This window comes from Phyllobates terribilis, unplaced genomic scaffold (assembly GCF_046119375.1).
Source record: "Phyllobates terribilis strain yellow unplaced genomic scaffold, ASM4611937v1 Scaffold_1__5_contigs__length_1240528914, whole genome shotgun sequence".
NCBI lineage: Eukaryota > Metazoa > Chordata > Amphibia > Anura > Dendrobatidae > Phyllobates > Phyllobates terribilis.
The window spans coordinates 786,075,538-786,147,626 of record NW_027362761.1 but is presented as its reverse complement, the minus strand read 5'-3'; positions in this window follow the sequence as shown (position 1 = coordinate 786,147,626).

Here is a 72,089-nt window from a genome sequence, read left to right as displayed (position 1 = left end):
CATTTTTATATCTCTAAGGATATAGTAATGCCATTTAAAATTGTGCATGATGTCCAGGTTCCTTGTCATTTTCTCTTTACACAAGTTATTTCTTTTACATTATAAGCATTTTACATTAATGTTCAATAGTTTCAATATAATTTGTCCTCACTACCCAAGGGAACTTAAAAGCCTTCTTTCTAGCTACAAGGCATTTACAAGCCGTCATAAAGCCAACTTCCAATTTGCCTTTTTTAAAGAAGGCTTTTTTTTAAGCAAAATGCAAGACTGAGGCCAAAATAGAGGAGAAATATTTATTAAACTTCTCTATTCCTCCCCTCTTCTAAATCCATTCCTAGTTCTGGCTTCATAGAAGCAAAACACAAGAACTGTTTCTATTGGCGATGCTAATCTGCCCAATTTAAAAAAAATGGAAATTTGATTTTTTGAAAGTCTTTAACCCCTTCACGACTGTGTAGCGCCGCCGTCTCTCTACGGTTGGCGGTCTTGCAGCACTCGGAACCAAGAAAGTCCTGCAAGAGCTGGGATTCCGGTGCAAAGCAATAGTTCTGAGCTGCGACATCATTGGGACCTCATTGGATCAGGCCCCAATAATGTTAACCCTGATCACTAGAGATCACGGCATTTGGAAGTTTGTCAGAAGGAGTGGGCCCCTTCTCTCACCCCTCTGGCAACCCAACGATATGATCACAGGGGAACCGAGGGTTGTCATGGGAGCCGGAGGTCAAAAGATGACCTCTGTATCTGCCAGCTATGGTGGCCTGTTATACTCAGCCAGCAGCAGGGTCTAACAGGCATTCAGTGCAAAACTGACAGTTCTCATACATTGCAATACCTATGTATTGCAATGCATGAGAACAGTGATCAGAGTAATAAAAGTTGATGTCCCATACAGGGACTAGGTAAAAAAGCAAAAAAAAAAGTTGATTTTTTTAAACTATTAAAAAAAACTCACAAAATAAATAAAATAAATGAAAAAATATTAAACCAATAAATGCATATAATTATGTAAAACCAAAAATAAACAAAAAAAGTACACATACAGTGAAGGAAATAAGTATTTGATCCCTTGCTGTTTTTGTAAGTTTGCCCACTGACAAAGACATGAACAGTCTATAATTTTCAGGGTAGGTTAATTTTAACATTGAGAGATAGAATATCCCCCCAAAAAATAAAGAAAATCACATTGTATAAATTAGATACATTTATTTGCATTTTGCAGTGAGAAATAAGTATTTGATTCCTCTGGCAAACAACACTTAATACTTGGTGGCAAAACCCTTGTTGGTAAGCACATCAGTCAGACGTTTTTTGTAGTTGATTATGAGGGTTGCGCACATGTCAGGAGAAATTTTGGTCCACTCCTCTTTGCAGATCATCTCTAAATCATTCAGATTTTAAAGCTGTCGCTTTACAACTCGGAGCTTCAACTCCCTCCATATTTTTCTATGGGATTAAGGTCTGGATACTGGCTAGGCCACTCCATGACCTTAATGAGCTTCTTTTTAAGCCACTCCTTTGTTGTCTTGGCTGTATGTTTTGAGTCATTGTCTTGCTGGAAGACCCAGCCATGACCCATTTTTAATGTCCTGGCGGAGGGAAGGAGGTTGTCACTCAGGATTTTATGGTACATGGCTCCATCCATTCTCCCATTCATGCGGTGAAGTAGTCCTGTGCCCTTAGCAGAGAAACACCCCCAAAACATAATGTTTCCACTTCCATGCTTGACAGTGGGGACGGTGTTCTTTGGGTCATAGGCAGCATTTCTCTTCCTCCAAACAAAGCAAGTTGAGTTAATGCCAAAGAGCTCAATTTTTGTCTCGTCTGACCACAGCACCTTCTCCCAATAACTCACAGAATCATCCAAGTGTTCATTGGCAAACTTCAGACGGGCCTGCACATGTGCCTTCTTCAGCAGGGGGACCTTGCGGGCACTGCAGGATTTTAAACCTTTAAGGCGTAATGTGTTACCAATGGTTTTCTTGGTGACTATGGTCCCAGCTGCCTTGAGATCATTAACAAGTTCCCCCTTGTAGTTTTAGGCTGATCTCTCACCTTCTTCATGATCAAGGATACCTCACGAGGTGAGATTTTGCATGGTGCCGCAGATCTATGTCGATTGACAGTCATTTTGTATTTATTCCATTTACTTACTATTGCATCAACAGTTGTCTCTTTCTCACCCAGCGTCTTACTTATGGTTTTGTAGCCCATTCTAGCTTTGTGCAGGTCTATGATCTTGTCCCTGACATCCTTAGAAAGGTCTTTGGTCTTGCCCATGTTTTAGAGGTTAGAGTCTGACTGATTAATTAAGTCTGTGGACAGGAGTCTTTTATACAGTTCACTATGTAAGACAGCTGTCTTTAATGCAGGTAACGATTTGATTAGGAGCGTCTAACTGGTCTGTAGGACCCAGAACTCATAATGTTTTTTTTTTGGGATATTCTATCTCTCAATGTTAAAATTAACCTACCCTTAAAATTATAGACTGTTCATTTCTTTGTTAGTGGGCAAACTTACAAAAACAGTAAGGGATCAAATACTTATTTCCTTCACTGTATATGATATCGCCGCATCTGGAATGAACTGATCCATAAAACTGTTACACTAGTTGATTCCATCGTAAAATAAAATAAATACAAAACGTAGAAAAAAACGATTCTTTTTCATCATAAAGTCGAACAAAATGTTGAATAAAACGCAGTCAAAAAGACAAATCTAAATAAAAATGCTATAGCTGAAAAAGTCATCTTGTCCCACAAAAAAGAAGCCACCATACAGCTTCATCAACAGTGAAATAAAAGTTATACAGTACATCTCAGAATATAGAGTTGCAAAAACAATTCTATTTTCTATAAAATAGTTTTATTTTGTAAAAGCAACAAAACAAAAAAATGACATAAATGTGGTATCACTATAATTGTACTGACCCGAAGAATAAAGTCGTCTAATCACTTATACCGCACAGTGAAGGGCGTCAAAAAGAAATAAAAATAGTTCTTGACCTGCTGTTGATTTCTTCATTCAGCCTCCCAAAAATCGCATTAAGTCTCGGCTCACATTTATCCTGCGGTTTACGCTGTGCGCTTACACCGAGGTTTCCATGTAAATCTCTGAAATATGTGATTCAGATGGAAACATCAATGGAAGATTCCCTATAATGAGGCAGATGGAGACACTTTGGACTCTATCAGAATAGTGCTACTACCTCATTATAGTGAATGGATCCCTCGAGGATTTCTTCTGAATCATGACACTCAGAGATTTAGATGGAAACCCCGATGTGAGTGCTCAGCGTAGAGCGCCGGATAAATGTGATCCCAAATGTTATGTAAAATGTTCCCAACAAAAGCTTCAACTATCACAAAAAAAACAAGTCCCCACTTAGGTCCAGCATCTGTTAATGGAAATATAGGGGACTTTTAACCTCCACATTTTTGGCATTTCTGTAGCAATGAGAGCCCGCTTAATTTACGTAGTGTGTGTTTCCACAAGCAAAAGCTGGCCAAAATGTATTGGCACTGCAATGAACTGGGCACTAACTTGGCAGAATGGCAATTTTCACTAAGCAACATCCACTGCTGCTTGTTTCTGGAAAACACCAATGCAGTCAAAATCGTCACTAGACCTGTAGATAAATTCCCAGAGGGGTGAAATTTCCAAAATGGGGTTACTTGAGGGGGGATTCTGCTCTTCTGGCACTTAGGGGCTATGTATAAGGAGTCCGTAAACTATTCTATGAAAATTTGTTCTCCAAGAGTCAAATAGCGCTCCGTCCCTCCAGAGTCTCGTTCTGTGGCTAAGCAGTACTGTACATGTTACACGGAGTCTAAGTTCAGATAGGGGCGAGACCGGTTACATGAATTTGCTGGAATCCTGGGGGAACCGTTACTCTAAGCGACCATAGGCTGCAGCTTCTCTCAGGCACACGATAGATTCAGTTGCTGACCAGACACATCTGACAAGAGTCTTCATAAACGGTAGAACAATAACATTTAATGAGGCACGGCCAGTGCAATGCAAATGTCTCTTTGAGCAACAGGCTCCAGTAATAACAGTACAGTCTCCTTTGCAGCACAGCAGTACACAGTCTATTATCCGGCAGAACAGTACAGCACAGTTTTAATGCATACACCACCACAGGTTTTTCCTTCACGAGGACTCAATAGTACACAGCATTCTTTATCCTGCATGAAGATGGAGGGGGGGAGGGTGTGATGAGGGAGATGATCTCTATCACAGGCTTCCTTCCAGTCCTTATCTTCCTGGCCAATAATACTCCACACTGTTAGCTCAGGGAGTCTAACTGGCCTTTGTTTAGCTTCCCTCCTGACCTGAATTCTGTTCCCTTGCCTTCTGTGAGATACAGATCATAAGCCACCTTTCTCTTCGGCTCCAGCCAGACAGTACTCAACTTACCCACAATCCCCCTGAGGCTCTGCTAAAACACTCCCCTTCTCCTGTGACTGTGTTAACCCCTCTAGTTGCTGGATGCTTCTGTAGCAAAACACTTCCTGTCTCTTGTGCTTGTGTTACTTCTAATAGTAGCTGAATGCTTTTAATGCAACAGCACTACTTCTGCATGTCACACTCTTCCCTCCTTTTTGAAAGTTGTCCTCGACATTCGTCTTAATTGGTCAATCTGACCAATTCTAAGACAGTGGTGAAAGTTGGATAACTTTATATACAAATTGGCATTGTGAAATTGGTTTAACGTTCATAAACATTGACAACAACCTAATCTTACGACCTTTTTCTTGTAGGATACCTGAAAGAAATAAACAATTAACACAATTAAAACAATCAGCATCTCTTCAGCTGGAGATTTTCGTACGTCTTCAACCAGCTTTCTCTCTCTATGCTTTAACAGTTCTTTGTTTCTACAAAATCTTTTAAGGAAAATCAAAGCATGAAAACAAGTCTTTCCACCAGGCAACATCTTCCATACTGCCTCTGAATGGTGAATACCACTCAAGTGGGCTTACCTCATCCGCATGCAGAGATACCTGTTTCCAGTCCAAAGGCCTTGGCACTTGACTCGGTTCACCAAGTGTCTCATACGTCAACATCACGGGCCTCCTCACTTCTCGAGTCGACATCCTCCTGGTGGGTTGTTCCACAGAGACCACAGGTTCTTCGGTCACAGAAGTTTCTTCCGCCGCACTCATTTCCCATGCTTCCTCAGAGCTGCCTCTGTAAGTTCCTGTACTTCTCCTGAGTCGCTTGTTTCCGCACGGTCTGGTAATACCGGTCCTCCTGAGTGTCGATCGATCTCTTCAGGGGCCGGTGTTCGATCAGCAGAACTGAATTGGACTCCTTGGTATGAACTCTGGAGCCTCAGGACTTAGTTCACTCTCCTGAGGATGGTACATCCCTCTCCTTGCCAGTCCGAGAAATACAACGGTGTGTTCTCCTCCATCGGAACTTTCAAGGTCACTATCCACCTCCGGAGCTTCAGTCTGTGGTGGTCCCTTAGTCGATCTCGGACGATGTCAGTCTACTTCTGGGTAGTCTTTTTGTGGTGGGAGATAATCACAGGGTAGTAGTAAATTCCGATGTACTATTCTGGATTTCTTGTCTCCCGTTTCCAATATGATTTCATACACTGGGCTGTCATCAGCTTTCCTTCTTACGACCACATACACCTTGTCTTCCCAGTACGAACGAAGTTTTCCTGGACCGCCTTTCTCACGTACGTTCTTTACTAGCACCCGGCTTCCCGGTGCCAATTCTATTCCATAACATTTTTGATCATAGTACTCCTTACTCTTGCTCTGCCATTGCTTAACTACTTCGGACGCTATGTTGTATGTCACTGCCAGCCGTTCCTTTCATTTCCGAACGTACTCTGGATACGTTCTGTAAGTCTCTGACACCGGAGTATCAAACATGATGTCGATTCGCAGTCTTGGCGATCATCCATACAATAGGAAAAAGGGTGAGTAACCCGTTGCATCAGTCTTTGTACAGTTATAGGCATGTACCACTTTTAACAGAGAACTGTTCCAATCTTTCTTCTCATCAGCTGTTAAAGTGAGCAATATCGACAATAATGTCCGGTTAAAACGTTCCACTTGTTCATTACCCTCTGGGTGATAGGGCGTTGTGTGGGATCTCTGAATTCTACAGTACTTTCCTAGCTTGGCAAGAGCTGGTTCTCAAATTCTCTTCCTTGGTCGTGGTGTTACCTCGTAGGGAACCCAAACCTCAAAGCAAAATCATTGAAGATCTTCTCTGCCGCTGTTCGTCCCGATTTATTGGTGGTGGCATATGCTTGAGCAAAAAGAGTGAAATAGTCCATCACCACCAAGATGTATTCGTAACCACCCTTGCACATCTCGAAATGTAGAAAGTCTATTGAGACCATCTCAAACGGATATGTAGTTTGGATGTCGCCCATAGGTGCCCGGGTTGATGTGTTGGGACGTTTATCTTTCAGACACCCACACTCTCTGGTCACATACCTCTCATTATCTCTCTGCATGTGCAACCAGAATAAATGGGTTATGATCTGCAACATGAACTAAGGAAAGATAGGGGAAAGCTGTCCCTACAGTAAGACTAAGCTGAATCCCTACGATATAGCGGGCTGCCTGTTCCTAGCGAACAGACCCGCCTTAGTCCTCGGCTAGTCTGAACGGAGACCTATAGCATAAAGGGAGGGGTCCCTAAAAGAACTAAGGACTGGGACAAAAATGGGACACCTCCTAAACAGAAAAGTTGTTGCAGAACACAAAAAGACAAACTGACAAAAAGGTACTAGAGGTCCCAGAAGGACCAAGCGAACTGACAGAGGAAGGCACAGAAGCACCTGGCTAGAGAAACAGTCAAACACTGAAGTCCAGCACAGCCAAAAGGGCGGAGCTGGAATATAAAGGCAGAGGTCACGTGACCGCAAAACAAAAGATGGAAAAAACAAACAGGAGGGTTCTAACAAAACGTTCACGGATCAAATTTGTTGTTGTTTCCACTCCCAGGTGTCCCATGTTTTCATGGAGTTCTTTGAAGACCAACCTACGGAATACTCTGGGTACTACTGGGTACTGGGTACTCCTTTACGATACAGGATACCGTCTTCACTGAGGCAGAGCTTCGTCCATTCTTTAATTAAAACAGATACTGCTGGTGACTCATTGTCTCTCTCCCACTTATTTGGAAACCGATTTTGGTCCACATAAAGTAGTATTCTATCAATTATCTAATCTTCCCGTTGTGCTCTATGGATTTTCCATTTTGGCAGTTGTTGAATAAACTGGAGGTGATCTTGTTCTCTCGCTTTTATGGTGGTTTCCACCGTCGACGGACACCACAATTGTGTGTCTTCCTCTTGATAGGCTGGTACTGCTTCGGTAGTGCTCTCAATTGCTTCCAGCCTGACTTCCTCCCAGCATTCTTACATGAACTCCTCAGGCTCTAGTGGCATTCTCGACAATCCATCAGCATCCGCATTACATTTTCCTGCCCTCTACTTGATGCTGAAATTGAAGTCAGCTAGTTCAGCGACCCATCTCTGACCCGTTGCATTCAGTTTGGCTGTAGTGGGGACATAGGTCAAAGGGTTGTTGTCAGTGTATACCTCAAACTCTTTACTGTAGTAGAGATCATCTCTAAATCGTTCACAGATAGCCCATTTCAATGCCAAGAACTCCAATTTTCCGGAATGTAGATGGTAATTCTTCTTGGCGTCTGTCAACGTTCTAGAACCGTAACTGATGACTCTCATTTTTCCATCTTGATGCTGATACAAGGCAGCTCCCAGTCCAACTTGAGAAGCGTCACAATGAAGAACAAATGGTAAATTGAAATCAGGATATCCCAAGATGGGTGGTTTTACCAGGTAGTCTACTAGTTCTTCCAATACCTCCTGGTGGTCTGCTGTCCAGAGAATGGGCTGTTGGGACAAAACTATGCTGTTTCTTTTAAGCCTGGTACTACCCGCGTTCTTCTTTTTCTCCGTGGGTGTTGTTGTCTCTGTCGTCCCCTCCAAGAGGAGGTGTAGTGGAGCAGCAATCCTGGAAAAGTTCCGAACGTAAGTACGACAGTAGGAGAGGAATCCTAAGATCTGCCTCAACTCCCTGTCAGTAGAGGGCCTCTTGTCTTTAAAGGCCTGTACCGGAGCGATTTCTGCTAGGTCCATGGTATATCCTTTTCCGGACACAATTTTCCCTAGAAATCAAACTTGTCTTTTGAACAGTTCACATTTCTTTGGGGTCAACTTAACTCTGTGTTGTTGATACCTTTGTAATTCAGTTCTCACGTGTTCAAGATGCTCCCGGAAGGTTTCGCTGTGTATCATATTGTCATCCAAGTACGGCTGGCAGATATAGTCCCTCAATCCTTCTAAACATGTCTCCATGCTCCTCTGGAATTCTGCTGGAGCTGAACTGAGCCCAAACGGTATGCGGATCCACTCATATAATCCCCACGGTGTGATGAATGCTGTCAAGGGTCTACTGGACTCTTCAAAAAACCCTTGGTGGTATGCCTTACCCTGATCAAGGACAAAGAACCAGGTGCTTCCTGATAGGCTATCCAGCATATCTTAGATCTTCGGTATTGGGTGTCGATCAGGTACTGACTTTCAGTTTAGTTCTAGTTTAGTTCTCGGTAATCACAACGGAGTCTCAATGTACCGTCCTTCTTCCTAACACAGACAATAGGAGAGGAATAAGACGACTTTGACTCTGTTGATGAGATCTTGTAAATATTCTTTCACTTCACGATGTAATGGTTTTGGCACAGACATGTAACTTCTGGTTACTGGCGTCGTGTATTTCAAATTGATTTTCAAATGCAGCGACAGGATACAGCCTATATCAGAGTCATCTTTGGAGAACGCACTCTTCTCTCAGCATCTGTTTTGCTACCACTAGATCTTCAGCACACAAGTGTTCCAGGGGTACTGGGGGATCCCAGGACCCCGAGGTGGGTTGCGCAATTTCCTCTCCTGGGCAACTCCTGTTCCTTGGTGGGTAGACTGAATTCACTGTAGACACCTGGGCTGGTCTTACACTGGCTGGATATACCGTTTTAATGGTTTCGATGTGACCTAACACAGTTTTTGGATCCAGTCTAATTTCGTGTTTTGTAGTATTCATCACCGGTACTGTCACACGAGCAAACCCACCAGTAGGAATTGTAAGCACAGTCTCACCTTGAACTTGGCCTTTCGGAAGTTCTGAGGAGTCTTTTGGCATGAACAGTTTTTTCTGGACTTTTCTTCTCGGTTCTACCCGGACTCCACACCTCACCCCAACCATTTGGTTTGCAGGGATGATGGTTGGGCGCCAGCCTACCTTGACTTCTTTTAGGTCCATTGTATTCTGTGCTTTCTTTACTGTATGAATCACATTTTTCGCCATGGCATTGGGTATGGTGAGCGATGTGGCGATTGCATCCACCACCAGCGCCCCTGCCTTGTGTTTCGTGATGACCTCACTGATTACATTATAACCCAGGATAGGATCCTCTGCCACATTCTGATCACTGGTCATGAGAAAAGGTACCAAAAGCTCGAAGGTGTTGCTGATCTTTGTGGCCCTGAGTTAGAAAGTCACTTCCACCCAGGCTATGAAAGGGATTTAGGTTTGGTTGACGGCTTTGCCGTGGAGTTCCACCGGTCCCAAGAGTTCTTTTAGTGACCGAAGGCAAGTGTGTGGCAGGTAACGTCTTCTCCATTCTTCATTTAAAAGGCTTGCTTGGGCTCCTGTGTCCCACAGTGCTTTTACTAGGAGTCCATCTAGCTGGCACTGTATAAAGCACCTTTCACCTATTAGGCTGATGAGGCTATCTTTACTGACCAACGAATCCTCCTCCCAGGAGTACATCGTTTGACCTCCACACTGGGCATTAAGTAACTGATGCCCCTGTCTCCCTTGCAGCTGTTGTAGATGGGAACACACTTGGGGATAGTACTGACGCAGCCGTTTTACCTCATGCGCCATTCTGGGGTTTGGTGAGACTTGGATTTGCTTCTGGGGCCTCCTCCGTGTCACGGTTACCAGTCGCCCCACACTGGTAACCTCCTGTCTTTTAACCCAAATGACCATGACCATTGGCATTCCTTGGCATAATGTCATTCCTCACCACATCTTAGACAGTGGACACACACTGTACTCTGATTTGATGAACGGCACGCTTCACAAGCCGGGTATCTTCTGCTTTGGAACCCACTCCTGGGTCTGAAGGATATCGGTTCTGGCCTGGAACGAGTCAACTTTTCTACCTCAATCAACTCGGCTCGCAGTTCTCCTATTACTTCCTCCCAGTCAGCGCTGGTGGTCCTCTCGTTTGTTGGTGATTTAAGGTTCCCTCTCGGAGGTGGCACTGGAGGGTCTCTATGATGATCTCCAGACTGCCCACCAGGGGTCTCCAACTTCAGCTGACTCATTTTGGTGATTTTAGGAGCAGAACCTTTCTTTAACTTCTGTTCGCTCTCTGACTCCAAACTAGCAGCCTCATTCATTTTTTCAATTAGGACTTCATCCAAAATGGCAGGATCTTCTAGGTACTGTTTCACCTGCAACGTGATATCTTTGCTGATTAATCCCGTTCCCAATGATGTCAAGAACTTCTTCTGGACTAGTCCAGCATCAAACTTCTCTTCCGCTTCTACATCTCTGGATGCTAACAACAGTCTATCCTTCAGTTCAATTGCTCTGAACAAGAAACTTTGGGGTGATTCATTATTTTTCTGTGAGAGGTTAATGAGTCGGTGGAACAATTCTGAAGTACTCTCTTCTTTAAAATCATCTTCAGCTGTTGCAAGGTCAATTGACTTTTTATTTCTAGCATACAATGGAGGTTCAGTCCTGGGCTGATCACTTTCACCACCCCCTCAACGATCTCATCTGGCTGGTAGCCTTTCTGTAAGCCTGCATCGATCTGGTGCAACAAGTTCCTATAAGACAGTCTCTCTTTCTGTTCACATTTTCCAATCTGTCCCAGGATCTTGAATTCTTTCCTTATGGTGATTTGTGGTGTTAGAGAGTACTGTCTCCCTGATTTATCTAACCCGAGCAGGTTAAAGGTCCTGTCTGAGTCTATCACCCTTTCAGAGGTTTTGGGTGATTCCTGTAGGGCTGCTGTTAGGACTTTGAATTGTTCTTTCAATTCCTGTAGTTCAGTCTGTAGATGGAGATTCCCGTTTTTGGTAATTGGTGCTGCCCCTCCATCCTCCAACTTCAACCTGTTTAGAAACTGTGTTAGTTCCTGGAGGAATGTCTCCATGACATCTTCAGCTTCTTCCTCCCCAGCTCATCCATTTTTGCATTAATGGCAGCTAACAGTTGCCTGCGGTTGTGTGCTTTGGAAATCTGTTCTACTGACATCTTTGTATTTTCTGCTACTGTTCTCAATTCTTCACAGGTTACCTGAAGAAGCAGCTCACTAATTCTGTCCATTTGTATTTCCACATCCATTGCTGCTAGTGAGTTTTTCTTTAGGGCTGGTCCCCTTTAACTGGTGTAGCAAAGTTGAGTTGAGGTGCTGTGCTGCTGTGTTTTTCCAGACACTTTTCCTCTTCTCCCTCTACACGCTAATTCCTGCTCTGGATTCCCCGTACGGGCCACCAATGTTACACGCATGCCACCTAAGTTGAGATAGGGGTGAGACCGGTTACATGAATTTGTTGGAATCCTGGGCAACCATAGGCTGCAGCTTCTCTCAGGCACACGATAGATTCAGTTGCTGACCAGACACATCTGACAAGAGTCTTCATAAATGGTAGAACAGTAACATTAAATGAGGCACGGCCAGTGCAATGCAAATGTCTCTTTGAGCAACAGGCTCCAGTAATAACAGTACAGTCTCTTTTGCAGCAAAGCAGTACACAGTCTATACTCTCTGCCCTTATCCATATGTACTTCACTTGACAAATGGTAAGGTTTTAATATTAGAGTTAGGACTGTCCCATAAGGGTTGCCGTGATGTGACGGGATAGCTTTTACATTATTTTGATCAAAATTATGTTAACTAAATACCCTTTATTATTTATCATTATTTTTGCATTGTGCGATTTACCCATTTACTTCTAGCTACCTGGGTATTTTGCTTGTCTTTGGTTTTTCTTTGTCTAGTGGCCTTGTGTGAGCATGCATTTACATTTTGCATGCACATCAATTTATGTTTCAATTCAGACTTCTAGGTTTTTTCTTTGTAGTTCAGTGTGCTTTACTACATATAAGGGTGTGGCCGCCCTTTGTCTGAGCTGAAAGGCTCATTCTGCTTCAGGTCTATGCTTTTACTAGGGGGTCAGTCTCTCTGCCCTTATCCATATGTACGTCACTTGACAAATGGTAAGGTTTTAATATTAGAGTTAGGACTGTCCCATAAGGGTTGCCGTAATGTGGCGGGATAGCTTTTACATTATTTTGATCAAAATTATGTTAACTAAATACCCTTTATTATTTATCATTATTTTTGCACTGTGCGATTTACCCATTTACTTCTAGCTACTTGGGTATTTTGTTTGTATTTGGTTTTTCACAGTCTATTATCTGGTAGCACAGTACAGCACAGTTTTAATGCATACACCACCACAGGCTTTTCCTTCACAAGGACTCAATAGTACACAGCATTCTTTATCCTGCATGGAGATGGAGGGGGATAAGGGTGCGATGAGGGAGCTGATCTCTATGACAAGCTTCCTTCCAGCCCTTATCTTCCTGGCCAATAATACTCCACACTGTTAGCTCAGGGAGTCTAACAGACCTTTGTTTTGCTTCCCTCCTGACCTGAATTCTGTTCCCTTGACTTCTGTGAGATACAGATCATAAGCCACCTTTCTCTTCGGCTCCAGCCAGACAGTAAACAACTTCCCCACAATCCCCCTGGGGCTCCACTAAATCACTCCCCTTCTTTTGTGACTGTGTTAACCCCTCTAGTTGCTGGATGCTTCTGGAGCACAACACTTCCTGTCTCCTGTGCTTGTGTTACTTCTAATAGTTGCTGAATGCTTTTAAAGCAACTGCACTACTTCTGCATGTCACATACAGCCACATATAGGATATTGCCATGTTAAAGGGGTTTTCCCACAAACAATAGTTAATTTTAATCAATAGATCTTGGAATAATAATAACTTCCACAATTGGATGTGTTTAAATAAAATGTCCCTGTGCTGAGATAATCTTTTAAATGTGAACCTGCTGTGTACTGTGTAATGGCTGTGTCTGACCGTACGGGACATGGTCTGAACATACTACATCTCCTGGGCAGGGAGAAGCAAAAGAGTATACAGATATTACAGCATGGGATCGCAGCTGATTTTTTCTGTGAGGTAAAACATTTCCCTCCCTGTTATAAAACAATGTTTTACTTCAAAGAAAGAATCAGCTGTGATCCCCATGCTGTAATGTCTGTATACTCTTTTCCTTCCTCCCCTGCCCAGGAGAAGTAGTATGAGCAGACCATGTTCCTGCACGATCAGACTCTTATATTTACAGTACACAGCTGGGGCACATTTATTAGATTATCTAAGCACAGGAACATTTTATTTAAACACATGCAATTGTGGAAGTTATTGTTATTCCAGGATGTTTTGATTGATTAAAAAGAACTTTTGTTTGTGGGAAAATCCCTTTAAACTGAAATTGTGTGACAAAGTTTGGTGCCATTTTTATCCATGTCCCCTTGTGAAAATTTAAAATCTGGGGCTAAAACAATTTTTTTGAGGTAAAAAATGTAATTATTTTTTTCTTCTCTGCCCAATGGTAAAAAATTCTGTGACACACCTGTAGTTTCAACATGATCACTGCACCCCTAGATGAGTTAATTGAGAGTTGTAGTTTGTAATATGGGGTCTCTTATGGGGGATTTTGCTGTTCTGGCACCTCTAGGGCTCTGCCAATGTGACATGGCACCCACAAACCATAACAGCAAAATCTGGACTATAAAATGGCGCTCTTTCCCTTCTGAGCTTTGCACTGTACCTCAAAAGTAGTTTTTAACTACTTATGGTTAAAAGCAACCTATTCCAGCCAAAATGCCGTCTCGTCAAATTCCAAGCCGTGTGCCCAAACAGTAGTTTTCTACCACATATGGGATATCGGTGTACTTTGCACATTTTTAGAAAAGTGGGTAGAGATCGGGCAGGACAGGACGTGATTAGTGATGAGCGAGCACTAAAATACTCGGGTGCTCATTGCTCGGGTCGAGCAAATTGAAATGCTCGAGTGCTCGCTCCGAGCAACAAGCCCAAAGTAAGTCTATGGGAAACTCGAGCATTTTTCCGGCAGCCCCCCTGGCGGTCTGTAGAGAGCCTAAAAATTGCTTAAATTGATGGGAACAGTGCTCAAATGACATTGGAACAGCATGGGGAAGACCTCTGGAAGCATTTCTGACTCCCGAGTCACTGATGTCAACAATGTTGTCAGAGTTATTACGCTACTTTTACAGACTCACAATAAAACATGCAAAAACAAAATCAAAATGGATTTTCCTGGGAAAAATGTTAAAGAACATCCTTTCCAGGGTAATGACTTGTATATAAGGTAAAATAAATATACAAAAACAAAAATGATCCTCCACAACTTGGGCTATGTTCACATGTAGCGTTTTTGATGCATTTTTGCACTTTTGCATTGCTTTCAACGGTGAAAAATGCATTCACCGGGAAATGTCATTTTAACATTTTACAACCTTTTCTGGCCTTGTGGTGTGTGAGACAAGATCAGACACATCCTGTTTCATTTATGAAGGAGCGACTCTGAAAGTCACAAACACATTTTTTATAGGGCCATCAGGCGGCCCTTACTATTCTTAAAGGGCTAGCAGTCGGCTATGCTTTGTTGTTCCAATTTTTAAAGAGTGGGTCTCCTATACTGTTATTGCATGTGCAGTGACTGCAAGTGTGTCACCCTGGCCTGGATGCCACAAATGTATAATAAAGCTGTGTCTGAGAGCAAGGGGGAGGTTCTCTGGTCAAGGACCATTAGCATGCAATACCTCCTGTCCCAGGCCAGTAGGGGGAGCAGGCTGCCCCTATAAAAGCTGGAACTGGGGGCAGGGTTAGAGAGAACTGGACAACCTGTGTCTGAAGGAAGAGGTGTCCCAGAGCAGGGACAGACAGTTGTGTTGCAGCCTAAGAGGCCGTGTGGCAGTAGGAGAGCCACGAGCCAGGGACAAGAGGCGAAGCGAGCCTGTCCTGGCAGATAGAGAAACTAGTCTACTAGACTTTGGTGTCTGAGGCTGTGAGGATTCCAAGTCCTACAGCAAATAACCAGTCCGCAGGGGATTGTATGTTCCCTGGCCTAAGAAGCCCGGAGGTTCCGCCACAGCAGAAGGGACCGGTGAAGCCGCACCAGGCCAAGAGTAAAAAGGGACCCAAGTCGCCAGCCATACGGGCGAGAAGACACGGTGAGCTCAGGAACGTGGGCTATTACACCACGAGGAGGGAAATAGCCAGAGAGAGCGCAGAGAGCACGGTAGGCCTACACCCTCACCCTGATCAGGGCCAGCTTCCCACTTGTTCTCAGACATCCAGGCCCCCTCCTAGCCGGGCCTGTTTTTGGGTCGTTTCACCTGTTCTAATAAAGACCCTGAACTGTTTAAGAGGCCTCCGTTTCCTGGCTATTGCTGTCGGAATCATCCCCTCCATCATCCATTATATACTGCCCTGGGGCCATACTCCTCCCGTGGGGAGTTGTACTATTCAGTGCTGCACATTTACATCTACCCCAGCGGTCTGCACTGCAGCGGCGGTTAGCCCTGACCGCAATCCACGGGTGGCGTAGTCGGACATTGCAAAACATATAGAAGACTGCCACTGGTCTGACCACCCTGAGCCACGGACCGGGTTGCCACTGCTACCCCCATTATTGCCCTTTTGCCCGGATCCGAGTGCCCCACGGCCCAGGGGGTGAGTTAGCTTTGGCGTAGTCGGCAGAATTCTGACCAACCCGCCACAAACGGGTATTACGCGCCTGAAAAAGACTGTACACGTACCGTGATAAGAGGTTTCCCGCCATCCGGAGCCGTTTCCCGCCATTTTCAGCTGTCTCCCGCCATCTTCAGCAGCTTCCCGCCATCTTCAGCTGTTTTCCCGCCATTGGACGCCATCTGCAGGACGCCGCGCGGGAAGAAGGGGGCGTGGACGTCCAAACCGCGCGAGACCTGAAGCTCCGCCCTACGCACCGACGCTGCGCAAGGTCCTGGAAGGGAGAGAGAGCGACGCTGACGTCACCAGGACGCGACGCAAGGTCCTCGTCCGGAGCAGCACCAGCTGAGCCGCGGCCTACAGAAGAGGATCGTCGGAAGGTAGGCCACGCTTAACTAGGGGGGAGGAAGATGTCGGACACGGAGGCGCCCACTACCACCAGCGCAGCTGCAGCAGCGATGATGCCATTTTCCCTGCTTTACATCCCTGGAGCGGCCTGGCTGCCCAAGTATTCAGGGGAGCCCCATGCACTAACTGACTTTAAGGAAAGGCTGTACAGTTTATTCCAAGTTTACCCCCTGACAGAGGAACAGAAGATCAGCATACTGACAGGGCAGTTAACTGGCGCAGCCCAGCGGGAGGTAAAGTCATGGCCCGCTGAGGAGAAAAGGACTGTAAAGGACATTCTGGCCCGGCTGCGTGGTACCTTTGATACACGTACCTCCGCTGAAATTAAAATGCGGTTCTACGGATGTAAGCAGCGGGCACAGCATCAGAGACTATGCCCTAAATTTGCAGGAAGCCTTGAGAGCCATCAAACAAGCTGACCCTGGCAGCGTGCAGGATATGGATAAGCTACTAACAGAACAGTTCATAGAAGGTCTGCTGTCTAGCGCCCACAGGACCCAGCTGCGCCTCATGTTCTTTCAGAACCCTGATCTGACCTTTGCCCAATTCAAGGACAGGGCCATAAGGGTGCTCCGTGAACCCGCAATAAGTGGCGCTATAAACCCCCGGCGCCCTGCTCTCACCTATCACCAGGAGGCAGCGCCCTCCTCTATGGACTCTGTGGGGGCCGATGCACAGGCCCTGAACCAAGCCCCGTCGAAAGATCTGCACCACCAAGTCCGGGAGCTGACCAGGAGCGTCGCGGCGTTGACCAGGACCATCCAGGCATTACAAGTGGACCCGTCAAGACCCATCGAGTTGGCTTCAAGTCCGAAGGATGTCCCGTGGCGTCGACAGAGGAGGACCCCGTCATTCCGAGGGAGGCCCACGGACCGCTACGCAGAGGATGGACAGCCCATTTGCCGTCGATGCAACCAGCCCGGACACATTTCCAGGTACTGTAATTTAAACGGGTCCAACCTAGGGCAGAGGGCCAACCCCCAGGCATAAAATCACCAGGCCCTTACAATTGGCGTAATAAGTACGTTGGGGGGCGCCCGGTTTTACCCATGGTGCTGGACGGTATCCCCATGAGTGCCTTGCTGGATACCGGGTCGCAAGTAACTACTATCCCTTATGTACTTTTTAAGCAATATTGGACTGATGCCGATATAACACGGTATCCAGACAGTGACATGAGCATCATCGCCAGTAATGGCTTGCCCGTGCCGCAGATGGGGTTCAAGGAGATGACCATTAAGATTGGTAAAGTTGAACTGCCAGCACAGGGAGTGATTATTGTGGACATTGACCGTCGTGAAAGTCACCCTAAAATAACTGTGGGTACTAACGTGATTGAAAATTGTCTTTCAGAGGTAATTGTAATTCCACAACAGGTGGCGGTGAATGCTAGTTCCAGCCAGCAGAGAGTCCTCAGCAAAGAGATAAAAGCCCTGATGAGATGGCAGCAGGTAGAACTGTTTGGTGGTGAGATCGGTAGCGTAAGAATGAGTGACCCATTCCCCATTTCCATGCCTCCAAAAAGTGAAATGATGATCTGGTGTCGGACTGCAATAGGGTTGAGAGGTAGAGACTACCAAGCCATGGTAGAACCCGTGTACTCAGACAGCAGGCCCACCATTTTGACAGGCCGAGGGGTGGTTGATGTTCGTCATGGGAGGATGCCCGTTCACATTCTCAACATTGGGGAGAGGGAGGTACACTTACCCAGGTATGCTACACTTGCCAAACTGTTTGCTGTCGAACACAAAGCTATCAGGGCCGTGGAGCCTTTGCCTCCATCTCCTCAGGCGGAGGGTAATGGCTCCCAGAACCAAAAGGAGGACTGGTGCCAGAAACTCCATGTGAGTGCTGACTCCACTCCCCTGCACCAAAAACAAGGAGTCTACCGGCTGGTTCAGGAGTACGAGAGAATTTTTAGTAAGCACCCGCTAGACTTCGGCCGAGTAAAGGGAGTGGAACACCACATCCCCACGGGGAGCCACCCACCAATAAAAGAGAGGCACAGACCTGTACCCCCTGCACATTATCAGAACGCAAAGGGCATGCTAAGAGAAATGAAAGAAGCTGGGGTCATTAGAGATAGCTGTAGCCCCTGGGCAGCCCCCTTGGTTCTGGTAAAAAAGAAAGACGGTACCATGAGAATGTGTGTGGACTATAGACAAATCAACCGTATCACCCACAAAGACGCATATCCGCTGCCTAGAATAGAGGAGTCTTTAGCCGCACTAAAATCAGCTAACTTCTTTTCTACTTTGGACCTTACTAGCGGGTACTGGCAGGTTCCTGTGGCAGAGGCTGACAAGGAGAAGACCGCCTTCACCACCCCGATGGGACTGAGCGAGTTCAACTGTATGACCTTCTGGCTCTGCAACGCACCAGGGACCTTCCAGAGGCTGATGGAATGCTGTCTAGGGCACCGAAACTTCGAGACGGTCCTACTTTACCTGGACGACGTGATCGTCTATTCGAAGACCTACGAGGACCATCTAAAACACCTGGCAGAGGTGTTCGAAGCCCTGGCAGGCTATGGCCTGAAGGTGAAACCATCAAAGTGTCACCTGTTGAAACTGAAGGTCCAGTACCTAGGGCACGTGGTAAGTGCAGAAGGAGTAGCCCCCGACCCTGACAAGGTCACAGTAATCAAGAGCTGGCCAAGCCCCTCAAACATCAAAGAAGTGAGGCAATTTCTCGGGTTGGTAGGCTACTACCGAAGATTCATCCCCGGATTCACTAAGATGGCAGCCCCTATGCAGGACCTCCTGATAGGACAGTCTAAGTCCAGAAGCCAAAAGCCACCCTTCAAGTGGGAAAAGCCGGAAGAGGAGTCCTTCCGCCAGTTGAAGATGGCCCTCACAGGGGATGAGATCCTGGACTACCCCGACTATGGCCAGCCTTTTATTCTCCACACAGACGCCAGCAATGTGGGGCTGGGAGCCGTACTGTCGCAAAACCAACAGGGCAAAGAAAGGGTGATCGCGTATGCCAGCCGGAAGCTGAGGCCCACTGAAAGGAACCCGGAGAATTACAGCTCCTTCAAGCTAGAATTCTTGGCAGTGGTGTGGGCCATCACAGAACGGTTTAAGCATTACCTGGCCTCCGCAAAGTTCACCGTGTACACGGACAACAACCCGTTGACACACCTGGACAATGCAAGACTGGGTGCCCTAGAACAGCGGTGGATGGCGCGACTCTCGAATTATGACTTCGTGATCAAGTACCGGGCAGGCAAAACCAATGCCAACGCTGATGCCCTATCAAGAATGCCTCACTTACCTGAAGGTGACGAAGACCCAGAAGAGCTGGAGGAGGTAGAACTCCCCGCGTTTCACCGGTATGGAGCCGCTCAATACTCCCACCGCGTGAAGGAGAAAGATTTAACAACCGTTATGATCAATCCCCTACCTCACCACAGCTGGTCCGAGACCCAAGATAGTGACCCTGCAATCCACATGGTGAAAAACCTGCTGACCCAGGAAGACGCCCGCTTAGATCCGGATGCTCCAGAGGAAGCCAAGCAGCTATGGAAAGAGAAGAGCAAGCTGTTCCTCTATGAAGGCAAGCTGTGCAGAAGACTTGTCAACCACCGGACACACGAGCTGACCTGGCAAGTCGAGGTCCCAAGGCGGGATGCAGCTATGGTCCTGGGGGCTTACCATGACAGAGCGGGGCACTTTGGCTGGAAGAAACTAGAGTTCCTGCTAAGAGGACGTTTTTTTTGGGTCGGCATGAGAGGGGCTGTAGAGAAGTGGTGCAGAGACTGTGGCCCTTGTAACCTAAGGAGGAAGGACCGCACCAGCCAGAAGACACCCTTGAGACCCATCGTCACCACGCAGCCTCTTGAGCTGGTAGCTCTGGACCACGTCAAATTGGCTTCAAGCCGATCAGGATACATTTATGCCCTGACAATCGTGGACCACTATTCCCGATTTTTAGTGGTGGTCCCCGTAAAAGACTTGACAGCTCAAACGGCGGCCAGAGCCTTCCAGCAATACTTCTGCCGTCCCCACGGGTATCCGGAACAGGTCCTGAAAGACCAGGGTTCAGCGTTCGAGGCCGAAATCTTCCACGAGTTCTGCAACCTCTATGGCTGTAAGAAGATTCGGACAACGCCTTACCACCCACAAACCAACAGGATGTGTGAGAAAATGAACAATATAGTCATTGATCTCCTGAAGACATTGCCCCTGGAGGAACGCAGCCTGTGGCCAGATAAACTACCGGACCTGATAGACTTATACAACCATATCCCGGTGAATGCTACAAACTGCACCCCGGCTTACCTGATGCGAGCCAGACCAGGTAAGCTGCCCATAGACCTGGAGATGGGAGTCCTAACACCCGAGGACACCTCCCCAGATGCGGACTGGGATACGGAAAGGCGACTGCAGTACAAGAAGGTACAGGAGAGTGTGGAGAAGAGCCTGGCCCAAGTGAGAGAAAGGCAAGAGAGACTCTTCAACCAACACACCCCTGCTGGTCCCCTAGAACCTGGTGAGCAGGTCCTGAAGCGAAAGAGAAGGCTACACAAGCTGGACGACCAGTGGGAAAGGGAACCCTACACAATACTGCAGTCTGATCATGACAACCCGAAGGTATGCGTGGTCACTAAGGATGGAGGAGAAACCACTAGTACCGTCTCCAGAGACCACCTAAAAAGGTGCCCCGAGCAACTACGGAATGCAGAAGAGGATCAAAGAGACCTTGAACCCACAGAGGACAAGGAAGAAATGATCAGCACCGTTCTCGGAGAGTTCCCTCAGTCCTGGACTCGAATAAACGATGCCATAGTGGTACCCGTCGTGCATTTCCTGCAACCCAAGCAGCAGCAACCTACACCAGAGCAGGAAAGTGAAGAAGAACAAGCAGTTCCAGAGGCAGAAGAGCCTGTACCAGCAGCCCAGGAGAATCAACCCTCTGCTGACAGTGAGCCTGCCATGCCTGCGGTAAGCCAGAGGACCCGCAGAAAGCTGCCTGCCCTGCCTATAAGCCTAGCCAGTGACTGTACTCTAAATGGTAGTGAAGAAAACCAGGTTAGACCACCACCAGACAGTGGGTTACGCAGGTCAACCAGGAGCGCAAAGGGGCAGATACCCGCTCGCTGGAGAATATAGGGTGCACTAAAACTGTAAATAACCCTGTTGCCAAGTGTTGAAATGTTTGCAAAGTTACATGCATGATTAGTAATTGTGTATTTCAGTTTCTTACAGTTGCCGTATGGACTCAAAGGTTATGAACTTTTAATAACCGGGACTTTGTATGGACTGCGTTCGGAGCCTAACCAAGGAATGAACTAAGACTGTAAAGGACTTGGGGCTAGGACAGACCCCCACCTGGTTAAGGCTCCCGTTGTGTTGGTGAAATGGACACCTGGTCACAGACCACACTGTGACCTTAAGAACTCAACCTGTGCGTCGTTTGTCTTCACTTGTCTTGTAATGTTTTTATGGTCATGCATGTTACTCTTGTTTCTTGTTTAGTCCCGGAGTACTAAATTTTACTAGGGGGGAATGTGTCACCCTGGCCTGGATGCCACAAATGTATAATAAAGCTGTGTCTGAGAGCAAGGGGGAGGTTCTCTGGTCAAGGACCATTAGCATGCAATACCTCCTGTCCCAGGCCAGTAGGGGGAGCAGGCTGCCCCTATAAAAGCTGGAACTGGGGGCAGGGTTAGAGAGAACTGGACAACCTGTGTCTGAAGGAAGAGGTGTCCCAGAGCAGGGACATACAGTTGTGTTGCAGCCTAAGAGGCCGTGTGGCAGTAGGAGAGCCACGAGTCAGGGACAAGAGGCGAAGCGAGCCTGTCCTGGCAGATAGAGAAACTAATCTACCAGACTTTGGTGTCTGAGGCTGTGAGGATTCCAAGTCCTACAGCAAATAACCAGTCCGCAGGGGATTGTATGTTCCCTGGCCTAAGAAGCCCGGAGGTTCCGCCACAGCAGAAGGGACCGGTGAAGCCGCACCAGGCCAAGAGTAAAAAGGGACCCAAGTCGCCAGCCATACAGGCGAGAAGACACGGTGAGCTCAGGAACGTGGGCTATTACACCACGAGGAGGGAAATAGCCAGAGAGAGCGCAGAGAGCACGGTAGGCCTACACCCTCACCCTGATCAGGGCCAGATTCCCACTTGTTCTCAGACATCCAGGCCCCCTCCTAGCCGGGCCTGTTTTTGGGTCATTTCACCTGTTCTAATAAAGACCCTGAACTGTTTAAGAGGCCTCCGTTTCCTGGCTATTGCTGTCGGAATCATCCCCTCCATCATCCATTATATACTGCCCTGGGGCCATACTCCTCCCGTGGGGAGTTGTACTATTCAGTCCTGCACATTTACATCTATCCCAGCGGTCTGCACTGCAGCGGCGGTTAGCCCTGACCGCAATCCACGGGTGGCGTAGTCGGACATTGCAAAACATATAGAAGACTGCCACTGGTCTGACCACCCTGAGCCACGGACCGGGTTGCCACTACTACCCCCATTATTGCCCTTTTGCCCGGATCCGGGTGCCCCATGGCCCAGGTGGCGAGTCACAAGGGCTGCCAAAAATTTGGACGCACCCCAATACCCCTTTGAAGAGACATAGAGGAGGGTCTCCGTAAAAAAAATGTTCCCATTATAAAGGAGTGGGTCTCCTATAGTGATAATGCCCACGCAGTGACTGCAAGTGTAGCACCCCGAGGGCTCGGCTGCTACAGGGGTATTGCACCTCAAACCAGAGGTGCGGTATTCCATTCCCGGGTAAGGATGGAGTGTGGAACTGAGCTCAGCAAGCTGCATGCACTACACTCATCCCATTTCCGGGGGACAGAACTACGGTACTCCCACCAGTTAGATGTGCAGGTACGACAGCGTCTGTCCCTGGCTGGAGTGGGAGGGGGGGAGGAACATCCCAGTATTGTAGGGGCAGATAGGGGAGGGGCTCTGGGCATAGAAGTAGGAGCCCATTGGGTGCTAGTCACCTGTGCTCACACATAGAGGGAGTATATATGGTGGGCACCATCTTAGGAACAGGGTCAGAGAGTCCAGGTCTGTTCAGAGAGAGAGCTGACAGGGAGCTGTGGCTCCGGCTGGGCCCAGCTCCAGGGCCAGGCCTGTAGTGGAGAGGAGAAGGAAGAAAGGCCCAGAGACGCAGGACAAGAAGGAGCCCTGAGAACCCATGAGTGACCAAAAAGGGTGAAGGGCTGGCACAGTGCGGTACCGGATCCCAAACTGACGGAGGCAAAACATCCTTAGTCAGGAACCGGAGGTCGTGGTCAAGTTTTGCCACGACCCTCACCACATCCACCAGGAAGGTACACCACGAGTAGGGTCAGGAAAGCCATAAAAGGTTTTGCCATTGAGAGACCCGAGGGAACCGGACAAAGGTGGATCCCTGGTGGGGACGGCCGGAGAGAGAGAGAGAGAGAGGGGAGCTCAGGACCACGCTCCGGAATTGCCTGGGGGTTAGCCGAGTCCCGCACCTGGTGGACGCAGCACGGCTCGGGTGGTCACTCCCGGCCGAAGTGACTGAAGTAACACCTGTGAGTAAAAACCCTGAAACTGCATTATACGTTTCTGACTCTCCTTGCTGCACCATCACTACCTCCATCATCCACATCTGCTGCCCTGAGGCCATACCCCTCCCGTTGGGGGTTATACCATCTACGCTGCACAAACGTACCACCGGCCTCAGCGGACTGTCCTGCAGCAGCAGCCCTAAAGCTGCATTCAACGGGTGGCGTAGTCGACACTTAAACAACATCTACTGCTAATACATCGCCGCTCAGTTTGACTCCCTGGGCACGGACCGGGTCACCGCCACGAGACTACTACCCCCATCTGATCCGGATCCGGGTAAGCTTCCCCGTGCGCGCGATGCCGCGCGAAGCAGCAGGCCCAGGGGCGCGTCAACTTTGGCGTAGTCGGCAGGATCACGTGCCCGCAACCACCGGGTACTGCGTGCCTGAAGAAAAGTTCATATTTACCGTAAAAAGGAGTCTCCCGCCAATTCCAGAGGGTCCCCGCCATCGGACGCCATCTCGGGTCGTTTCCCGCCGTTTGCCCGCCATCTGCAGCCTTTTCCCGCCCTCCACGGAGTTTCCCGCCATTGGGAGGCAATTCCCGCCATCTTAGACGATTTCCCGCCCTGGCAGAGCGGACGCCATTATGGGCGTGCCAGAGGGTGGCAAGAGACGACCTCCCATCGTGGGCCTGGTCCCAGAAGAGCGCCAAAAGCGGAGACCGCCCCCACCAGCAGAGACTGCAAAGATAGAGATGTCCATCAGGGTGAGGGGTCTGCCCCTGGAACTGACAATCACCAAGTTGCCCCGGGACCACCCTCAGTATGGGCGGATCAAGAACAAAAGAGAGAGGATGGGTGCAGCCTGGAGGAGTCTGGAAAGATCGCACCCGGAGATGGAGGGAGAGTCAGGCAGCACCGACCCTGTGGTCAGGAGCCTGTTGCAGGCCGCAACCCCGGAAGGCCTGGTGGAGATTCTGGCACAGCTCCCCAGAGATCGGGAGCATGCACAGACTGCGCTGGAGGGCTTGGCTCGGAGGATGGCCCGAGTGCAGCAAGAGGTGTTGGCCGAGTGGAGTAGAGAAATGGCCCTGCAGGCTGGAACCCGCCAGCAAAGAACGCCACCCGAGACGAGGAGTCTGACAACCTCTGAGGATGGTGCAGGAGGGACGAAGGCCGGAGACGACGCCGTGGAAGGAGCTGAAGAGACGGAAGCAGGTAAAGGGGACGTCACCACCCCAAGCCTAGTAGCCGTAAGCCTGCCCCAGCTCCCCGTCGCAGAGCCCGAAATCCCACCGACCGTGCCCGTTCCTGCACCGCCACCGCTCCAAACTAGGCCTCAAGCGGCCGGAGCCGCGGCCGCGCCCCCTGTGACGTCACGCGCCTCAATCCAGAACGCGGCCAAGCAGGAAACGCCACCGGCCTGGTCGCAAGGCCGAGTACCCCCGGGCGCCGCTGTCTCCAAAGTGCCCTCTACCTCTATCATGCCACCGGCCTGGTCGCAAGACCTGGTGGACCCGGGCGCCGCTGCCTCTAGAGCGCCCTTCACTTTCAGGATGCCTCCGGCCTGGACGCATTGCCAAGAGCCCCCGGGCGCCGCTGCCCCCACAGCGCCCTCTACCTCTACAGTGCCACACTTGGGCGAGGACCTGTACGCGCAGCACACTAGCCCGGACGGGCTGCCGTTCGAATGGCCACCGGAGTATACCAACCCACGACTCCGGAGGGAACGGCCCTTGTGTGAACCCCTAATCCCAGCTCCGGTGCCTGTCAAGATCGTCCCGCTCCCGTTGGAGGAGGCCCAATTCGAATGGGACCCCACCGGAGAAAACCTCATTGGGTTTACCCACGAGACCCGGGCGGCCGCAGCCCAGCGAGCGGAGTGCTGCCGGCAACAGCTGGAGGTCTTTGACCAGGAACGGCGAGAGAGGCGGGTCCGCGAGGAGCGGCTGCAAGTCCAGAGTGCGGAGCAGAAACGTCGGACCCGGCGAAACCCCCGTGCAGCCCACGGTCCCCGCGCCACCGGGACCATAATCAAGTTCCAACTGGAGCACGGTTGGGGCTTTATTCGGGATCACAGAACCCCCGGCGACGTCTTTGTCACCCGCAGAGATGTCGAGAGTCATCTGCCGGAGGGACACAGAGGACGTGACCTTTACCCGGGTGACGAGGTCACCTTCACCCGGCATCAGTGTGCTAAGGGACCATATGCTCTTCATGTGCACCGACTGACCGAGGAAGAGCTACAGTGCGAGGAGGAACAAGAGGACTCGGACGGGTTCGAAGACTACCCGCGGGAAGGAGCAGGAGGACGCCGTTACTGAAGTACGGTAAAGTGGAACTGTACATAGTTACCCGTAAGGGTACAAGAACTGCTGCTAAATAGAATATGGTCCCCGTTGGGACTAGTGAGTTGTTCCCGTGTGTCTCTATCCCCACAGGCTGAGGACTGTGAGCAGCCATCCCTTTTTCCCCACTGGCCGAGGACTGAGAGCGGCCACCCTGTAAATAGTTGCGCTTCCTAAGGCGCCCCCTACCGGTTTTATACGGAACTGTTTTTGTGACTGTTGCACTTTTACCTGGTCACCAATTTGCACAGTGGCCAGAAATCAAGATTATATCGAAAGTTATATGCTGCTAGAGTAATAATGAGGAAGTTATGTGTTATGTGCCAAAAGAGTTCCGGTGGCATTAGCCAGATGTTTTATTATGACTAAGGAAAATGTTTTATACCGTAACGTTTAAAGAGAAAAGTACCTCCCATAAAGGGATGAGTTATAGTTTTATATGTAAGTGCACTTTAATATTTTTGTATGTTTTATATTGTTTGCTCTTTTACAGCCCGAGGACGTGCTGTGATTTACCAGGGGGGAATGTAGCACCCCGAGGGCTCGGCTGCTACAGGGGTATTGCACCTCAAACCAGAGGTGCGGTATTCCATTTCCGGGTAAGGATGGAGTGTGGAACTGAGCTCAGCAAGCTGCATGCACTACACTCATCCCATTTCCGGGGGACAGAACTACGGTACTCCCACCAGTTAGATGTGCAGGTACGACAGCGTCTGTCCCTGGCTGGAGTGGGAGGGGGGAGGAACATCCCAGTAGTGTAGGGGCAGATAGGGGAGGGGCTCTGGGCATAGAAGTAGGAGCCCATTGGGTGCTAGTCACCTGGGCTCACACATAGAGGGAGTATATATGGTGGGCACCATCTTAGGAACAGGGTCAGAGAGTCCAGGTCTGTTCAGAGAGAGAGCTGACAGGGAGCTGTGGCTCCGGCTGGGCCCAGCTCCAGGGCCAGGCCTGTAGTGGAGAGGAGAAGGAAGAAAGGCCCAGAGACGCAGGACAAGAAGGAGCCCTGAGAACCCATGAGTGACCAAAAAGGGTGAAGGGCTGGCACAGTGCGGTACCGGATCCCAAACTGACGGAGGCAAAACATCCTTAGTCAGGAACCGGAGGTCGTGGTCAAGTTTTGCCACGACCCTCACCACATCCACCAGGAAGGTACACCACGAGTAGGGTCAGGAAAGCCATAAAAGGTTTTGCCATTGAGAGACCCGAGGGAACCGGACAAAGGTGGATCCCTGGTGGGGACGGCCGGAGAGAGAGAGAGAGAGAGGGGAGCTCAGGACCACGCTCCGGAATTGCCTGGGGGTTAGCCGAGTCCCGCACCTGGTGGACGCAGCACGGCTCGGGTGGTCACTCCCGGCCGAAGTGACTGAAGTAACACCTGTGAGTAAAAACCCTGAAACTGCATTATACGTTTCTGACTCTCCTTGCTGCACCATCACTACCTCCATCATCCACATCTGCTGCCCTGAGGCCATACCCCTCCCGTTGGGGGTTATACCATCTACGCTGCACAAACGTACCACCGCCCTCAGCGGACTGTCCTGCAGCAGCAGCCCTAAAGCTGCATTCAACGGGTGGCGTAGTCGACACTTAAACAACATCTACTGCTAATACATCGCCGCTCAGTTTGACTCCCTGGGCACGGACCGGGTCACCGCCACGAGACTACTACCCCCATCTGATCCGGATCCGGGTAAGCTTCCCCGTGCGCGCGATGCCGCGCGAAGCAGCAGGCCCAGGGGCGCGTCACAAGGGCTGCCAAAATATGGGAAAAATCCCAATAACAATTTAAAGAGACATAGAGCTGGGCCACAGTGACATGTTCCCATTAAAAAGGAGCGGGTCTGCTATAAAGTTATAGGATATGCAGTGAGTCCAGCGGCTGCCAAAATTTAGGAAAAACCCCAATACCAATTTAAAGACACATAGAGCTGGGCCTCAGTAGCGACATTTCCTAAAAAGGAGCAGTTGTGCTATCCAGTTATAGGATGTGCAGTGAGTCCAACAGCTGCCAAAACATAGGAAAAACCCCACTAACAATTTAAAGACACATAGAACAGGGCCACAGTAACGAGTACGACATGTTCCCATTAGAAAGGAGAGTGTCTGCTATACAATTATAGGGTATACAGTGAGTCTAACAGCTGTCAAAATGTAGGAAAACCCCACTAAAAATTTTAAGACACATAGAGCTGGGCCACAATAATGAGCACGACATGTTCCCATTAGAAAGGAGAGGGTCTGCTATACAGTTATAAGGTATGCAGAGAGTACAACGGCTGCCAAAATTTAGGAAAGACCCTACTAACAATTTAAAGACACATAGAGCTGGGCCACAGTAACGACATGTTCCCTTTGGAAAGGCGAGGGTCTGCTATACAGTTATAGGATATGCAGTGAGTCCAACGGCTGTCAAAATTTAGGAAAAACCCCACTAACAATTTAAAGACACATAGAGCTGGGCCACAGTAATGAGTACGACATGTTTCCATTAGAAAGGAGAGGGTCTGCTATACAGTTATAGGGTATGCAGTGAGTCCAACAGTTGCCAAAATTGTTGAAAAACCCTACTCACAATTTAAAGACACATAGATCTGGGCCACAGTAACGAGTACAACATCTTCCCATTAGAAAGGAGAGGTTCTGCTATACAGTTATAGGATATGCAGTGAGTACAACAGCTGCCAAAAATTTAGGAAAGACCCTACTAACAATTTAAAGACACATAGAGCTGGGCCACAGTAACGACATGTCCCCGTTAGAAAGGAAAGGGTCAGCTAAACAGTTATAGGGTATGCAATGAGTCCAACGGCTGTCAAGATTTAGGAAATACCCCACTAACAATTTAAGGACACATACAGCTGGGCCACAGTATTGAGTACGACATGTTCCCATTAGAAAGGACAGAGTCTGCTATACAGTTATAGGGTTTGTAGTGAGTCCAACGGCTGCCAAAATTTAGGAAAGACCCTACTAACAATTTAAAGACACATAGAGCTTTGCCACAGTAACGACATGTTCCCATTAGAAAGGAGAGGGTCTGTTATACAGTTATAGGGTATGCAGTGAGTCCAATGGCTGCCAAAATTTAGGAAAAACATTACTAACAATTTAAAGACACATAGATCTGGGCCACAGTAATCAGTATGACATGTTTCCATTAGAAAGGAGAGCGTCTGCTATACAGTTATAGGGTATAGAGTGAATCCAACGGCTGCCAAAATTTAGAAAAATCCTTACTAACAATTTAAAGACACATAGAGCTGGGCCACAGTAACAACATGTTCCCATTAGAAAGGAGAGGGTCTGCTATACAGTTATAGGGTGTGCAGTGAGTCCAATGGCTGTAAAAATGTAGGAAAAACCCTACTAACAATTTAAAGACACATAGAGGTGGGCCACAGTAACGAGTACGACATTTTCCCATTAGAAGGGAGAGGGTCTGCTATCCAGTGATAGAGTGCCTGTCAGTTTATGGGGAATTACCTGCGTCAGCATTTTGGGACATCTATGCCTCCTAGTATGCTCTTCTACATACTCCCTACTTGGCCTGGAGCTCATTAATTGATATGCACGTATTTATGCTGTAATTTAGGTAATCACTGTAAAAAATTAGATAAATTATTATACATTTGCTGTGATCTGAAGGCTGAGCAATGTGATTATGCGGATGATTTGGATCATTTTGGTGTACTGTCTGTAAAGAAAACCTCTGCACATTATCTCTAATATGCAGTTGTTCTGTGATGGATTTGGATCTATATCCATCCATGTATATATTGGTTCATATATTTAATTTTATGCACTATTTGATATGTGCTTATAATCATGTGAACACTGTTGAGACACTCTGCATAGACTAATGTACTCTTCTTGATACTGTATGATTATGTGATTAATATCACTATCTATGATCGTTTCATGTTTGTTTGTAATGTATACTAATTCATTGATTTAATGATGAATTCAAACACTTGCATAAATTACATTTGTATGGCATGACCAACTGATTGCACTTTCTGGGGGTATGCACATTGTTAGTAATGCCCCATTTTATGTCCCTATACGGAGCTTACATCACATTCCCTTATTGATTCGGCACTGCTTTAGTCTACACAAAGTCTACACAAAGATGGCGACTTTGTTGAGCCTCTGTAGTCTGTGATCATGCGCATGCGCAATGAGTTTTTTGTAATAATTCTGCAACAAGGACATTCTGGTACTGTCCCATTTTATTAGGTCTGTCCTGCCCGGGAATAAGAGACAGAAAGTTCTCCTTGTAGCATGGGTCTAGAAGTGTCACCAACCAGTAATGACTGTCACCCAAAATTTGGACAACGCTAGGGTCACAAGAAAGACAGCATAACATAAACTCAGCCATGTGTGCCAGACAGCTAACAGGCAAGGCTTCCGTGTCATCACCAAGAGGACGACTGACCATGCTCTCCTCCTCATCCTCATCTTTCTCCTCCCTGTCCTCAGGCCATCCACGCTGAACAGACGGTATAACAGTTGTGCAGGTAGTTGCGCAGGAAACTAGCTCCTGTTCTTACTCTTCCTCCTCCTCTTCCTCATTGTCACCCAATCCACATTAGGATGAGATGAGGCTGGGCTTTTTGGAATCACTCTGTTTTGGAGAATGGTACAAATGTCTGACATCCATGTCCACTCCTGAGGTCTTATGTGTGGAGTCTGACCTGAATACCGACGGCCTTGTTGATGCTGGTAATCAACATCTGCCATCTTCTGCTCACAAATCCTTCCCAACATCTGTAGTGTAGAGTTCCAACGCGTGGGGACATCACACACCAGTTGGTGAGCTGTAAGCTGCAAATGCTGCTGAAGCATGGCAAGGGCGGCGGAAGCTGTAGCTGACTTTCTAAAATGGGCATACAGGCGGCATACTTTGACAAACAGATCCTGCAGATCCGGGTAGATTTTGAGAAACTGCTGAACCACGAAGTTAAGCACATGGGCCAGGCATGGTACATGTGTGAGCTCGCCTCACTTCAGAGCCGCCACCAGGTTCCGGCCATTGTCACACACGAACATGCCTGGCTGTAGGGTCAGCGGTGTCAGCCACAGATCTGCCTTCTCTTTCAGAGGTGTCTACAACTCTTCAGCATTGTGCGGATTGTCACCTAAGCATATTAGCTTCAGCACAGCCTGTTGCCGCTTGGCCGAGGCAGTGCAGCAGTGCTTCCAACTTGTGACTGATGTGGTCATTTCGGAGATGGAGACTGAAGAGGAGGAGGAAGATGTGCAGGAGCTGTAGAATGTGGGGGAAACCCTGATTGACCCAGGGCCCGCAATCTTTGGCGTCGAGAGGACGTGTTCCGTCCCAAGGTCCGACTGTGTCCAGATTGTCCAGATTGGCACTATGTTAACCCAGTGTGCCGTTAGCGAGATGTACCGTCCCTGCCCACAAGCACTTGTCCACGTGTCTGTGGTTAGGTGGACTTTCCCAGTAACTGCGTTGTTAAGGGCATGGCTAATATTGTGGGACTCGTGCTCGTGTAATGCAGGGACGGCACACTGGGAGAAATAGTGGCAGCTGGGGACCAAGTACCGAGGGACGGCCGCCGCCATCAGGTTGCAGAAAGCTTCCGTCTCCATGAGCCTAAAAGGCAACATTTAGAGTGCAAGCTTTCGCAAAATGTGTGAATTTAGTAGTGTGGCCTGTGGGGCGTTGGCTGTGTATGTGCGCTTGCATTCCAAGGACTGGGGTAGGGACAACTGAATACTACACTGGGACAAGGACGTGGACGTGCTTGCTGATGGTGCTAATTGAGAGAGTGCAACGACATGTGCAAGACGGGAGGCATCTTCGCATGTGCCATGGACAGAGGATTGGCGTGCACGCACAACAGCAAAAGAAGCAATGGTGTCACTCGCAGACACTGTTTCTGGACCCTGGGGTTCGGCCTAGTTAGTCAGGTGATTTGCTGCCATGAGCCTGATCATGCTGGTGGTGGTCAGGCTGCTAGTTTTGCTACCCCTGCTGATGCTGGCCTGGCAAGTAGTGCAAATGGCCTTTTTGGGGTTATCTGCAGAGTCTTTAAAAAACAACCAGACTCGGGAAGACCTAACAGTTGTACTGGCAGCTTCCGTCGCGTTGGCGTTACGAGGAACTCTTTCCCGCCTTGTGTCTGCAGCCACCACACTGCTTGTTCTTGCCTGTTGTTCTTCCCCTGTGTGCTACTGTCCTCAATCTGCACATCCCCCTGCCAGGTTGGGTCAGTTACTATATCATCCACCACCTCGTCTTCCACTTCCGCACCCAGGTCCTCCTCCTGACTTTCTGGCAATTGTGTTTCATCATCATCATCCACCTCTTGCGACAGTAATTGCACTTTCCCACCGTTGCCTTCCTGTGACCTTGGCTGCATTCTCCTGTTGACTCGCTTGAAACTGGCCGGGCGAGAGGCCCGAATCTACAAATGGAAAAGTGAACAACTCTTCTGAGTGTCCAAGTGTGGGATCAGTTGTCCCTGGGCACTCAGCATGGTGGAAGGAAGGAGAATCAGGGTGAGGAATATGCGGCCCAGACTCACGGCTACTGAGACTTGACCGTGTCGAAGACAGGGTGGTGGTGGTGGTGGCAAAGTGACTGGAAACATTATCTGCTACCCAACGAACAACCTTTTGACACTGCTCTGGGTTCAGTAGTGGTGTGCTGCGGTCCCCTAGTAATTGGAATAGGAAGGTCGAGTGACAAGATGTGGGTGTTTGTTGTGGCACAATTTCAGCTTGCCCACGGCCACGTCCTCGGCCTTTGCATGCACCATCACCATCACGTCTACTTCCCCGTCCCTTGCCACACACCTTGCCCATTTTAAATGGAGGACAATATATTCCATGTTCACTAGAAATGGCTGATTGTGGAACGCAGTTATATGTGAGATACGTCTGACAGAGAACCAGGGTTTTAAATAGCGGACCTGTAGTTTACTAATACTATTCTTCACAGAGACCTAGTGTGAATAGCTTGACCGACATACTGCAACGAAATGAAAATGGAAGCCAGAAATGGCTGATTTTGGAACTCTGTTACATGTGATACGTCTGACAGAGAACCACGGTTTTAAATAGCAGGCCTGTAGTTTACTAATACTAATCTTCACAGAGACCTCGTGTGAATAGCTTGACCGACACAAAATGGAAAAGGCGGCCAATATTTTCCAATTTCAGTTCAAATTTCTGGATTTTTATCTCTGTAATATGGAAAAGATCTAGCTCTATTCTACAGTGCTAACAAGCAAATGGAGCATAAAAATGGTGTACTCTGGATTGCTTTTTAAGCAAATAACCAGGATTAAGATAAAAAATAAATTTGCTCAGGCTCCTGATACCTGGGGCTATGTCTACAAATATTTGTCACAGCAGGATCATTCAGAAGTTGCACATGCAATGGACCCTCTGTGCTGTATCATGCACTGCAGTCTGTCACATACCCTGCCTTCCTTGGTTTTTAATCAAATAACTAGGATTAAGATAAAAAAAATGTTTGCCCTGGCCCCTATCTGAGACTATGTCTACAAATATCTGTAAGAACAGCAGTAGCAGGAACGTGCTGTGGATCCTCTTGCACTATATGCATTACAGTCTGCCACCTACACTGCCTGCCTGCCTAACTCCTGCTATCACCACTGAATATATGCAGCTGGATTAGTCCTCAAAAGGACTGTTAGTTCAGATGGATATATATATATTGTGGAATAACTATACTAACTATAAACAAGCAAATCTTTCCCTGACTCAGCAGTAGCTCTCCCTACTCTGCTTGTTTCCGGGGTAGAGTGTGACGAGTATAATGGCGCCAGGTCTTATATAGACCTGATGATGCTGTGTGGCCAGCCAATCACTGTAATGCCACAACCAACATGGCTACGGCATTACAGTGCGTGGCAAGCAATCCCTGCATGTTCATTGGCTCTCTAAAGAGCACCAAACATGCAGGGCGGGGACCCAAGTTCCCACCCGAGCAACCCGGAAATACTCGCCGAGCTTGTCGAGCACCGTGATGCTCGGGTGAGTACCGAGTAATGGCGAGCACGTTCACTCATCACTAGATGTGATTAAGCACACCAACATTATCATTCTCATTTTTTACACTACAAAATGACTAACTAGTGTACATTGCTGGCAGTAGCACACGTCAATTGAAAGATGTGCCAAAGTTAATAAAGAGGCACACGCCTCTTAATGTACAGTATCAGTGCATCTTACTTGGGCGATCCCTTTGTTAAGACTGGAAAGTAATATGCCAATCTTAATAAACATAGGCCTTGGGCTAAAGTATCAAGTAATACTTCATACTGTTAATTATCCTTTTGCAGGATGCATGCTATTATTATGATGCACGGAGTAATGGGGTGTCCGTACTCTGTACATTACAAAGCCTACTACTTGGATGACTATACCCCATATTTAAATTCCTACATGAATTATTTTAAAACTTTTGAAAATGTTTAATAACTTACAGTATTCTTACACTAATATATCTATATTTTTTTTTATTTCAATATTCATCAGAATGTGAAGCCAGGATAGTCATAACTAGAACAAATGACACTGAAAAGAATATTAGTAACTTAAAAAGTTTATTACCTACTGTGCAGAGATGAACGAATCTGCAGATGAGAAACTCAATTTGCATTGAATTATTTTGACACAAATCAAATTTGCCATTTAAAAACATTTTGTGTGCTCTTAGGTTTCTGCAGACCCCAGAGCATAATAAACATAGGGTAAAAAAAAATAGAAATATACTACCTCTCCCTGGCCCTCACCTGTGAAGCCGTGAAAGCTTTCTCCAGCTCAGGTCATTTTTCATGGCTCTTCTCACGATGTCATTTTGTCATTTGAGTGTAATCCACACTGTTTGCATTACATTTTGGTCAACAATGACCTTCATCAGATACTTGAATTGCTGGTAGATGAAATGAGAGAAAAAAATGCTAATAGGTCAAAGGAACCCCTCTCTAGAGAAAAACAGATGCATCTCAGAAAACAAATTGTGTGGATTGCAGTGGAAAATAAAAAAAAACACATAAGCAACATTTTCAGCGCCAAGCTTATCTTAATATTTTTTCATGGGGTAAGACCCTACTTTGGCACCATACCTTCGTGGATGTCCTACAATCCTGTTATTATGTCGTTTGAAACCTAGACACTGCAATGTCATGATCTCATGAGGCCTAGTCAGCACCGAAGAGCCTAGAAGAGTGACTGGAGCTGTGCGACTGGACAAGGAATGGCGGTGGAGAGGTATTATATTAATTTATTTAACTCCTACCTGGCCTCATAATGAATCCAGCAAAATGTCTGTCGCATAAAATTAAGATTATGGGAATTAACATTTTTCATGAAATTCAAAGCAAATTCAATTTGCTTTTAATTGATTTGATCTCGCTACAGCAGAAAAATTTATAGCATGTCCATTTGATACGTTACAAATGTCTGATAATTAGGATCCTATCCCATGGGAGGTAGGTCCATTTTACCTGTTGGGGAGGTCATGGTCCAACACATAGGACCAGGACCTTTCCTAGGGAAGAGCCCCACCGCTCATCATGGAGAAAGATGAGGATCCCAGTGGCATGACCCATGTCTATCTGACATTTATAGCATGTCCTACTGATATGTCATAAATGTCCCAGATGGAAAGATTACTTTAATATAGAGTTACATAAACGCAGCAAAGCTGTATTATAACTCAGAGAGAATACTCTTGAAAGTGCAGTTAGAAGGAACAACACTCCTCTCTAATGGGTCTGCCTAATTACACTTTTGGAATTTCAAATAGATATAACATTATTGTGTCTCATTAGAAATGTATAATTTTGAACACAAAATAATGAAAATCTATATAATAATTTTACAAATATCCACCATAACAGAAATATCATTAATATTTATCACATATTGTTACGGATCCGGGTGGTGGAACCTCTGTGCTGCGGTGCAAGGAGGGACCCAGAGGGGCGTAACTAGGTATCAACTCGGAGCGACCAAGGTCGTACGGCAGCTCAATTGACTCCGTGACCAGGGAGGGTCTGAGCAGAGGGACCAGGTGCTACTCTGGGGACGACCTTGTAAGGGAGCAGGTGACTCCTACGGTACAGATGGCAGGGACTGACCGATATTGCAGATGGGCACAGCAGGCAGGCTGACGAGTGATCCGGGTAGATGGACTGGCAGACACGGCAGGCGACAGGCGGGAGCCTCTAGGTAGGCTGTCGGGTGGTCATGGCAGGTGACAAGCAGGGGCCTCTAGGTAGGCTGTCGGGTGGTCACGGCAGGTGACAGGCAGGGGCCTCTAGGTAGGCTGTCAGGTGGTCACGGCAAGTGATGGGCAGGAGCCTCCAGGTCGGCACGGCAGGTAGCGGGCAGGTGCTTCCAGGTAAGGAGGCGGGCAGAGCCCATAGACAGACTGGCGGACTGAACGGAAGACAGACTGGCGGGCTGGAGGGTAGTCAGGCTGGCGGACTGGACTGGTAGTCAGGCTGGCGGGCAGGACTAGTAGTCAGGCTAGCAGCGGGACCTGAGGGCTGAAGCAGAGGTAAGTATGTAGCACCCTGAGGATTCGGCTGCTACAGGGGTATTGCACCTCAAGCCAGAGGTGTGATATTCCACTCCCGGGTAAGGATGAAGTGTGGAACTGAGCTCAGTTAGCTGCATACACTACATACATCCCATTTTCGAGGGACAGACCGATGGTACTCCCACTAGGTATATGTGCAGGTACGACAGTGTCTGTCCCTGGCTGGAGTGGGAGGGGGGTGGAACATCCCAGTAGTGTAGGGGCAGATAGGGGGAGCAGTCTGGGTAATGCTAGGAGCTCATTGGGTGCTGGTCACCTGAGCTCACACATAGAGGGAGTATATAAGGTGGGAACCATCTTAGATCAGGGTCAGTCTTCTGTAGAGAGTCAGTCAGTCCTGAGAGAGGTCCAGGAGCGCCTGCAGAGAGAAGAGAGAGAGGAGGAGAGAAGGACCCAGAGGGGGAGAAGAAGGAACCCCAAGAACCCAGAATTAGACCAGAAGGGTGAAGGGTTGGCACGCAAGGGAACCGGATCCCAAATTAGTGGAGGAGAGAAACAACCCTCAGCTAAGAACCGGAGGCTGCGACATTACATGTGGAGCAGCCCCTCACCAAGTTCACAAGGAAGGCACACCAGGTATAGGGTCAGGGAACCCCGAAGAGGTGCACCCACCAAGAGGCCCGAGGGAGCCGGACATAAGTGGACCCCTGGTGAGAAAGGCCAGTAGAAAGGAAAGTCAGAAAGGGAGCTCAGGACCACGCTCCAGAATTGCTTGGGGGTTGGCCGAGTCCAGGACCTGGTGGACGCAGCACGGCTCGGGCGGTCACTCAAGGCCAGAGTGACCAACAGAACAGCAGTAAGTAAAAACCCTGAACTGCACAGCCCGACTCTGAGTCTTCTTACCATCCACACTGCACCACCACTACCACCATCCTCTACACCTGACCCCCTGAGGCTATACCCCTCACGTTGGGGGTTATACTACCAGAAGCTGCACACACACCACCAGCCTCAGCGGACCCTGCTGCAGCGGCGGCCGTATTGACCGCAAATCAACGGGTGGCGTAGTCGACACTAAAGAACACTAACAACATCTGTAAAGACTGCCACACACGGAGTTTGACACCCTGGGCACGGACCGGGTCACCGCCACTCGGAGACTACAACCCCCATCTGATCCGGCTCCGGGTATCCCCCAAACAACACTGGCCCAGGGGGCGCGTCAAGTACACTATGCAACAACTATTGCTCGGGCACCTCCATTTTGGAGGAGGTGCCTTATATATGGGAGGACCTCCGGCAATTGGCCGGGGACTTCTTAGGGCGGCACGCGCGGCCCCTTTAAGAGGGAGGGAGAGCGCGCGTGCCCTAAGCACCATGCCCGGGAAGCTGCGCACGCCGGCAGCAGCAGGAAGAGGAGCGCTGAAGGACGCCGGGCAGGGAGCGCGGCGGTGAGAGGGATGGCGTCTCTGCTTGGCAGGGGGCAGAGACGCCGATGCTACACATATGTTGAAGTCTGACAAACTGAAGAAATCTGTAATTTAAAAAAAAAATACAGGGACTATTCTCCAAATAGGTCCATCAATAATTAGCAGATCATTCATCAAAATGATGATCTGAGATCTAACATCTGTGTTTTCAACCCTCCACCTACAAATGTTTGCAATTATTTTTTAAATGAGAACCCAGATGCCATTGCATGTCCTAAAGATAATGATGCCTCTTTTGCAGCTTGGGGAATTATTGTGTTTTGATGTGCAGCTTCTAGCTTTCCTTGTATATGTTATATTCTTCAAACAACCACAAAAGCCAAACGTATGTTTCTGCAAGATAAGTTCATCACAGCAGCACTAACATAATTTAATGCACAGAGAATTCTTGGAGTCAACGGACTACAATAATATGCAAGGCTTTGAAGTTTTCTTGCTACAGGAAAATGTAATTTCAGTCTTATTTTAATAATTCTTACATTTGGTTCCTGAACTGATCTATCTAGTATTTTTTTTTAAAATTCATTGGTGGTTTAACAAAGTACTGGAGCATATTATAAGATTTGTGTGTTTTTCTTTAATAACATTATCAAATTGTGAAGAATTATTTGAAAGAAACTGTAACGGGTCTGGGAGGCGGAACCTCTGGGCTACAATACAAGGGGGCGGTCCTTGTAAGGGAGCGGGTGGCGACCAGGCAGGTAGTCACAGGAGGTGACCAGGACAGTCTCTGGGTGTACGGGCAGGAGGACACGGCAAGTGATCGGGGCAGTCTCTGGATAAAGGGTAGGTACGACCTGTGATGGCTGAACCTCCAGGTAGGCTAGCAAGGCAGATGGAGAATGTGTGCTCTCAGGTGAGCAAGCGAGAGTCTCTGGAATAGCAGGTGGTCACAGCACGTGACGGCGGAGCCTCCAGGTAGGCAAGCAGGCAGGTAACGGAGAAGCGCTCCCAGGTGAGCGGGCAAGAGTCTCAGGAATAGCTGGTGGTCACAGCACGTGACAGCGGAGCCTCCGGGCAGGCAAGCAGGCAGGTAGCGGAGAAGCGCTCCCAGGTGAGCGGGCAAGAGTCTGGAGTAGCTGGTGGTCACAGCACGTGACAGCGGAGCCTCCGGGCAGGCAAGCAGGCAGGTAGCGGAGAAGCGCTCCCAGGTGAGCGGGCAAGAGTCTGGAGTAGCTGGTGGTCACAGCACGTGACAGCGGAGCCTCCGGGCTGGCAAGCAGGCAGGTAACGGAGAAGCGCTCCCAGGTGAGCGGGCAAGCTGGTCCATAGACAGACTGACCGGAGTTGTAAGGCAGACCGTCGGACCTCAGGCAAGCAGGCAGGTAGCTGAGGTGCGCTCCCAGGTGAGCGGGCAGGCTGGTCCTTAGACAGACTGACAGGAGTAGTAAGGCAGACCGTCGGACCTCAGACTAGCAGACAGGTAGCAAGTAATCAGGCAGGAATCTGACAGGTAACTGGCAGGTAACTGGCAACGGGACCTGAGGGCTGAAGCACAGGTGAGACACAGGTGCAAACAACATTGCTCGGGCACCTCCATTTTGGAGGAGGTGCCTTATATATGATGAAGTCCTCCGGCCATTGGCCGGGGACTCCTTAGGACGGCGCGCGCGGCCCCTTTAAGAGGAGGGGAGCGCGCGCGCGCGCGCCCTAAGCACAGGGGCCGGGAAGGAGCGCGCGCTGAGAGCAGAGCGGGAGGAGGACGCCGGGAAGGAGCGCGCGCTGACAGCAGAGCGGGAGAGGGACGCCGGGCACGGGGCAGAGCGGTGAGGGGAGCAGCGTCCCTGCCTAGCAGAGGGCAGGGACGCCGGCACTACAGTACCCCCCCCTTTAGGCCCCCCCTTTTTTAGGCCAGACAGAAATTTAGCTAGGATGAGAGGGGCATGGATGTTCTCCCGGGGCTCCCACGTTCTCTACTCAGGACCAAACCCCTTCCAATCTACCAGAAAAAAGGTCTTTCCTCTTACCCTTTTGGTGGCAAGAATGTTCTCTACCTCAAACTCGTCCTCAGCAGAAACCGGAGCAGGAGGCGTACCTGTAGACTTGGAAAAAGAGTTAAGTACCACAGGTTTGAGGAGAGATACATGGAAGGAGTTAGGGATCCGTAAGTTGGCCGGGAGTTTCAATTTATAGGCCACCGGGTTGATCTGACTGGTGACCTCCAGAGGTCCGATGAACCGAGGCCCTAACTTGTAAGAGGGTATCTTGAGTCGAACATATTTAGATGAGAGCCAGACCTTATCTCCTGGACGAAATTGAGGAGGATCCAGGCGTTTTTTGTCAGCGTGTCTTTTCATCCGCTCGGACGACTGAAGGAGTGCGGATCGGGTACTCTCCCAAATGGAGGAAAATTTGCTAACGAGAGATTCCGCAGCCGGGTTGTCCACCGAGGTGGAGACAGGAAAAGGAATCCGAGGATGCTGACCAAAGACTACAAAAAACGGGGATTTGGAGGAGGATTCGCTCTCGTGATTATTGTAAGAGAACTCGGCCCATGGTAGGAGATCCACCCAGTCAGAATGGTGGGCATTAACGAAGTGCCGGAGGTAACTGGTCAGGGTCTGATTGATCCGCTCCACTTGACCATTGGACTGTGGGTGGTAAGCGGAAGAGAAGTCCAGGGTGACGTCTAGTAGTTTACAAGTGGCTCTCCAGAAGCGTGAGGTGAACTGTACCCCACGATCCGACACGATGTGGAGGGGCAGGCCATGAAGACGGAAGATGTGACGAATAAAGTCTCTAGCTAGCTCGGGTGCAGACGGGAGGCCTGGCAGGGGAACGAAATGAGCCATCTTGGAGAAGCGGTCAGCGACCACCCAAATGACCGTACAACCGGCAGAGAGTGGGAGGTCAGTTATGAAGTCCATTGCAATATGCTGCCAGGGGGCAGCAGGTACTGGGAGCGGAAGGAGGCGACCGGCTGGCAGATGTCTCGGAACCTTGTTGCGGGCGCAGGACACACAGGCAGAAACAAAGTCTATTACACCCTTGTGCAGGGTAGGCCACCAGTAGTGCCGGGAAATAAGCTGGAGGGTCTTCTTCTGACCAGCGTGGCCAGCCAGTTTAGACGAGTGACCCCAGTGAAGGATCTTCTCCCGATCAGGTACTGATACGAACGTCTTTCCGGGAGGGAGACGATTTAGACTCACGGGAGCCACCTGCATTACTCTGGCGGGATCGATGATGTGTTTCGGATCTTCCTCGAGATCAGATACCAGAAAGGATCGAGACAAGGCGTCCGCCTTGACGTTTTTGTCAGCCGGGCGAAAATGAAGGACAAAATCAAAACGAGCAAAAAACAAGGACCACCGGGCTTGGCGCGGGTTAAGTCTCTGGGCATGCTGGAGGTAAGCCAAGTTCTTGTGGTCAGTGTAAATTATTACCGGGTGAAGAGCCCCCTCAAGCAGGTAACGCCACTCCTCCAATGCCAGTTTGATGGCCAATAACTCTCGATCTCCTATGGAATAATTGCGCTCAGAGGAGGAGAAGAGTTTAGAGAAGAAGCCGCAAGTTACCATCCTCCCGGAAGAAGATTTTTGAGTAAGTACCGCTCCAGCTCCAGAGGAGGAGGCGTCCACTTCCAGGAAGAACTGCTTGTTGCCGTCCGGGCGATGCAGCACCGGGGCGGAAGAGAAGGCCTGTTTTAAGGAAAGAAAGGCTTCTTCTGCTTCGGGCGGCCACTCTTTGGGATTAGTACCCTTACGGGTGAGCGCGGAAATTGGGGCAGTCCGGGAAGAGAAGTGTGGTATGAAGAGGCGGTAGTAGTTGGCGAAGCCCAGGAACCGCTGAATGGCCTTCAACCCCTCCGGTCGGGGCCATTTCTCGATGGCAGACAGTTTCTCTGGATCCATTCGTAGGCCGGTCTGAGAAATAATGTAGCCCAAAAACGGAAGCGAGGTCTGCTCAAAGAGGCACTTCTCGTATTTAGCGAAGAGGTGATTCTGCCTGAGCCTGAGCAGGACCTGACGAACGTCCCTCCGGTGAGTCTGGAGATCCGGAGAGAAGACCAAGATGTCGTCCAGGTACACCACTACGCAGGAGTAGAGAAGGTCCCGGAAGATGTCATTGACCAACTCTTGAAAGACGGCAGGAGCGTTACAGAGACCAAAGGGCATTACCAGGTATTCATAGTGGCCGTCCCGGGTGTTGAATGCCGTCTTCCATTCATCCCCTTGACGGATACGAACCAGGTTGTACGCCCCACGGAGGTCTAGTTTGGTGAAGATTCTAGCCCCCCTCAGACGATCAAATAATTCTGGAATGAGCGGAAGGGGGTACTTATTCTTCACCGTGATCTGGTTTAGGCCTCTATAGTCTATACAGGGACGGAGAGAGCCGTCCTTCTTTTTGACGAAAAAGAAGCCTGCTCCCGCCGGAGAGGTAGATTTCCGGATGAATCCCCTGGCCAGATTCTCCTCAATATATTCGGACATCGACCGGGTCTCAGCAGCGGATAAAGGATAAATACGCCCACGGGGAGGAGTAGTACCGGGTAACAGGTCGATGGGACAGTCGTATGGTCTATGAGGGGGTAATGTCTCTGCCTCCTTTTTATTAAAGACATCAGCATAAGACCAATAAGGAATTGGAAGTCCAGGTAGATTAGCTGGGGTAGGAGAGGGACGGACGGGATGGACGGGAACCAGGCAGGTCTTATGACAGTCTTGTCCCCAGCGAAGGACTTCTCCGGTTTGCCAGTCAAGCACGGGTGCATGTTTCTGGAGCCAAGGCAGACCTAGCAAGAGGGCGTGAGAGAGTCCAGGCAGAACATGAAAGGAGATACTTTCAGAATGCAGCATTCCCACCTGCAGAGTAATGGATTCGGTGATGAGTTGGATGGGGCGTGGTAAGAGCCCCCCATCCACGGCAGCCACAGACAAGGGTACAGCCAGAGGTTTGGTGGGGATGCGGTATTTCTCTACCAGGGACTGTGAAATAAGATTCCCGGCTGCTCCAGAGTCCAGTTGGGCTAGTTCGAAATAACGGTTCTCCCCGTAGACTATTGAAACTGACAACAGCAGGGATGGAGAGGATTTATTCTTGTCTAGGTGGACCTCTCTGAGCGAACCTAGACACAGGCGTTTCCCGACCTCTCCGGGCAGGCATGGATCCGGTGCTCCTTACTGCCACAGTAGAAGCAGGTCCCCTCGGCACGGCGTAAGTCCTGACGGGTCTTGACCATCTTGGTCTGGTCGACCTGCATAGGCTCAGGAGGGTGTACCTGGTTAGAGACAGAAGGAGTGACGGGTTTCTGAAAAGTAGGAGCTAGACGTGGTAACCTCCTCACACGGGTGACCTCTCTGGCACGCTCCTGGAACCGTAGGTCAATCCGGGTGGCAAGAGTTATTAAGTCATCGAGAGTGGTAGGAATGTCCCGACCGGCAAGTTCATCTTTAATACGGCCGGACAGATCCTCCCAGAAGACGGAAACCAGAGCGTCGTTATCCCAGGCCAGCTCCGAGGCAAGGGTACGGAACCGTATGGCATATTGGCCCACGGTGAGACTCTCCTGACGGAGGCGTAGCAACGATGATGCAGATGAGGTCTTCCGTCCGGGTTCGTCGAAGACTTTCCGGAAAGCCGTGAGAAAAGCAGGCAAGTTGGACACCAGGGGGTCTCCTCTCTCCCATAGAGGATTTAGCCAGGCCAGGGCCTCCCCGGTGAGATGGGACAAGATGAAGGCAATTTTGGCCCGGTCGGAGTTAAACTGGTGGGACAAAAGTTCAAAGTGCAGGGTGCACTGATTTAAGAAGCCCCGAGCCTGGACGGAGTCGCCTCCGAAGCGAGGAGGTGCAGAAAGCCGGGGTCCGGGGTAGGATACCATGGTATTAGTGGGCAGCGGAGCTGCCGGATTGCAAGATATGGCACTGGCGGAGGTTGTTGGTGGATCAGACAGAGTGTTCAGGCGAGTATTGACATTCCGCAGGTGACCCAGGATGGACTCCTGTTGGGACCTCTGACGGGACAGTTCAAGACAGAGGTCCGAGAGCGAGGGAGCTTGGGTGCCACCGGGTTCCATGGCCCGAGCAAACTGTAACTGGTCTGGGAGGCGGAACCTCTGGGCTACAATACAAGGGGGCGGTCCTTGTAAGGGAGCGGGTGGCGACCAGGCAGGTAGTCACAGGAGGTGACCAGGACAGTCTCTGGGTGTACGGGCAGGAGGACACGGCAAGTGATCGGGGCAGTCTCTGGATAAAGGGTAGGTACGACCTGTGATGGCTGAACCTCCAGGTAGGCTAGCAAGGCAGATGGAGAATGTGTGCTCCCAGGTGAGCAAGCGAGAGTCTCTGGAATAGCAGGTGGTCACAGCACGTGACGGCGGAGCCTCCAGGTAGGCAAGCAGGCAGGTAACGGAGAAGCGCTCCCAGGTGAGCGGGCAAGAGTCTCAGGAATAGCTGGTGGTCACAGCACGTGACAGCGGAGCCTCCGGGCAGGCAAGCAGGCAGGTAGCGGAGAAGCGCTCCCAGGTGAGCGGGCAAGAGTCTGGAGTAGCTGGTGGTCACAGCACGTGACAGCGGAGCCTCCGGGCAGGCAAGCAGGCAGGTAGCGGAGAAGCGCTCCCAGGTGAGCGGGCAAGAGTCTGGAGTAGCTGGTGGTCACAGCACGTGACAGCGGAGCCTCCGGGCTGGCAAGCAGGCAGGTAACGGAGAAGCGCTCCCAGGTGAGCGGGCAAGCTGGTCCATAGACAGACTGACCGGAGTTGTAAGGCAGACCGTCGGACCTCAGGCAAGCAGGCAGGTAGCTGAGGTGCGCTCCCAGGTGAGCGGGCAGGCTGGTCCTTAGACAGACTGACAGGAGTAGTAAGGCAGACCGTCGGACCTCAGACTAGCAGACAGGTAGCAAGTAATCAGGCAGGAATCTGACAGGTAACTGGCAACGGGACCTGAGGGCTGAAGCACAGGTGAGACACAGGTGCAAACAACATTGCTCGGGCACCTCCATTTTGGAGGAGGTGCCTTATATATGATGAAGTCCTCCGGCCATTGGCCGGGGACTCCTTAGGACGGCGCGCGCGGCCCCTTTAAGAGGAGGGGAGCGCGCGCGCGCCCTAAGCACAGGGGCCGGGAAGGAGCGCGCGCTGAGAGCAGAGCGGGAGGAGGACGCCGGGAAGGAGCGCGCGCTGACAGCAGAGCGGGAGAGGGACGCCGGGCACGGGGCAGAGCGGTGACGGGAGCAGCGTCCCTGCCTAGCAGAGGGCAGGGACGCCGGCACTACAGAAACCTAATGAAAGTTGAACTTTTCCAATAATTTATTTATTTATTATTTATTTCAGTGAAGAGTTGACCATCATTTTTCATATTTTTCAAAGCATTGATTTGTACTCACTAGTGATGGGCGAGGACTAAAATGCTCGGGTGCTCGTTGCTCGGGTCGAGCACATTGGAATACTCAGGTGCTCGACCCGAGCAACGAGCCCAATGTAAGTCTATGGGGAAACTCGAGCATTTTTCAGGCGGCTCCCCCCAGCGGTCTGCAGAGGGCCTGAAAATTGCCCAAATCGATGGGAACAGTGCTCAAATGACATGGGGAAGACCCCTGGAAGCATTTCTGACTCCCAGGTCACTGCTGTCAACAATGTTGTCAGAGGTATTACGCCACTTTTACGGACTCACAATAAAACATACAAAAACAAAACCAAAATGGATTTTCCTGGGAAATATGTTAAGGAACATCCTTTTCAGGGTAATGACTTGTATATAAGGCAAAATAAATAACCAAAAACAAAAATACTCCTCCACACCATAGGCTATGTTCACACGTAGCGTTTTTGATGCGTTTTTGCACTTTTATATTGCTTTCAACCATGACAAATGCATTCACCGGGAAATGTCATTTTAACATTTTACAACCTTATCTGGCCATGTGGTGTGTAAGACATAATCAGACACATCCTGTTTTAATTTATGAAGGAGGGACTCTGAAAGTCACAAAGCCTATTTTTATAGGGCCATCAGGCGGCCTTTACTATTCTTAAAGGGCCAGCAGTCGGCCCTCACTATACTTAGAGAGCCATCAGCCGGCTATGTTTTGTTGTTCCCATTACTAAAGAGTGGGTCTCCTATACTGTTATTGCATATGCAGTGAGTGGCAGGGCTGCTCAAAATTGGATGCACCCCAATACCCCTTTGAAAATTTGGATGCACCCCAATACCCCTTTGAAGAGACTTAGAGGAGGGCCTCCTGAAAACAATGTTCCCATTATTAGGAAGTGGGTCTCCCATACTGTTTGCCTATGTAGTGAATGCAAGGGCTGCCAACAATTTTGACCTACTCCAATGCCCCTTGGAAGAGACGTAGAGGAGGGCATCCTGAAAAAAAATATTCACATTATTAGGAAGTGGGTCTCCCATTGTGTTTGCCTATGCAAGGGTTGCCAAAAATTTGGAGGCACTCCAATGCCCCTTGGAAGAGACGAGGAGGTCAGAGGGCCTCCTGAAAGCAATGTTCCCATTATTAGGAAGTGGGTCTCCCATTGTGTTTGCTATGCAGTGAATGCAAGGGTTGCCAATAATTTGGAGGCACTCCAATGCCCCTTGGAAGAAACATGGAGGTCAGAGGGCCTCCTGAAAACAATGTTCCCATTATTAGGAAGTGGGTCTCCCATTGTGTTTGCCTATGCAGTGAATGCAAGGGTCGCCAAAAATTTGGAGGCACTCCAATGACCCCTGGAGGAGACATAGAGGGCCTCATGAGAAAATGTTTCCATTATTAGGAAGTGGGTCTCCCATAGTGTTGGCTTATGCAGTGAATGCAAGGGTTGCCAAAAATTTGGATGCACTCCAATACCCCTTGGAAGAGACGTGGAAGAGGGCCTCATAAAAAAATGTTCCCATTAGAAAGAAGCGGGTCTCCTATACTTGTAATGCCCATGCACTAAGTGTATGGGCTGACAAACATTTAAATCTGGGGGGTATACATGAACATACTGTATAAAAAATGTTTTTTACGGGCATCATAAACACCGTTTAAAAAAATTATGTGGGTGTTGCATCACGGACCACGGTCACCCTAGTGATATGGTGATGGAGGATGAGGATGAGGCGAAGGAGGAAGACAAGAGAAAATAGCTAAAATCAGGAAGCGTATACCCATGTGTGGGTGTGAAAAGGTGCATGGGAATACACCTCCCAAAAAAAGACACTGGATTTGAGTTTATGTTACGCTGCTATCATTCGGTGGTGTTGAGAGGTCTGGCCCAATCTAGCCCTTGTTCATTTTTATAAGAGTCAGCCTGTCAGCATTTTCAGTTGACAGGCGGATGCGCTTATCAGTTATAATTCCACCAGCGGCACTAAAAACCTGCTCTGGTAAAACGCTAGCGGCAGGGCAGGCCAGGACCTCCAAGGCGTAGAGAGTCAGTTCATTCCACGTGGATCCAGCTTGGATACTCAATAATTCTAAGGCACAGAGGAACAACGGAGGACATTGGTACAGTCGGCAAGGCACTCCCTCAGCATCTTCCCAAACTTTGCACTCCTTGTGAGAGAACCCCACGCCTCAGGGCCTGTGCGATGGGAGGGGCTGAGAAAATTCTCCCAGAACTTAGACAGTGTTCCCCTGCCTCTGCTGGATTTGAGTTGTGTCTCTCTTGCATGTAGTCCTTGGTTGTCCAACGAACTGTGACCTCTGCCGCCATCATTTTCAGATGGGAATTTTTTTAATAGTTCCGCAACAAGGGCCTTGGGGTACTGCCCCATTTTTGTAGACCTGTCCGCCTCAGGAATAAGAGACAGAAAGTTCTCCTTGTAGCGTGGGTCTAGAAGTATCACCAACCAGTAATGACTGTCACCCAAAATTTTGAGAATGCGAGGGTCATGGGAAAGGCAGCGTAACATAAACTCAGCCATGCATGCCAGACTGCTAACAGGCAAGACTTCCATGTCCTCACTAAGAGGATGACTGACCATGCTCTCCTCTTCCTCCTCTCTGTCCTCAGGCCATCCATGCTGAACAGACGGTATAACAGTTGTGCAGGTAGTACTGTCTATAGCGCAGGAAACTAGCTCCTGTTCTTCCTCCTCCTCCTCTTCTTCCTCATTGTCACCCAATCCACGTTGGGGTGAGAGGAGGCTGGGCTGTGTGTAATCACCCTGTATGCTTCCTTGCTCCATCTCATCGTGCTCCGCCTGCAATGCATCCTCTTTGATTGTGAGCAGAGAGCGTTTAAAAAAACAGAGAAGCGGGATGGTGATGCTAATTATGGCGTCATCACCACTCACCATCTTGGTGGAGTCCTCAAAGTTTTGGAGGATGGTACATATGTTTGACATCCATGTCCACTCCTGAGGTTTTATGCATGGAGTCTGAACTGAATACCGACGGCCTTGTTGATGCTGGTACTCAACAACTGCCCTCTTCTGCTCACAAATCCTTCCCAACATCTGCAGTGTAGAGTTCCAACATGACATTACACACCAGTCGTTGAGCCGGAAGCTGCAAACGCTGCTGAAACATGGCAAGGGCGGTGGAAGCTGTAGGTGACTATCTAAAATGGGCACACAGGCTGCCTGCTTTAACAAGCAGATCCGGCAGCTCCGGGTAGGATTTGAGAAACCGCTGAACCACGAGGTTAAGCACGTGGGCCAGGCATGGTACGTGTGTGAGCTCGCCTCGCCTCAGAGCCGCCACCAGGTTCCGGCCATTGTCACACACGACCATGCCTGGCTGTAGGTTCAGCGGTGTCAGCCACAGATCTGCCTGCTCTTTCAGAGCTGTCCACAACTCTTCAGCATTGTTCGATTTGTCACCTAAGCATATTAGTTTCAGCACAGCCTGTTGCCACTTGGCTGAGGCAGTGCTGCAGTGCTTCCAGCTTGTGACTGATGTGGTCATTTCGGAGATGGAGGCTGAAGAGGAGGAGGAGGCTGAGGAGGATGAGGTGCAGGAGCTGTAGACTGTGGGAGCCACCCTGATTGACCTAGGGCCCACAATCCTTGGAGTCGGGAGGACGTGTTCCGTCCCAAGGTCCGACTGGATCCCGGCTTCCACTATGTTAACCCAGTGTGCCGTCAGTGAGATGTACCGTCCCTGCCCACAAGCACTTGTCCACGTGTCTGTGGTTAGGTGGACTTTCCCGGTAACTGCGTTGTTGAGGGCACGGCTAATGTTTTGGGACACGTGCTTGTGTAATGCGGGGACGGCACACTGGGAGAAATAGTGGCGGCTGGGGACCGAGTACCGAGGGACGGCCGCCGCCATCAGGTTGCGGAATGCTTCCGTCTCCATGAGCCTAAAAGGCAACATTCCGAGCACAAGCAGTCGCAAAATGTGTGAATTTAGTAGTGTGGCCTGTGGGGCGTTGGCTGCGTATTTGCGCTTGCGTTCCAAGGACTGGGGTATGGACAACTGAATGCTGCGCTGGGACAAGGACGTGGACATGCTTCCTGATGCTGCTACTTGAGAGTGTGTAACGACAGGTGCAGGGCAGGAGGCATTTTTGCATGTACCATGGACATACATTCACATGGCTTGCATTCACAACAGCGGAAGAAGCAGTGGTGCCACCCGCAGACACTGTTCCTGGACCCTGGGATTTGGCCCAGCTAGTCGGGTGCTTTGCTGCCATGTGCCTGATCATGCTGTTGGTGGTCAAGCTGGTAGTTTTGCCACCCCTGCTGATGCTGGCCTGGCAGGTGGTGCAAATAGCCTTTTTGGAGTTATCGGCAGAGTCTTTATGAAACAACCAAACTCGGGAAGACCTAACAGTTGTACTGGCAACTCCCTTCGTGTTGGTTTTACGGGGAATGGTTGCCTGCCTTCTGTCTGCAGCCACCAATCTGCTTCTTCCTGCCTGTTGGGGTGCTCTGCCTCCCTCCCCCTGTGTGCTGCTGTCCTCACTCTGCATGTCCTCCTGCCAGGTTGGGTCAGTTACTATATCATCCACCGCCTCATCTTCCACTTGCGCACCCTGGTCCTCCCTCCTGACTTTCTGTCATTTGTGTCTCATCATCGTCCACCTCTTGTGACACTTTCCCACCGTTGCCTTTGTGTGACCGTGGCTGCTCAAATATTTGGACATCGCTACATGCGATCTCCTCTTGCCCCGCTTCAAGTGGACCGGGTGAGTGGCCCAAATCTATAAATGGAAAAGTGAACAGTTCTTCGGAGAGTCCAAGTGTGGGATCAGTTGTCTCCTGGTACTCGGCATGGTGGGAGGAAGGAGGATCAGGGTGAGGAATATGCAGTCCAGACTCACGGCTACTGAGACTTGACCGTGTGGAAGACAGGGTGGTGGTGGTGACCAAGTTACTTGGAAGCATTATTTGCTATCCAATCAACAACCTTTTGACACTGCTCTGGGTTCAATAGTGGTGTGCTGCGGTCCCCTAGGAATTGGGACAGGAAGGTCGAGCGAGAAGATGTGGGTGTTTGTTGTGGCACAATTTCAGCTTGCCCACGGCCTCGGCCTCAGCCTCTGCATGCACCATCACCATCAGGTCCAGTTCCCTGTCCCTTGCCACGCGCCTTGCCAGTTTTAAATGGAGAACAATATCTTCCACGCTCACTACAAATGGCTGAATTTGGAGCGAAGTTATATGTGATCCGTGTTGTGGAGAAACCACAGTTTTAAATACCTGGCCTGTAGGTAACTATTTTGAACAGCAAACCGGTGTCAAAAACTTCGCTGACACACTGACACTTTTTTTTAATGGAGGCCAGAAATGGCAGTATTTTCTGAAAACGTATATGTGATCCGTGTGACGGGGAAACCACAGTTTTAAATAGCTGGCTTTTAGCACTGTAATTTGGAAAGGACCTGGCTGTATTCTGCACTGCCAACAAGCAAATGGCACAGAAAAACGGTGTTCTCTGGATTGCTTTTCAAGCAAATAATGAGGATTAAGATCCAAAAAAAATTATTCCTGGCCCCTGAGACTTGGGCCTATGTCTATAAATGTCTAACAGCAGCAGACAGAACTGGAATGGAGCCTCGTGTGCTATAAGCACTGCAGTCTGCTATATATACTGCCTGCCTGCCTATATACACTGCCTGCCTGATATCTCTGCAGATGGATTAGTCCTCAGAAGGACTGTTTGTTGAGATGGATATGTGTAATATACTTCTGTTCTACCTACACTACCTAATTAATAAGCAAATCTCTCCCTAGCTCAGCAGCACCTCTCCCTACACTGTCTGATTGCGGAGTAGACTGATGAGCACAGCGGCGCCAGGTCTGATATAGACCTGATGACGCTGTGCAGCCAGCCAATCACTGCTTTGCCACAACCAGCATGGCTGCGGCATTACAGTGAGTGGCAGGCAATCCTTGCATGTTCATTGGCTCTGTAAAGAGCGCCAAACGTGCAGGGAGGGGACCCGAACATCCGCCCGAGCATCTCGCAAGTACTCGGCGAGCTCCGAGCATCTCGAGTACTGAGATGCTTGGCGAGTACCGAGTACTTGCGAGTATGCTCGCTCATCACTAGTACTCACTCATTAGTCATTAGGCCACTACACTCCCTGACAGAAGTTATGTCGCTTATCCATGTTATGTAAATGAAAGCTTATAACCTGAGGTTAAATTCAGCCATTGTTTTTATAAATTACTCTTTTGAAAGCTGAAACCCTCCCAAATTTGGTTTAGGTTAAGAAAATATATTGTCATCAATGCTGAAATATTGATCATTTAATGAACACAGAATGGTCCGATTTTGGCAAGACAAAAATTTTGTCGCCCACAGAAAGTAATGTGATATTCAAACAAATAATTATCTTAAAATACAAATATATGTGGCATAACATTGGTGAATGGAGTTGTGGTGCTATTAGAATCATATTTAATATTTTGTGTGACTTCCATGAGCTTGAAGGACTGCATCCATGCGGTTCAACAATGATTCATACAATTTATTAATGAAGTCATCAGGAATAGCAAAGAATGCAGTCTTACATGCCTCCCAGAGGTCATCTAGATTCTTTGGTTTTGTCTTCCAAGCTTCCTCTTTCATCCTACCCGAAACATGCTCAATGATGTTCATGTCTGGTGACTGGGCTGGCCAGTCCTTGAGCACCTTGATCTTTTTTGCCTGGAGGAACTTTGTTGTAGAGATGGATGTGTAGCACCCTGAGGATTCGGCTGCTACAGGGGTATTGCACCTCAACCCAGAGGTGTGATATTCCACTCCCGGGTAAGGATGGAGTGTGGAACTGAGCTCGGTAGGCTGCATGCACTACACACATCCCATTTCCGAGGAGCAGACCGACGGTACTCCCACTTAGAAATGTGCAGGTACGACCGAGTCTGTTCCTGGCTGGAGTGGGAGGGGGGGTGGTACATCCCAAGTAGTGTAGGGGCAGATAGGGGGAGCACCCTGGGTAAAGTTAGGAGCTCATTGGGTGCTGGTCACCTGAGCTCACACATAGAGGGTGTATATAAGGTGGGCACCAACTAAGAACAGGGTCAGATGCAGAGAACAAGTCAGTTGGAGACAGCAAGACAGCTGCAGAGGAGCAGACAGCAAGCAGAGAGGTAGTCAGCCTGCAGCAAGGGAGAAGAGAGACCCTGAGTGAGAGAGGAGCAGAGAAGGAGTACCCAGAGGGGAGAACAGAGAGGACCCAAGAACCCAAATTAAAGCACCGGGTGAGGAGTCGGCACAGGGTACCGGATCCCAAGCTGGTGGGGGCAGAAAACACACCCTAGCCAGAGACCGGAGATCGTGGGCAGCGTTTGCCACGGTCACCCATCACATCCACCCCGAAGGCACACCACATGAAGGGTCAGGGAACCCAAGGCCAAGGGTGTCCCAACAGAAGGCCCGAGGGAGCTGGACCTAGGTGGATCACTGGTGGGGACGGCCAGAGAACGGGACAGAAGGAGAGCTCAGGGCCACGCTCCGGACTTGTTTGGGGGTTGGCTGGATCCAGGACCTGGTGGACGCAGCACGGCTCGGGTGGTCACTCGCAGCTGGAGTGACCAGTACAACATCTGCAGTAAGTAAACACCCTTAACTGCACAACCCGACTCTGTCTTCATTGCCGTCTGCACTGCACCACCACAACCCCCATCCTCTGCACCTGTCCCCCCTGAGGCTATACCCCTCCCGTTGGGGGTTATCCCACCAAGCTGCGCACCCACCATCAGCCTCAGCGGACCCTGCTGCAGCGGCGGCCACAGTGACCGCATCACAACGGGTGGCGTAGTCGACACAAAAGAACTCTTAATAACATCTGTAGGACTGCCACATAACACTGAGCTTGACGCCCTGGGCACGGGCCGGGTCACAGCCGCTCGGAGACTACAACCCCCCATCTGATCCGGTGCCGGGTATTCCCCTCAAAAAGGAATATGTCCCAGGGGGCGCGTCAGATGTATGAGATGGAGCACCATCCTGCTGCAGAATTTGACCCCTTTTATGATTTGGAATGTAAGAGGTAGCTAATACTTCTTGATATTTTAGGCTATTGATATTGCCTTCCACCTTGCAAATGTTTCGCACACCCCATACTGAATGTAACCCCAGACCATGATCTTTCCACCACCAAATGTAACTATTTTCTGGGTGTGTTTTGGATCCATACGGGCTCCAGTAGGTCTCCTGCAGTATTTGCGGTGGCTGCGGTGTAATTCTACTGAAGATTCATCAGAGAAATCCACCTTCTGCCACTTTTCCAGCGTCCATCTGTTTAGCAGGCTGTGGGACTTTGCAAATGCCACACAGTTTTTTTATTTGCCTTTTGTTTAGTGCTGGCTTCTGGGCACTGATTCGACCATGGGGGAGATTTCGAGACAGAATCCTACAAACTGTTCTAGTTGACACATGGACTTGAGGTGACCAGGCCTGTTGGAGCTCTGCTGCATTGGAAGAGGGGCTTGCTTTGGATTTTCTAACCAACAAACGTTCCTCCTGAGCAGTTGTCTTGTGGGGTCTGCCGGACCTGGGCTTATCAAACACATCTCCACTCTCTTCAAATCTTTTTTCAATTCTTTGTACTTGGCGCTGAGACACATTAAAGGTGCCAGCCACCTCTGCAGTGGATCTGGTCTTCAGCCTCTTGATAATCAAGGCTTTGGTCGCAGGCTGGATGTTTGGCATGTTGTCAGAGCTCAAGTTGCAGTTCAAGTGAAGGTCTGGGGTGCTAGGTTTCTTTTTATACACACCCACTAATTAACCAATCATTTACTGAGCACTGGTGAGGATGTAAACTAGGATTGGGTGCATTATATGACCAGGTGACAAAACTTTTGTCTTGCCAAAATCTGACCATTCTGTGTTCATTAAATGATCAATATTTCAGCATTGATGCCAATTTATTTTCTTTACCTAAACCAAATTTCGGAGGGTTTCAGCTTTCAAAAGAGTAATTTATAAAACCAATGGATGAATTTAACATCCGGTTATAAGCTTTTATTTACATAACATGGATAAGCGACATAACTTCTGTCAGGGAGTGTAGTGCACTTTTTGATGCAGATACCATAAATACATTTTGAAGGAAGAAAAGGCATAAAAGAATGATGTTAGCTTAGTGGGGTTGTCCACTATTGGACAACCCTTCCTTAAATGTGACAAAATAAAAATACATGTACAGTGGGGAAAAAAAGTATTTAGTCAGCCACCAATTGTGCAAGTTCTCCCACTTAAAAAGATAAGAGAGGCCTGTAATTGACATCATAGGTAGACCTCAACTATGAGAGACAAAATGAGAAAACAAATCCTGAAAATCACATTGTCTGATTTGGAAATAATTTTTTTTCAAATTTTGGTGGAAAATAAGTATTTGGTCACCTACAAAAGTTCATCTCAATACTTTGTTATATATCCTTTGTTGGCAATGACATAAGTCAAACGTTTTCTGTAAGTCTTCACAAGGTTGGCACACACTGTTGCTGGTATGTTGGCCCATTCCTCTATGCATATCTCCTCTAGAGCAGTGATGTTTTGGGGCTGTCGCTGGGCAACACGGACTTTCAACTCCCTCCAAAGGTTTTCTATAGGGTTTAGATCTGGAGACTGGCTAAGCCAGTCCAGGACTTTGAAATGCTTCTTACAAAGTAACTCCTTCATTGCCCTGGCGGTGTGCTTGGGATCATTGTCATGCTGAAAGACCCAGCCACGTTTCATCTTCAATGCCCTTGCTGATGGAAGGAGGTTTGCACTCAAAATCTCACGATACATGGCCCCATTCATTCTTTCACGTACACAGATCAGTCGACCCGATCCCTTGGCAGAGAAACAGCCACAAAGCATGATGTTGCCACCCCCATGCTTCACAGTAGGTATGGTGTTCTTTGAATGCAACTCAGCATTCTTTCTCCTCCAAACACGACGAGTTGTATTTCTACCAAACAGTTCTACTTTGGTTTCATCTGACCATATGACATTCTCCCAATACTCTTCTGGATTATCCAAATGCTCTCTAGCAAACTTCAGATGGGCCCGGACATGTAATGGTTTAAGCAGGTGGACACGTCTAGCACTGCAGGATCTGAGTCCTTGGGGCATAGTGTGTTACTGATGGTAGCCTGTGTAACGTTGGTCCCAGCTCTCTGCAGGTCATTCACTAGGTCCCCCCATGTGGTTCTGGGATTTTTGCTCACCGTTCTTGAGATCATTTTGACCCCAAGGGGTGAGATCATGTGTGGAGCCCCAGATCGAGGGAGATTATCAGTGGTCTTGTATGTCTTCCATTTTCTAATTATTGCTCCCACAGTTGATTTCTTCACACCAAGCTGCTTGCCTATTGCAGATTCAGTCTTCCCAGCCTGGTGCAGGGCTACAATTTTGCTTCTGGTGTCCTTCGACAGCTCTTTGGTCTTCACCATAGTGGAGTTTGGAGTGACTCTTTGAGGTTGTGGACAGGTGTCTTTTATACTGATAACAAGTTCAAACAGGTGCCAGTACTACAGGTAATGAGTGGAGGCCAGAGGAGCCTCTTAACCACTTCGCGCCAGAGCCTGTTTTTGCCTTCGTGACCAGGCCAATTTTTTCAATTCTGACCACTGCCAGTTTATGAAGTAATTACCCTGGAACGCTTCAACGTATTCCCCTGATTCTGAGATTGTTTTTTCGTGACATATTGTACTTCATAATAGTGGTAAAATTTCTTCGATATCACTTGCGTTTATTTGTGAAAAAATCGGAAATTTGGCGAAAATTTTGAAAATTTTGCAATTTTCAAACTTTGAATTTTCATGCCCTTAAATCAGAGAGATATGTCACACAAAATAGTTAATAAATAACATTTCCCACATGTCTACTTTACATCAGCACAATTTTGGAACCCAAATTTTTTTTTGTTAGGGAGCTATAAGGGTTAAAAGTTGACCAGCGATTTCTCATTTTTCCAACAAAATTTACAAAAACATTTTTTTAGGGACCACATCATATTTGAAGTCACTTTGAGGGGTCTTTATGACAGAAAATACCCAAAAGTGACACCATTCTAAAAACTGCACCCCTCAAGGTGCTCAAAACCACATTCAAGAACTTTATTAACCCTTCAGGTGCTTCACAGGAATTTTTGGAATGTGGAAGAAAAAAATTAACATTTAACTTTTTTCACAAAAATGTTACTTTAGACCCAATTTTTTTATTTTCACAGGGGTAACATGAAAAAATGGACCCCAAATTTTTTTGTGCAATTTCTCTTGAGCGTGCTGATACCCCATATGTGAGGGATAACCACTGTTTGGGCGCACGGCAGGGTTCGGAAGGGAAGGAGCGCCATTAGACTTTTTGAATGTAAAATTTGTCTGAATAATTAGCGGACGCCATGTTGCGTTTGGAGAGCTCCTGATGTGCCTAAACAGTGGAAACCCCCCACAAGTGACACCATTTTGGAAACTAGACCCCTTAGGGAACTTATCTAGATGTGTGGTGAGCACCTTGCACCCCCAGCTGCTTCACAGAAGTTTATAATATTGAGCCGTAAAAATAAAATTTTCACATTTTTCCCTCAAAAAATGTTTTTCATTCCCTAATTTTGTATTATCATAATGGTAACAGGATAAATTGCACCATGAAATTTGTTGTGCAATTTCTCCTGAACACGCCGATACCCCATATGTGGAGGCAAATTACTGTTTGGGCACATGGCAGGGTTTGAAAGGGAAGGAGCGCCATTTGACTTTTTGAATGTAAAATTTGTTTGAATAATTAGCGGACGCCATGTCACATTTGGGGAGCCCCTAATGTGCCTAAACAGTGGAAACCCCCCACAAGTGACACCATTTTGGAAACTATACCCCTTAGGGAACTTATCTAGATGTGTGGTGAGCACCTTGCACCCCCAGCTGCTTCACAGAAGTTTATAATATTGAGCCGTAAAAATAAAATTTTCACATTTTTCCCATAAAAAATGTTTTTCATTCCCTAATTTTGCATTATCATAAGGGTAACAGGATAAATTGCACCATGAAATTTGTTGTACAATTTCTCCTGAGTACGCCGATACCCCATATGTGGGGGAAAACCACTGCTTTGGTGTACGGCAGGGTTCGGAAGAGAAAGAAGCGCTATGTTGGCTGGGATAGGCAGCAGACACCATGTCACATTTGAAGAGTCGCTGACATGCCAAAACAGCAGAAACCCCCACAAGTGACCCCATTTTGTAAACTACACCTCTCAAGGAATTCATCTAGGGAAGTAGTGAGCATTTTTTAATTTTTAAATTTATACCATTGGGCAGTGAAAAAAGCATAATTATATTTTTACCACAAAAAAATGTTTTACCATCAGATTTTACATTTTCACACAGGGCAATGGGTAAAAATGGTGCCGAAATGTGTCACACAATTTCTTCTAAAAGTGTCAATACCCCATATGTGGCTGTATCGTACCACTTAGCCATACGGTGAGATTTGAGGGGGAAGGAGTGCTATTTTACAATTGGAGAACAAATTATTGTAGAATAGGCATTTGGATTTGGGAGCACAAAATTTTCTGAATTTCTTTTGGGGGGCAAGGACCATTTTGCTTTTCCAGAGCCTTTCTGCTACCAGTAACTTGGAAGTCCCTTATATTTTTAACAGATGATGGACCTGAGTGGGGACTAGCTTTTTTTGAGGACTGAGTTGAAGCTTTTATTGGGAACATTTTACGTAACATTTATCCGGCGCTCTAGACTGAGCACTTACATCGGGGTTTCCATCTAATTTTCCAAGTGATGTAATTCAGATGAAACCCCTGCAGGATCCATTCACTGTAATGAGGCAGCAGAGTTACTCTGGACTCCGTCTGGCCTCTGTTTAGTGGTGTCCTTTTTTTCAGAAGTGCACAAAACTGTGGCCAACCGCACTTTTATGCACGCCTAAAACAAATGACACCGTGGGATCCCAGGCTAGACGGCATCCACAGTGGCCTATATCTGCCTCATTACAGGGAATCTTCCATCATGGGTTCTGGCTGAATCACGTATTTCAGAGTTTTACACGGAAACTCTGGTGTAAGTGCTCAGCGCAGAGCACAGGATAAATGTGAGCAGAGCCTTACTGGGATCTTTGGGAGACATAATAAACAAATCAGTAGCAGGTGAATAATATTTGTTTTATTTATTTTTTATGCCGTTCCTAGTGTGATATAACTGATTAGATTACTTTATTCTTCGGGTCGGTGCGATTACAGAGATACCAGATTTATATCGGGTTTTTATGACTGACAGCTGTCACACACTAAAATACGCTTTTTTTGCAAAATCTAGTTTTTGCATCACCATATTTTGAGAGCTATAATTTTTCCATATTTCGGCCGATAGAGTCATGTGACGGCTTGTTTTTTGCGGGACGAGTTGAAATTTTTATTGGAACCATTTTTGGGCACGTGACATTTTTTGATCGCTTTCTATTCCGTTTTTTGGGAGGTAAAGTTAACAAAAACAAACACTTCAGGAATTGTTTTTTGAGGTTTTTTTTATGCCGTTCTGCGTGTGGTAAAAGTGATCAGGCAGCGTTATTCTTCGGGTCAGTACGTTTACAGCGATACTACACTTACTGTATTTTTTTTATGTTTTGGCGCTTTTACACAATAAAACAATTTTATAGAAAAAAAAATATTTTTTTTGCATTGCTTTATTCTGAGCGCTATAACTTTTTTATTTTTTGGCTGATGGAGCTGTATGGCGGCTTTTTTTTGCGGAACAAGATGACGTTTTCAGTGGTACCATTTTTATTTCTATTCTGCTTTTTGATCGCATTTTTTTCCACTTTTTGTTTGGCGATATGATGAAAAAGCATATTTTTTTGCTCCGTTTTTTATTTATTTTTATTACGGTGTGCACAGAAGGAGTTAATTAGTGTGACAGTTTTATAGCTCGGGTTGTTTCGGACGCGGCGATACCAAATATGTGTACTTTTTTTGGTTTTGTAATAATTTACGGATTTATTGGTTTAATATTTTATTTATTTATTTTTATTTATTTTGTGATTTTTTTTTTTTAATAGTTTAAAAACTTTTTTTTTACTTTTTTTTACATTTTTACTTAGTCCCTGTATGGGACATTAATTTTTATTTTTCTGATCACTGATCTCATGTAATGTAATACACATATATTACATTATATGAGATCTTCACTGACTGTTTCAGTCAGAGTCTCCTGTCTGACTTCAGCTACATACAGGCTGAAGTCAGACAGGAAGGACACCATATATGGCAGAGCTGGAGGCGGTCATGTGACCGCCAGCTGCCATAGCAACCCCAGGTCCTCAAACGAAACGGAGGTCTTCGGAGGTAAGACGACCCCCTCTCTTCCTGCTGTCTCCTATATGCCGCGATCACTATAGATCACAGCATATAGAAGACAGCAAAGGGTTAACATCACTGGGACCTGATCTAATCAGGTCCCGATGATGTACCCTGTCAGAGCTAACGCTCTGCACCGGAATCGCAGTGCTTGCAGGACCCTGGGGGTCCTGAGCACTGCGAGACCACCCACCGTTTTTAAACGTCGGCACTGCACAGAGCCCGGCAAGCGCCGACGTTTATCTACAGTGGGCGGTCGGGAACCGGTTAAAGAAGAAGTTACAGGTCTGTGAGAGCCAGGAATCTTACTTGTATGTAGGTGACCAAATACTTATTTTCCACCAAAATTTAAAAAAAAATTCTTTCCAAATCAGACAATGTGATTTTCAGGATTTGTTTTCTCATTTTGTCTCTCATAGTTGAGGTCTACCTATGATGTCAATTACAGGCCTTTCTCATCTTTTTAAGTAGGAGAACTTGCACAATTGGTGGTTGACTAAATACTTTTTTCCCCACTGTTTACCCACCTCCCAGGCCGGTGGTTAAATTACATGGTTATGTCATGTGACAGCTGCAGCCTATCAGCAGCCACTGATTAACTGAAGTCTTCATACTTCTTTTAGCTGTAACTCTTCCATCTGATGGAACTCTGAAACCTGCAGGTCATCAGTGCCATAGATAGACTACAGCTTTCAAGTGATATAACATTTCCATTTGCACATTCTTTTTGTCTGTTATGTTTAGAGGAACAGACAAACATAATTAATGTCCAAAACAAATCTGGTGCACAATTGATACAAAGAGAAGCAGAGGGGGCCCATTAAATATTATGGAGTCCAACTAGACATGATCAATTGGCCCCCTCTTCACCCATTTGCATCTGTTCTGCAATGTGTCTGTTTTGCGTACAAATTCCTTTTGTTCATTGAAAAGAACAGACAAATAGACTATGTGTAATGCTACGTCATCTTGAAAAAAAATGTATTTACTTTGTGCAAAGTTATTGAGCATTTTGTATTTTTGATGATTAATTTTATTATTGAACAACTACAGTGCTGTCGGTTAGTCCAAAAGGTGAGTAAATCTGAATGTTTAAGACAATAAAAGTGACGTTTTGTCTTTCTTAGGGGAATATCTATGTCTGAAGAATTATTGGGCAAAATTATTATGCAACTAAATGAAAAACTTAACTTTTTCCATCTCAGTTGTTTAATTGAATTTGTTAAAATGAGAATAATAACTAAACAAATATACAAAAAAGTAATTTCTGATATGTCACAAAAATATCAGTTACCAATATAGCCCCCCTTCTTTTCAATAACAGTCATAAGCCTTCCATCCATGGAGTCTGTTAGTTTCTTAATCTCTTGACGTTCAACTTTTTGGGAAGCACCAACCACAGCCTCCCAGACACTGATCAGAGAGGTGGACTGTGTTCTTTCACCAAAATCTCCTATTTAAGAAAGACCCAGAAGTGCTCAATAGGGTTTATGTCAGGTGAGGAAGGTAGAGATGTCATTATTCTTTCATCTTTAAGGCTTTTACTGGCAGCCAAGCAGTTGAGACTTTAATACATGTGATGGAGCATTGCCCCGCATAAAAATCAGGGTTTTCTTAAAAGATGCAGATTTTTTTCCTGTACCACTGCTTGAAGAAAGTGTCTTCTAAAGACTACCAGTAGGTTTGGGAGTTGATTTTGAGTCCATCTTTAACCTAGAAAGGTCCAACTAGCTCATCTTTAATAATATCAGCTCATAGCATTACCCCAGCTCCCCCTTGCTTGCGCCTGAGTCCAATATTGACTTGATTTAAAACATTCTCGGATGACTCTGTGGTAGTCGGATGTATTAGGGGGGGCCAGGGTGAGGAGGAATATAGGAGGGTGGTGTCGGATTTTTGTGGATTGGTGCCATGCTAACTATTTACAACTAAACATAAAGAAAACTAAGAAGCTGGTGGTGAACTACAGCAGGAGAAAGATGGACTGTTCACCTGTCACTATTGCTAGTCAGGAAGTGGAGCAGGTTGAGAGTTACAAATATTTGGAGGTCCACTTGGACAGTAAACTTGATTGGAAATGCCATACAAAGTAGGTTTACAAGAGGGGACGAACAAACTGTATTTCCTACGGAAACTAAGGTCGTTTAATGTGTGCAGCAAAATGTTAGAAATGTTTTATCAGTCCGTGGTGGCAAGTGCCATATGTTTTGCAATCATATGCTAGGGAAGTAGAGTGCGAGTGTCTGATGCTAATAAGCTAAATAAGTTTACCAAGAAGGCAAGCTTGACTGTTGGCCGCCATCTTGACACTTTTGAGGCGGTAGTGGAAAAAAGAACTCTGAAGAAATGTTTGGCGATAATGAACAATAATGCATGCCCATTATATGAGCTGTTCATGAGGCAGAGAAGCACCTTCAGTAACCGTCTAATCCTACTAAGGTGTATAAAAGAAAGATACAGAAAATAATTTGTGCCGACTGCTAATAGAATGTATAACAATTACCTAAGTGGAAAATCCTCAAAGTGATTTGTTGTTTTATTAGGTACCAAGTGTGAATAACATGTGGATAACTCTGTATGACATGTTTATAACCTGTCAGGAATAATAGTAATATATGACATTCTTCTGTCAAATCTACCATTTTGTTTTTATTAAGTAATTTCATTTTCTTGTTTATGTCGTGCTGCTGTGATACTACAATTTCCATCAGGATCAATAAAGTATATCGCATATTATTTTGATTTCTTTTTTCTTCATTCTCATTTCATTCTGTTAAATTGGGGAAAAAAAACACATCTACTCTTGAAAGCATGCTTGCAGCATTTTTTCCACACCTGTGTAAAACTTTTGCACAGTGCTATATACATAGAGTGGGATGCAGGCCGAAATGTTGCCGAGGTCCCTAGAACTCTGATTACTCTATTGATGTTCCATCTAAGCTGCACAGCTTCCAAACTCACTCAGCTCAGTCCTGATCCTAATCTCACTTCTATTTCTGAAACAAGCATGCTTGCATTTTTTCCACACTTGTCTGTATATACAGGATATATATTCTGCCTGCTTGTTTTAATAGTTTTTATTGTTCTGATACCCATATAACTGTTTTTCTTCTGTGCATTTTTTATTTCTAGAAGTATTGTAGTATTTCACACAGAAGTACTATATACGTTGATGCCCACAGTTCTAATTTATGGTTACTGTGTCTGTTATTTGAAATGTGAATATTATCTAAATAGGCTAAATGGGCTGGTTATTATTAATTATATATCGACAGGTTTACAAGAAATGGAAATTGTGATTTATTTATTAGTAAGCCCAAAGTTACTTTACCTAAATGTAGAATAATAAAATTAAAGCTCTGAAATGAGCACAGAGTTTCCATTATATTCTAGGTCACAATTTAGGCTTACATAATGGATAACGGCTTTGAGAAGATTATAAAGTGATTTGCATAGAAAGTCTTCACAGTTTTACTTTTTTCTCTCCTGTGAATATTTAAAAGTGGATTGTTGAGCTGTAAAGCTAGTAGCTGTTAAAGATGAGCATGAATACATAAAGTCTAGTTTCCCTGGGGATCTTCGGAATAATCTACGAGAGAGTGATTGTATCAACCAACAAATGTATTGACTTGTGTTGAAATGCTATGTAGCTTTACTTGCCAGATCGATATCGGCATATAAATATAGACAGAACCGAATTTCTTGTGACGCGCCCCCTGGGCCAGTGCTGTTAGGGATACCCGGAGCCGGATCAGATGGGGGTTGTAGTCTCCGAGTGGCTGTGACCCGGTCCGTGCCCAGGGTGTCATACTCAGTGTGTGGCAGTCCTTATGATGTTACTAGATGTTCTTTTGTGTCGACTACGCCACCCGTTGATTTGCGGTCAATACGGCCGCCGCTGCAGCAGGGTCCACTGAGGCTGATGATGTGAGTGCAGCTTAGGTAGTATAACCCCCAACGGGAGGGGTATAGCCTCAGGGGGTCAGCCGTGGAGGATGGTGGTTGTGAAGGTGCAGCAAGGAGACTCAGAGGCATAAAATGCAGTTCCAGGGTTTTACTTACTGGTGTTGCTCGGGTCACTGTGTACAGCAGTGACCACCCAAGCCGTGCTGCGTCCACCAGGTCCTGGACTCGGTCAACTCCCAGGCAACTCCGGAGTGTGGTCCTGAGCTCCTTTCTGTCTCTCCCTTCTTCTGGCTGTTCCCACCAGGGATCCACCTAAGTCCGGCTCCCTCGGGCCTCTTGTTGGTCAAGCCTCCTCTGGGCTCCCTGACCCTATTCTTGGTCTGCCTTCCGGGTGGATTTAGTGGGTGATCGTGGCAGATCCTGCCCACGACCTCCGGTTCCTGGCTAAGGTGTGCTGTAGCCTCTGCCAGCTTGGGATCCGGTACCCTGTTGCCGACCCTTCACCCTATTAGCTCTCTTATGGGCTCTTGGGGTCCCCTCTGCGCCTCTGGGTCTCTCTCTCTTCTCCTCTGCTCTGCTTCTCAGGTTACACTCTGACAGACTGACTGACTGACTGACTGACTGACCCTGATCTAAGATGGTTCCCACCTTATATACTCCCTCTATGTGTGAGCTCAGGTGACCAGCACCCAATGAGCTCCTAGCTTTACCCAGGCTGCTCCCCCTATCTGCCCCTACACTACTGGGATGTTCCACCCCCCTCCCACTCCAGCCAGGAACAGACACTGTCGTACCTGCACATTTCTCTAGTGGGAGTACCATCGGTCTGTTCCCCGGAAATGGGATGTGTGTAGTGCATGCAGCCTACTAGCTCAGTTCCACACTCCATCCTTACCCGGGAGTGGAATATCACACCTCTGGGTTGAGGTGCAATACCCCTGTAGCAGCCGAATCCTCAGGGTGCTACATTCCCCCCTGGTAAATCACAGCACGTCCTCGGGCTGTAAAATATAAACATCCAAAACATACAAAATTTTTTTTTTTTTTCATAAACATATAAAACATATAAAACATCATATACATCATCAGCAGCAATAAACTCTTCATATAAAAACTTTTCATAAATAACATTCTTGTTTCTGGTTCCTCCGGTCACGGTGCAACTTGTGACCGGGTAAAGTGCTACAGTCTCTTGAAGAAAACAGTTTCCTATAAAACCGGTAGGGGGCGCTTTAGGAAGCGCAACTATATACAAGGGGATATGGCCGCTCTCAGTCCTCGGCCAGGTATTAGGAACTAGGGACACACGGGCATCAGTTCAATTGGCTGGTCCCAACGGGGACTATATTTTAACTAGAACAGTTCTTATACCCTGACGGGTAACTATGTACAGTCTCCCTCTACCGTACTTCAACGACGGCGTCCTCCTGCTCCTTCTTTAGATTCTTCAGACCCGTCCGGGTCCTCTTGCTCCTCCTCACACCGCAGCTCCTCCTCCGTCAGGTGATGCACATGGAGGGCGTAGGGTCCTTTGGCACACTTGTGCCGGGTGAAGGTGACCTCGTCCCCTACATACAGGTCACGACCTCTGTGTCCCTCCGGCAGATGGCTTTCTACGTATCTGCGGGTGACAAAGACGTCGCCGGGGGTCTGATGGTCTCTAATAAAGCCCCATCCGTGCTGCATGTTGAATTTTATCACAGTCCCGGTGGAAGGGGGACCATGTGCTGCACGGGGATTCCTCCTTGTCCGGCTCTTCTGCTCCGCGCTCCTTATCTGCGCTTGCTGTTCCCGGACCCGCCTCTCTCTCCGCTCCCTCTCGAAGACCTCGAGCTGCTGCCGGCAGCACTCTGCACGCTCTGCTGCGGCCGCCCGAGTCTCCTGAGTGAACCCCATGAGGTCTTCTCCGGTGGGGTCCCACTCGAACTGTGCCTCCTCCAGCGGGGGCGAGGTCCTCTTTGCAGGCTTCGGAGCCGGAATCAGGGGCTCGTCTAGGGGTCTCTCTTTCCGGAGTCGGGGATGGTGAAACTCCGGTGGCCATATAAAGGGCTGCCCATCCGGGCACGTATGCTGGGCAAATAGATTTTCACCCAGGTGCGGCACTCTAGATGTTGAGGGCGCGTTGATGGTAGTGGCGCCCGGGTCGACCAGGCCTTGCGACCAGGCTTGGGGCACCCTAAAGGCAAAGGGCACCGTAAGAACGGCGGCGCCCGTGGTTACTCGGCCCTGCGGCCAGGCCGGTGGCTCCGCGGAGGTAGGGGGCGCTGTTGGTATTGCGGCGCCCGGAGGTACTAGACCTTGCGACCAGGCCGGTGGTATTTCCTGCTTGGCCACGCTCGAGGTCGAGGCGTGTGACGTCACAGGGGTCGCGGCCGCGGTTTCCGGTTGAGGCCTAGTCGGCGGCGGTGATGATGCAGCGACGGGCACGGGAGGGGGAACTTCGGGCTCTGCGACGGGGAGCTGGGGCAGGCACGCGGTTTCCCGGCTCGGGGTAGAGACGTCCCCTTTACCTGCCTCCGTCCATTCAGCTCCCTTCTCGGCGCCGTCTCCTGCCTTCATTCCTCCTGCGCCATCCTCAGAGGCGGTCTGTCTCCTCGTCTCAGGTGGCGTGCTCCGCTGACGGGTTTCGGTCTGCTGGGCCATCTCTCGGCTCCACTCCGCCAACGTCTCCCGCTGCACCCGGGCCATCCTCCGTGCGAGGCCCTCCAACGCGGTCTGTGCACACTCCCGGTCTCGGGGGAGCTGTGCTAGGATCTCCAGCAGGCCTTCTGGAGTGGCGACCTGCAACAGGCTCCTGACCACTGGGTCGGTGCTGCCTGACTCTCCCTCCATCTCCGGGTACGCTCTCTCTGGACTCTCTTCCAGACGTCTTGTCTCCGGGTGCGCTCTCTCCAGACTGCTCCAGGCGACACCCATCTTTGTTCTCTTGTTCTGTCTCCGCCCACATTGGGGGTGGTCCCGGGGCAACTTAGTGATTGTCGGTTCCAGGGGCAGTTCTCTTACGCTGATGGACACTTCCAGCATCACAGTCTCTGTTGGTGGGCGCGGTTTCCGCTTTTGGCGCCATTCTTCGACCTGGCCCACGATGGGAGGTGGCCTCTTGCCACCCTCTGGCACGCCCATAATGGCGTCCGCTCTTCCAAGGCGGGAAATCTTCGGAAATGGCGGGAATCGTCTCCCAGTGGCGGGAAACTCCATTGATGGCGGGAAAAAGCTGCAAATGGCGGACAACCGGCGGGAAACGACCTGTGATGGGGTCCGTTGGCGGGGACCCTCCGGAACCGGCGGGAGACTTCTTTTTGAGGTAACGGTGAACTTTCTTCAGGCACGCAGTACCCGGTTGTTGCGGGCACGTTATCCTGCCGACTACGCCAAAGTTGACGCGCCCCCTGGGCCAGTGCTGTTAGGGATACCCGGAGCCGGATCAGATGGGGGTTGTAGTCTCCGAGTGGCTGTGACCCGGTCCGTGCCCAGGGTGTCAAACTCAGTGTGTGGCAGTCCTTATGATGTTACTAGATGTTCTTTTGTGTCGACTACGCCACCCGTTGATTTGCGGTCAATACGGCTGCCGCTGCAGCAGGGTCCACTGAGGCTGATGATGTGAGTGCAGCTTAGGTAGTATAACCCCCAACGGGAGGGGTATAGCCTCAGGGGGTCAGCCGTGGAGGATGGTGGTTGTGAAGGTGCAGCAAGGAGACTCAGAGGCATAAAATGCAGTTCCAGGGTTTTACTTACTGGTGTTGCTCGGGTCACTGTGTACAGCAGTGACCACCCAAGCCGTGCTGCGTCCACCAGGTCCTGGACTCGGTCAACTCCCAGGCAACTCCGGTGTGTGGTCCTGAGCTCCTTTCTGTCTCTCCCTTCTTCTGGCCGTTCCCACCAGGGATCCACCTAAGTCCGGCTCCCTCGGGCCTCTTGTTGGTCAAGCCTCCTCTGGGCTCCCTGACCCTATTCTTGGTCTGCCTTCCGGGTGGATTTAGTGGGTGATCGTGGCAGATCCTGCCCACGACCTCCGGTTCCTGGCTAAGGTGTGCTGTAGCCTCTGCCAGCTTGGGATCCGGTACCCTGTTGCCGACCCTTCACCCTATTAGCTCTCTTATGGGCTCTTGGGGTCCCCTCTGCGCCTCTGGGTCTCTCTCTCTTCTCCTCTGCTCTGCTTCTCAGGTTACACTCTGACAGACTGACTGACTGACTGACTGACTGACTGACTGACTGACCCTGATCTAAGATGGTTCCCACCTTATATACTCCCTCTATGTGTGAGCTCAGGTGACCAGCACCCAATGAGCTCCTAGCTTTACCCAGGCTGCTCCCCCTATCTGCCCCTACACTACTGGGATGTTCCACCCCCCTCCCACTCCAGCCAGGAACAGACACTGTCGTACCTGCACATTTCTGTAGTGGGAGTACCATCGGTCTGTTCCCCGGAAATGGGATGTGTGTAGTGCATGCAGCCTACTAGCTCAGTTCCACACTCCATCCTTACCCGGGAGTGGAATATCACACCTCTGGGTTGAGGTGCAATACCCCTGTAGCAGCCGAATCCTCAGGGTGCTACACTTGCAATAATCATGTTCGTGATCAAGTTAACTGTGCACAGAGTTGCAGGAGCATGTCCACGTCACGTTATAGAACCACAATACTATGATTTTTAGAACCACAACATTAGACCATGAAGTGACTGTTGCAGCGGGCTGGCTTTGTATCAGTACCTATCTTTCTGTGAATTGACGCACTTGTGGCATTGGTACACTTTTAGGGCAGCTAAGCTCAGGGATTGACTTTGGCGCTATCAATGTAACATTACCACTGCAAACAAACAATAGAGACCTGGACGGTGGCAGGCAGCCGGCCCTGGACCCAGGGAAACTAAGTAATACTCAACTGTTTTTTTATAACTATATCCGCATGTCAAAGAAAGTTTTCTAAAAACTGGAAGTCTTCTCCTGGCTAACTGACAGAGCAAATGATCTGTTAGTTAGCCAGAGGAGAAAATCCAGTGTGAGGCTGAGAAGCTAGAGGTGCATCAACACGCCCCAATGCACTTCCCAATACAATTTCAAAATGAGATTCCTGCTGCTGGAGCTTTGGGGTCATTAAGGGTTCACTTTTTAGCTTTGTGGTAGGCCACTGGGGAGGCGCCAGATGTTGCAGAAGGGCCAGCTGGGGTGTGTAGTCTCACTGGCAGCAAATAATGATGTCACGGTAGCTGAAGTGGGTCGCTGGACCCCTCAACGCTTCCCTCGGAAACACACTATAGTGTGGATGTACGCAGAGTTTTTATCCCACTGTTACCTCTCACAGGGGTTAGGTTTACATAAAGTCGGTGGCGTGGCAGCCACATGGATCTGGTCCTGGCTAGAAGCGATCAGGATAACCAGCGAGTGGGAGGGCACAGCTTTATCTCTCCTGACTGGAAGAAGCTTCACTCTTTTCGTGAAGGAGATTATGTGAGGAAAAATGTCCCCTCAGCGTAGACTGGCATTGAAAACTCTTCTCTGAGAGAATCACGTCTCCCCTGTCTCTTCATTACGCAGCAGGAATCGCCCACAACTTGTTTGTACCAGTGTTCAGTCAGAGTGAGAACCCTGAGCTGGAGACTCCTCCCAGCCATTGCTATGGCAGCTTGTTGTGTGGAGATTAATCATTTCTTCGTATACACACATTGGCCAGCAGATGGCAGGAAAGTACAATTTACAATGCAAGAAAGTACAATTTACAATGCAACATATTATATCCCCTAACTCAGTACACACAATAGAACAAATCTACTATCACACTACAACTGTCTCATTTAGCAGTAGTAGAACGGGTGTTAGAACTCTCCTGTTAGGTTTTTTCTATTATGCTCGTCTCATGACCTTTTTTGCCTATTTAATCCTGCTCCGCCCTTCTGGCCTTGCTGGACTTCATTGTAATTTCTACTCTTAAGCTAGCCAGGTGCTTTGTTACCTTAGTCAGTTTCGCTAGGTCTTTTGACCTCTATGTTCTATGTTGTTTGTTTGTCTTTTTACTGCTACAATTTCTGCTAGGAGGTGTCCATCTTTCTCCCAGTCCCTAGTTCTTGTAGGGATCCCTCCCTCACATCTATAGGTCTTCGTTCAGACTAGCTGAGGACTTTAGCGGGTCTGATCGCAGGATCAGGTTCCCCGTTACATGGTAGGGATCTAGCTTAGTTCTATTGTAGGGACAGATCTCCTTTCTTTCCTTAGTGCTTGTAGCAGATCATAACAGTAAGTCCAGCCCAAAAAATTTCTCTAAGGAAAGACCTCCAGTTTCCATCATGGTGTCGGTTCAGGATTTGGCTCAACGCCTGCAGGGACTCTCTCTGGAGGTGGCCGAGCTCCAACAACACGTGAGTAGCTGTTCTGGAGCGCATTTTGTGGAGCCAAAGGTACGATTGCCTGATTTATTTTTTGGTGAACAACAAGATTTTTTTTCCTTTAAAAATGCTTGTTTATTGTATTTTCGTTTGAGACCCAGATCCTCTGGTGATGAATCACAGCGCATAGGGTTCATAATGTCACTTTTGCGCAAAGAACCTCAGGGATGGGCCTTTTCTCTCCAACCTAGTGATCCGTGCTTTAGATCAGTGGATAGTTTATTTTCTGCTTTGGGGTTGTTGTATGATGATCCTGATCGTGTCTCATCAGCTGAGACGGAATTGAGACATTTGAGGCAGGGACCAGGTAATGTGGAAAATTATTGTACTCACTTCCGTCGGTGGTCTGCTCAGGTGGGGTGGAATGATTCAGCTCTGAAAAGTTTGTTTCTTGCTGGGCTAGGTGAAAGGGTTAAGGATCTGCTGATTGCTTATCCTACACCAGGAAACTTGCAGGAGGCTATGCAATTAGCTATACGGGTGGACAGGAGACTGCGTGCAAGGGTTAATGAGAGTAAATCCTCTGCCATGTCAGCTCCGAGTCTTGAGAGGGTCTGTACTGACACTGGAGAGCCGATGGAGATTGGGGCGATGTCACCCCGCTCTCAGGAAAAAGACCGCAGGTTTTCTGAAGGTTTGTGCTTTTATTGCGGTAAATCTGACCATTTCATTAATAACTGTGTGCTTCGTATGAACAAAGAAAAAAAAGGTCAGTTACGCCCGTATAGCCTGTTTAAACACTAAGGGTGTATTTCTTTCTGCTACTACCGCAGCTCAGGAAGAATTAATTGAATTTTGGGTATTTGTGGATTGTGGTTCAACTCTGAATGTGATTGATGGGGGATTCTTGGAAAAATGTAATTTAAAACACAAACCTTTGTCATCCCCTATTGCCGTGGTTTCTGTCGATGGCTCTCCCTTGAAATGTGTTACTCACAAGGTTTATGAATTTCCCCTCACTATTAATGGTATTCACCAAGAAAATTTGGATTTGGTGGTATTAAATAATTTGCCTTCTCCAGTAGTTTTGGGGTTGCCCTGGTTAAAATTGCACAATCCTGTACTGGATTGGTCTATCAATGAAATTAAGTCCTGGAGCCCTAAGTGTTATGACAAGTGTTGTAACGGGCGCATTGCTGCTGTGGATAAAGGGGAATTACCTGTACCTATTCAGGATTTTTGGAAAGTTTTTTCTGAGGAGGAGTCGCAAATTTTGCCTCCCCATAGAGACTATGATTGTACCATTGAATTTGTCCCTGGAGCGACTCTTCCTAAAAGTAGTTTATTTAATCTTACTATTCCTGAGAGAAAGGCTTTGGAGGAATACATACAGACAAGCTTGGCCGCCGGTCATATCAGACCCTCTAAGTCACCTGTGGCTGTTGGATTTTTTTTTGTTAAAAAAAAGGACGGCGGTTTACGTCCTTGTTTGGACTTTCGCGAGATTAATAAGATTACTGTACACAATCCCTACCCACTGCCATTGATTCCTGATTTGTTTAACCAGTTAGTGGGGGCCAAGTGGTTCTCTAAAATTGATCTCCGGGGGGCATACAATTTGTTGCGCATGAAGGAGGGTGATGAATGGAAGACTGCTTTTAACACTCCTGTGGGTCATTTTGAGAATCTGGTTATGCCTTTTGGTCTTACCAATGCTCCAGCATTTTTTCAGAATCTTATTAATGACATCCTTAGACCTTTGATCGGCAAAAATGTGGTTGTGTATTTGGATGACATTTTGATTTATTCGCCTCACCTGGAGTCTCATTGGCGGAGCGTACGTGAGGTATTGCAGTTATTGATTGACAATTCGCTTTTTGCTAAGCTGGAGAAATGTGAGTTCGCTGTACAGAGAATTAGTTTTTTGGGCTACATTATCTCCAGCGAGGGCTTTGAGATGGACCCGGTGAAAGTTCAAGCTGTGCAGGAATGGCCTAGGCCTATTGGTTTGAAATCGATA